Source organism: Terrapene carolina, unplaced genomic scaffold (assembly GCF_002925995.2).
Source record: "Terrapene carolina triunguis isolate 2854851 unplaced genomic scaffold, T_m_triunguis-2.0 Scaffold192, whole genome shotgun sequence".
In the NCBI taxonomy this organism is placed as follows: Eukaryota; Metazoa; Chordata; order Testudines; family Emydidae; genus Terrapene; species Terrapene triunguis.
In genome coordinates, this window is record NW_020664543.1 from 8,773,461 (window position 1) to 8,835,286 (window position 61,826).

Genomic DNA, 61,826 nt, shown 5'->3' on the forward strand with positions numbered 1-61,826 from the left:
CAGATTCATATTATTTTTGTTTTCCTTTGCCCGCTACCATTAATTGAAATACTGGTTACAAAGCTGGAACAAAATTCTGGTGCTTGAGGCCGGACTGCAGCACTAAGGAGGAAGGGGAGAATCATATGCATAACATTGCTTTGTACTACTTAAGCCATTGATCGGCATGATTTGCATAGGTGCTGAGAAACAGGGTAATGCTTCAGCAAGATTTTACAACATTTCTTCCCATCTGCAGCAATTTGCAATAGAGCAGAATGGGCTGTAAATCAGAGAAGTGGCAGGAATTCAGATGAATATTGCAAAGTTTCCAGATGCTCCACTAAAATATTTTGTTCCCCCAGGAGAGGAAGGTGGGAGAAAGGAGGAAGTTTATCCTCAGAATAGATTAGATTTGCTGTGGAACTGCTACTCCTGAAGTTTCAGGATGCCTGTTGTGTGTGCTTGGATAAGCGTCCATTACATCTCAGTGCATTATTTGATCCATTTGCATAGAGGATACGTAGGAAAAGCCCTTGTGTTCTGTGTGGCTGTGAGCACTGCTGGCCCCAACTGTTTAAAACTCTGGAGTCAAGCCCCCAAAATCTTGAGTTTTTTAAACCTTTTGGTTTCTGCACCGTTAGGTTGTCCTTGGATCAGGTCTTCCAGCTTTTCTCTGCAATCAAAAGGGCTAGAAACTTACTTCTTTTTTTAAAGAAAAGCCGAGATGCTCACCGAATTACACGATTCCAGGAGCTGGGGCTTTTAACAAAGCAACAAATATTGTGAGAGCTGGCAACACTGAACATGCATGTTTATACACACAAGCAGAAATCTGCGCCTGAACACACACATGCCTTTTGGTGCAATAGACCTGCATTCAGAAGGTAAAAATGGGCTCCTCAGAAGCAACTCTGAAAACCAGGTGTAAGCATTGTCCTTGCCAGGGCTAGTTTAGTAGTAACTGATGCAGAATGGGAGGAAGAGCTCCTATCAGAGACAGGGAAATCCTCCCTTTCCTCCCCTCCAGCTGAAACCCTCTCAAAGCTTAGGGGTAGTTACTGAACGTAGACATACACCATCCGTTTGCTGCATTATGTTCTGAGTTGAAGTATTTTCTTAACATGAGGAAGTTTGCATCCCTGGTCAGCGAATTGGTTGTGTTCAGTGGAAACAAAGCACCTGCCTTGCACTGATTTTGTACCTTTGTTCTACAAGGTTCATCTGGTCTCCTTGAAATAAGACCAGCTGTTCTAGTAGAAGCTGAGGATAAAAAAAAATAACAGGCACCATTACTTTGAGTAAGAGCACGCCATTAAAATCAGTCTCTGGAAACACTGCAGCATGCCAGGTAATGTACTATTATTGCATCAAGGTTGCAGGGGAAAGTAGTTTCAGGGAAACTGAGGTCTTGAAACCACACTGCCCTCTAGTGGCAGCAAAGTCTCATTATATAAATGAATAAGTAAAGCTCTTCAGTGATGCAGCTTCATATTGCTACTGTTGGAAAGATAAAAAGGCTAATCTTTGCTACGGAATCACTCCAGATTTACACCAGCATAACAAAGATCAGAATCTGGCCCTTGGAATCCACATGGGGGGAGGGAAAGCTCAGTGGTTTGAGATTGGCCTGCTAAACCCAGGGTTGAGTTCAATCCTTGAGGGGACCATTTAGGGATCTGGGGCAAAAATCTGTCTAGGGATTGGTCCTGCTTTGAGCAGGGGGTTGGACTAGATGACCTTCTGAGGTCACTTCCAACCCTGATATTGTAGGATTCCTCTTTACACAAGGCTCACACACTTTCAGGAATGCGGGCACATTTCTGGGCTGCTAAAATGAGGTTTTTAGGAGACCCCATAAATGCAGTGTTTAGCATCTCTGCTACAAGTTCTCACCCTTCAATGAATCCCCTGTGTTAAAAGTAAATTCCACCTAACAGAGTTAGGAGAGGTCACTTTACACAAGGCTGTTTAATTTCATATTCCTCCAGGAATTCCTCCGGTTAGATATTCCCATCACCTCTAAAAACCCTTGGGAAAGTATCCAGTGGCTGTTTGCTGGCCTTGGCAAGAAGAATTCATGCTCTCGATCGCCTCAGACAAAAGCCTGTGTCACATCAGCCACCTTGGCTAGCAGTGTCTGGAGTCAAGCTAAAGACTGAATGGGAACTAAACCCCTTATTCACTCTTAGAAGTGGTTTGCCCCAGACCAGGGCCGAGACACAATGGTGGAATGGTGCTATGGGGGGCAGCTTGCATTGTCAGTGACTGTGCTGTCTCTGGTGTGGATAGAAGAGTTCAGCCTCTAAGGCAGTGTCTCTATCCCCACTCTGCCCCCAAGAGTAGCCCCTGAATGCAGGCTGCTCCCTGGCTGATCTAGCAAGGAGGGCCCTCTCCAACAACATGGTGACTCCACAGATTTAAGGCCACTCTAAGGCCGAGGTAGCAGAGTTATCACTAGCCCTAGGTAAGGGGCAGTGCATCAGTGCTGTGCTCCAGGAGCAGACACAATGAATGGTGACTCCATCACCATTTGGTTCTGCCTTGCTCCAGGGAGGAATTAAGCTGCAGCAGCTTTGCACCTGGCACAGTTTACTCCATGCAGGCTCAGCTGTTTGGGGGAGGGTGATGTCAAAACCAAGGCCCCTCCCCTTCCCTGCCTGTCTGCCCAGCAGGGCAAGTAGCAACCCTGTGGTGGTTGCTTTCCCCATCACACACAGAGCAGCAATGTGGGTAGGAGGGAAGTAAAGGGGCGCCTCACACTTCCATCACTCCCTGCCTGAGCAGGGAAAGCAGCTCAGGACTGAGCCCAGATAACGTTTTAAACCACTCAAGTCTTTCCCACCAGCATCTTTTCCTCCTGCCCAAGCTCCATCCTGCACAGTGGCCAAGTATCATTTCACCAGCCGTCCAGCCCCTAATGATCTATTGAGCCTTGCCTTCAAGTACTGGACATGGGCCTTACAAACAAGCAGATGCATGCATTTGAACTGCTTTGCAGAACCTACACTGAACCTAAATCAATGTTTAACTGGGGATAATTTGCAAAACTATGCTTCATTATATCCTGAATGTGAGGTGCTTTCTACACATCACACAAAAAAGGGGAATCTACATCACTACGTAGCCTGAGAGCAGAACAGAAGGGTTATAAATACACACAGAACACACAAGATAAATTTGAGCAATGACATTTCAACCCCAAGGTCTTTGCCAGGAAGGATTTGTAAGAGAAATGAATAGACTGGAGAATTCACACTGCTCCTTTCTCCTTGGATATTTGCCATTTTTAAATAAGGCTTTCCCCCGCCCAAACACTCAAAAGAACAGGCCATTAGCAACAACCAATGTGAGCGGCATGAAAATAAACTTCCTTTGCCTCTGGATCAGACAGACCCACTTGCTAGCTGGACTTGAACTACCTGATCAGATCTGTCTTTAGGATGTCACCACATCTAAAGCATGACAGTAACAGCTTAAAAACAACTGTTGCAGGAAGTTTACGGGACTCAGGCCGTAGCAGGTAAATAGTTTTTCATCTCACCTTCACTATTTTTTGTGTTTAACTATTGTTTATATGGTGCTTTGAAGATCCGCCACTTGTGTAAATTGTCATAGGTCATTAACTGAAGTCAAAGGATGTTTGTCAGTGTACACTAACTGAGGATGTCAGTGGAGCAATGCCTATTGACGCTAGCTGAGGATGTGGCCCATATCTTGCTATATTAATACCCAGCGCTACATAGTTTGAAAGAACATCCAACTGAACTTGAAGGCTGCTACAGCCAATGCATGGAGTTTTGTTTGTCCGTCTTAGCAACGTGTTTATTTGTAATTACCTGGCTACTTTCAGTTGCTTCCATCACCAAGTATAATTTGCCTCACAAGTAGCAATGAGTCATTGCTGGCAACTTGCTCCCATCTGCAGGAGCCGGGAGCAGGTCAGATATTTCAAGAAGCTCTTTTCACATGTTACCATGGAAATAAATGCACATTATCTTTTAATGCTTGAAAAACAAAAATTCAGTACAAAGCATATTTAATTAATAACAAAAAATTAACCCAAACAGGGAAAAGTTTTTAAAAGCAACAGTGATCCCAGATTGGAAACCTGAGAGGAAAAGCAAAGGAAATCCCATCTATCCAGCGTTGCCTAAAGAGGACTTTTGTCCTGAACGTTTTCAGGGATGGATGGGAGCAGCTCCCTTAAAATTAATAGACTTTCTTTCTTAGCAGCCAGTGGTTCCTTCTGAAGAGCTCAGGGCATGAATTCATCCTCTGCTGGGGCAGCGCTGTTGACAGCAAGACATGGATCACTCTGTGTGTTCTGCACAACAGAAGTAGTGCAACCAGCTGCTCCATGCTGCTCTTTAGCATCTCCACCAATTTCCCCTAATGAAAAACATAATACAATCGAATCAGAGGAGGTTTCCATGCCTGCAAACTCTCCAGACTGTATTGTGCAAACCTAACTCAGTCTGTCAAACAGCTGGGAGAACATTGGCGTCTAACTCCCATCTTCACATGGTCTCTCTGTGGCTGTGCTCCAGCGCCTATGTACCCAAATGATACAAGCGCTGAGAAATTACAGAGCTGCAAAAAGTGTTGGGTCCCTATTGATTCAAATAATGGGCTCCATCCTTCAAAGACCAGCTGGATGGAGTGAGGAGCTCTCCACCTTGCTGCTGTTTCTTTATGGTGCAATTTGAAACTCAGCCACTTCCTCAGTTGTGTTCAAAACTATTCCAACCGCCCCTTCTTCCAACTGGCCAGGGGCTTGGCAGAAACTGATGCCTCCACAGCTAGCATCAGTGCCGATGCTTCGCCAGCCATCCAGGATATCCCATTGAATGGAGAGGCCTGGTGCACTCCATTCTGCTGTGGGCAGGCAGAGCCTGCCATGAGGTCCCATGTTCTCTATGGCAGTCTGGACTGACATGCTATAGCAAGATCCCACCGCATGTTTGTGGCTTCCTAGTGCAGGAGGCTGGAAATCCGACAGCAGCTCCAAGTAAGTGTAAAAGTTGAGGGTTTTGCGGAGTTTAATAGGTCACTAAATAATTGCAGTCGTCCAGGTTCCCATTTTATGTTTATATTCATTTTAACCCAAGCCTCTGCCTACATTCTCAGTTGTTGGCATGCCACAGATTTCTGCATCGACAGTACATAACTCCTCTGTACAAGCTGCGGGGGGAAATCTGGAAGCTTTGGGAGTGAAATAGGGCACAGATGTGGCTTTAGCAGTCAGGAAGTTGAGAGAGGCAATTTGGAATAAGCTCGTTAGCTACATATTTGTGCTAAAATGATGAGCAGTGAAATAATAAACTTCTTGATTAAACTTTCGTCATTAGGTTTCAGAGTTGAGGCCCTGCTGAGGTGAACATGGCAGTTCATACTCAGTTATTGTTTCAGGCTGTCTGCTGACTCAGGAAGACCACAATGTATCAGTTTATATTAAGATTGTCTTCACAACCATAAGGACTAGAGACTTATTTTTTCCTTTAAAGGAAAGATTAGATTCTGAAGCACAAATCCACAGCAGGGGTAGATTCCGTGGCAAATTCTATGGTCACCCAATGGTGAAGTGCCGGAGTCCTGATTAAAAAAGCTCAGACAACAGTAAAAATGGTTCTTAACACCTTCCTGTTACAATAAACCACCCACAGAATGATTTTCTTCAGCTACTTGAGCTAGGCATTGTTTGCTCACCAATATCATTACTAGCCTCAATTTCCTTTCTCCTGAAACTTGGAATTACATGGGTCAGACCAGTGGTCCACCTAGCCCAGTATCTTATCTTCCAACAGTGGCCAGTGCCAGATGTTTCAGAGGGAGTGAACAGAACAGGGCAATTATCGAGTGATCCATCTCCTGTGGTCCTGTCCTAGCTTCTGGCAGTCAGAGGTTTAGTGACTCCCGAAGCATGGAGTTGCATCCCTGACCATCTTGGCTAATAGCCACTGATGGACCTATCCTCCATGAACTTATCTAATTCTTTTTTAGCCCCGTTATACTTTTGGTTCTCACGACATCCCCATAAATAACAGAGGCCTCATCTTAATTAGAGTCATGAGCTAAAAAATAAGTGAAAAAGAAATAAATAGCAGCACCGTTAACAACAACACTGCTGGTGTTATTCTACTGAATTCTAAATGGTTTAGTCTCCTGTCAATGCACAATGTAATGATTCTATAAAACTTAATCACCACCTGTGGCAACAAAACATAGCTTAGCGTTTCAGATGTTTGTGCTTATGTTGTATATGCTTCAGGGAGTTTTATGGGGCCAAAGACCTTGTCTTCTTACTAGAGTTCCACTTCCTGGATGGTGGAAAAATGTGTTTTTTCACTTCGGTGACTGGCTATCTTAAGTAAAAAATGCTTATGAAAATTAATCACCAATATCTAAGGTACTTACCTGACCCCATCATGTGGTATGTGAGCACCTCACAAGCCTTAATGAATTTATCCTCACAACAGCCCTGTGAAGTAGCGAAGTGCTATTATCCCCATTTTACAGATGGGGACCTGAGGCACAGAGAGGCTAAGCGACTAACCCAAGGCCACACAGGCAGTCTGTGGCATAGCAGGGAAATAAACGTGGTCTCGAGTCCCAGGCTACCACCCTCGCCATTGCACAATTGTTCCTCTCTAATATTAGGAGATATTTGGTTCCTTATTTGGGGGGCTTTTGCTCCATACCTCCTCCTTTTCCCCCTTTCCACTCTTATCACATGAGCTAAAGAAGAACCACTGTTAAGTCCAAAGCTGTATTATTTATAGGGCTTATATCCTGTGTAGATCTCTAGCCACTACAGCAGTCTGGCAAAATCACCATAAAAACCCACCAGCATGGCCAAAAGATCTGCCCACCCACCTTTACAGTGATGACAGGGTTACGGGATTGGTGTTGACAGTGGTGGTAGTGATATTTTAATCAGCTGCCATAAAAATACCCATCCAGGCTGAGCAAGCACATAGTATTTTTGCAAAACCTGCACACAAGGGTGACCTGATCATCAGCACTTGAGTAGGCTTGACGCTGAGTAGATGGCAGAGGTGCCCCCACACACAGTCACGGGTTGTCTAGGGAATGACTCCCATTAACATTGAGAGAGGAAGTTGTACAAGTGCCTCAAGAGGTGAGACACCCTCCATCCCTGGGATAGTAAACTGAGTCCCCAGCAATAGCAGACAGTGTAGGAAGACTACAATAAGCGGAGGGAGATAGAGGCAATCCTCTTAATGCTTTGGAATCCATTTAAATGGCAGAGTAAGCCAATATCACCAGGAAAAAACTGAACAATGGCAGAATCAGTCCACCACCATGGTTACCTACTATTTTAACTACTAGGTGGCAAATGGTTATGGAGTCCGGAAGGAGCAACATGACCTTCTCCAGCCGATTTCTTCCAGATAGATTGGAAAGGTTTCATCGAGCACAGGCGTTTGAGGTTTGGTTGGGACCATTTGAATGCCTGAGGGAACAGGTAAAGCCTCCGCTTTCGTTCTTTTCTACCCTTATCACTGTTACTCACCCAAGGCTACTCTCCATACAGATGCTTCAGGAGCCAACTCATCAGCCCAGTGAGATACAACAGCTGATTGCATGGGGGAAATTTAGATCCCACGCCACTAGGCTGGGAGCACAGTGGAGGACGTGCTCTCAGCCCCCTGGGAGCAGGAAGTTGGTACCTTGCTTTGATACAATGGGGGTTGTGCTAGAGGGATCCAGAAGCAGTGTAGCCTAGCTCTTCTACTCAATAGGAAGATCGCAGTGATGCAGAGACTGTCCTGAACCCAAACCCAAACCCAAACCCTGCCCCTTAACACTCCCTACCTTTGGGAAAGTTTGAAAGCACATTAGAAATTAGCAGTTGGCTCCTACCTCTATAGAGAGCCCATCCAAAAACCCCTAACTTTGGAAAGTTTGGATCCAGATCTGCACTTTGTGGTACCATAGTAATTGTTGAGAATTGAGAAAATGTATATAGCTCACCACATTTTCCACGGTGACAGCTTTAATATCACCACTGTACTCACCTATCTCATCACTAGGCTTGTCTTCCATGGTCTCCACTTTGAGAGTTTCATAAATAGCTGACTCTCTGTCTTCATTAAAATCTTGATTCAAAAGAAGAGAAACAAGAGAGAAGTATCAGGTGGACTTTTGTTAATGAACTAATTATTGATTTGTTTGAGTTTCTGAACCAATGGTTTCGATATATGGTCTAAAACTTAGAACAAATGACAGAGTCAGGACACTTGGGTTCCATGCCCAGTTTGCTGCCGAATCCTCTGTAATCTTGCGCAAATCACAACTCCTCTTTGCCTCCCTTCTGCAAAATGGGTAAAATAACATTTACCTACTTGACAAAGATAATGAGCCAGAACATTAATAAAATGCTTTGAGATCTCTGGATTCACGGTGCTTGAGAAATGGAAGTATATCATTGTGAATAGGAGTCACAAGTGTAATTGTTTGACATGATGCAATGACAATGATGTTTTAGAGCCAGACTGCTAATGAAACAGCAGGACCCCGTTTCCCCCAAGCCTTCAGAGACCTCCCTCAGTGTCAGTGGGGTAAGTTACTCAGAGAAGTGTTTGCACATAACAAAAGGCAGAAAATCCTCACTGGAAGCCCTTTGCCTTTTAAGGACATCCATCATATTTGAAACAAAGTTCAAAACTCAAATTAAATATGAAAGAACTCACTAGAGGTGTGAAAATCAGTGGTTTTCTTGGTCTCCTCTGATATTAAGAGATCAGTGGCCCTGGATGTGCAGCTAATGGTCTCCTCAACATAAAGTACAGTGTTGTGATGATTTTCTTCCTTATGGTCTCTAGCAACTTGAGCTCTTTCCATCAAGCTAGGAACATCATGCCTAACAAAACAACAAACAAAATGTTTGGCCATATTCGGTCAGACCAAAGGTCCATCTAGCCCAGTATCCTGTCTTCTGACAGTGGCCAGTGCCAGGTGCTCCAGAGGAAATGAACAGGTAATCATCAAGTGATCCATTCCCTGTCACTCATTCCCAACTTCTGGCACACAGAGGCTAGGGACACCATCCCTGCCCATCTTGGCTAATAGAAATTGATGGACCTATCCTCCATTAATTTATCAAGTTCTTTTTTGAATCCTGTTATAGTCTTGGCCTTCACAACATCCTTTGGCAAAGAGTTCCACCGGTTGACTCTGCGTTGTGTGAAGAAAACAAGCCTGACATACCAATTTCGAGCATCCATCAGTCACTGTAGCATATGCTTTCCAGCTTTCACATACTAAAGACATTTCCTGTACATTTGGTGATGTGAGTGTGCTAACAAATGCTGTAAAAATTCAACAATTGGGACACAATTTGCTGCTCCAGTCGGGGTCACCAATTCAGTAGCTCTACACAATTTTGAGGGATTATTTTTTACATCCTGGAGGGAGGAGGAAGACGTCCCATCACTACTGAGGTAAGATGGCGGCTGGGTGGGGGGAGGGTGAATATTGTCCAACTAGATAGACAAATTTCCACAAAGGTACCAAAATCAGAAACTTCCCTGCTAACTTTCCATAATAACCTAGAAAGCAAAGGTATGTTCAGGCACTAAATCATGAACTAACACAAGTTACCAGCTGTTAAGGATGCTGTGAATGTAGGATGACAAAATTCCCATTTCTTAGGAAGAGAAAGCAAGTGACTTAAATAACTGAGGCAGGGCTGAAGCTTTCCTAGATCCCCTAGACCTTCTTGCCCAAAGCCTCTAGTTCTTGTCAAGCTGGGAATCGCACTCCCTCTAGGAAGAACACCACAGGCAACTGCACGACATTGAATTTACAGCTCAAGTTTTACCACGTGCAGGCTGACTGTTCTCTGCCAGGCCCTGGCAGCTGCATCGATTTCCATAAGATTTCAATCCAGGCAGTACGTAAATCAGCAGATTCTGCAGACTGATCGAAAAAGAAGTACAATCGTTAGGGACATTTAACTGGAAGAAAAGGATAGACATTTTATTGATGCATGTTAATTTCACAAAGCCTGTTGTAACCATTTCCTCTCCACCTCCCCGGGTCCAGGGCTGTATCTTTTTTCTTACTTGTGATCCTTTTCTTTACATTGAGGCTAGGGATGAAAGCTGAACATTCCAAGAAATTGGATAGCAAACTATGAGCCTGATTCAAAGCCCAGTGAAGTCAATGGAAAGAGTCCCACTACAAAGGTCTTTGGCCATAGTCGAGCAATCTTATATCTGTGTACTGGATCAAGTCATTGGATAATGTTATAATAGAGCAACATAGCTTGAGACAGCTGGGGCAGCCCTGGCTCCACAGTGGGTTAGGGAATACACTTTGGCTACCATGTCACTACAAATCTCACTGAACCTCCTAAGTGCCAGGTATTTGATAGCACCGACATTCTGTTCTTACCAGGAGTTTCTTCTTTCCGTTTGCCATTGTGATCTCAAAAGGGTAATCGGCTTTCACAGCTTGTGCCTGGCGTACCGACTGCACCTAAAAAGCATTTCTATAAAGAAGCCTCCACAAGTATGTGCAACCTCTAAGATTTGCTATTAGCACTTTTTAAAAAGTTTTTTTTAAAAAAAACTCCATAATCCTGATAGATGAAAAGACTTAACACACATTGGGCCAATTTTTCTAGCAAGTATAAATTGGCATAGCTTCACTGACACCTGAGGACCAGGGCCAGTATGACTTGACCTCTTTGGTTATGCCAAGTTGAACACAAGACCTGCCATACTGGGTCAGCCCAATGGTCCATCTAGCCCAGTATCCTATTTTCCGACAGTGGCAATTGCCAGAACAGGACAATTATTGAGTGATCCATCCCATTGTCTAATCCCAGATTCTGGCAGTCAGAGGCTTCCAGACACCCACAGCATGGTCTTGCATCCCTGACCATCTTGGTTAATAGCCATTGATGGACCTATCTTCCATGAATTTGTCTAATTATTTTTTGAACCCAGTAATACTTTTGGCTTTCACAACATCCCCTGGCAATGAGTTCCACAGGTGGAGTTTAAATTGTGTGAAGAACTTCCTTATGTTTGTTTTAAATCTGCTGCCTATTAATTTCATTGGGTGCCCCCTAGTTCTTGTGTTATGTGAAGAGGTAAATAACACTTCTTTAGTCACTTTTTCCACGCCATTCATGATTTTATAGACCTCTATCACATCTCTCCTTAGTCATTTCTTTTCTAAGATGAACTGTCCCAGTCTTTTTAATCTCTCCTCCATAGAAGTTGTTCCAGCCCCTTAACAATTTTTGTTGCCATTCTCTGTACTTTTTCCAATTCTAATATATCTTTTTTGAGATGGGACAACGAGAACTACATACAGCATTCAAGGTGTGGGTATACCATGGATTTATATAGTGGCATTATGATATTTTCTGTCTTATTATGTATCCCTCTCCTAATGTTTCTTGAAATGGTTAGCTTTTTTGACTGCTGCTGCGCATTGAGCAGATGTTTTCAGAGAACTATCTACGATGGCTCTAGAACAGCAGTTCTCAAATTTTAGCAACCCGAGGACCACCATTTTGATTTAAAAAATTTTGCAGACCGCCAATCCGGTTTCTAATTTTCTCCAGGGGTGCTCAGCCTCAGGCCCCGTCCCCACTCCACCTCCTCCCCCAAGGCCCCATCCCCACCCCACCTCTTCCTGCCCCTGCTCCATCCTGCCCCCTCCCCGAGCGGTGTGCAGGAGGCACTGGGGGAGACGGGGAGGAGTTGATCAGCATGGCCAGCAATCCCAGACATGACTCGTGGACCCCCTGGAGCTGGACATGACTCGCGGACTCCTTGGAGTACCTTCACGGACCCCCTGCTCTAGAATCTCTAGAACCCTCTTTAAAAATCAGTATTAGCTATCCTCCAGTCATCTGGTATAGAGGCTGATTTAAGTGATAGGCTACATGCTGGAGTTAGTAGTTTTGCAATTTCATATTTTAGATCCTTCAGAACTCTTGAATGAACAATATCTGGCCCTGGTGACTTATTACTGCTTAATTTATCAATTTGTTCCAAAATCTCCTCTAGTGACACCTCAATCTGGGACAGTTCCTCAAATTTGTCTCCTAAAAAGAATGGTTCAGGTGGGTTAATTTCCCACTCATCCTCTGAAGACTGATGCAAAGAATTGATTTAGCTTCCCTGCAATGGTCTCGTCTTCCTTGAATGCTCCTTTAGCCCCTCGATTGTTTAGTAGCCCCACTGATGGTTTGGCAGACTTTCTGCTTCTGAGGAACTTAAAAATATTTTTGTGAGTTTGTGTGTCTTTTTCTAGTTGCTCTTCAAATTCTTTTTTGGCCTGCCTAATTATGGTTTTACACAACTTGCCAGAGCTTATGCGCCTTTCTATTTTCCTCAGTAGGATTTGATTTCCAATTTTTACAAGATGTCTTTTTGTCTCTAACCAGCTCTTTCACTTTGTTGTTTAGCCATGGTGGCATTTTTTTTGGTCCTTATATATTTTTTTATTTGGAGTATAAATTTAGTATGCTGTTTTTTTAAAAGATTCCATGCAACTTGCAGGCATTTCATTCTTGTGACTATTCCTTTTAATTTCTGTTTAACTAGCTTCCTCATTTTGGTGTAGTTCCCCTTTTTGAAGTTAAATGATTCTGTGGTGGGATTCTTTGGTATTTCCTCCCCTACAAGAACATTAAATTTTATTACATTATGGTTGCTATTACCGAGCGGTTGAGCTATATTCACCTCTTGGACCAGATCCTGTGCACCACTTAGGACTAAATCAAGAATTGCCTCTTTCTTTGTGGGTTCCAGAACTGGTTGCTCCAAGAAGTAGTCATTAATGGTATCTAGGAACTTTATCTCTACAGCCTGTCCTGAGGTGACCTGTATCCAGTCAATATGGGAATAGTTGAAATCCCCCATTATTACTGAGTTGACTTTATACCTCACATGATCATTTTCTTTGCTCCCCGGCAGAACTACTACAGCCCACTGTTTTGTATTTGAAAAGAGAAGTGTAAGGAAGTGCTGCCCTCTGGAATCTCAACTTCTGTCCCTGCGTGCATCAGTCTTAAGGCTTTGCAGCACACCGGCCCTCAACTTCGGATAACGAGTCAAGTTGAGTCCATCTTACCCTCCTCATTGTCCAAATTCTAAGGCCTGGTCTACACTAACCCCCCAATTCGAACTAAGGTACGCAACTTCAGCTACGTGAATAACGTAGCTGAAGTCGACGTACCTTAGTTCGAACTTACCGCGGTCCACACGCGGCAGGCAGGCTCCCCCGTCGACTCCGCATACTCCTCTCGCCGAGCAGGATTACCGGAGTCGACGGCGAGCACTTCTGGGTTCGATTTATCGCGTCCAGACAAGACGCGATAAATCGATCCCAGAAGATCGATTGCTTGCCGCCGAACCAGCGGGTAAGTGTAGACATACCCTTAGTAGGCTTCTCAAAAGTGATAGTTGGTCATTTAGGAATCACACAAGATCTGCTTGCATTCTACTCCCATATGCATACAAAATAGAAATGATTAATTCTGTGTGGGTCCAATCCTGCCAGCTCTTCTGGTGTGGAATTCGGTAGGTGTCGAGGACTTGCAGGACTGGGCCCTGTCTTTGGTAGGACTGTGAGGAGGACGTCCTGAAGTCTCAGGTGATACCAACTATCCTTCCAGTCTAGGAGGGCTAACTGCAGTTTGCTCTCCAGGTGGCCAAGTCTACTCTTGCATGGTCCGGTAGGGTCAATAAAAAGCAAGGTGAGATGCAGCATCTGTAGAGAGGCATGTGCCATCTGTAGCACTCCCAGCTCCAGAGTGTTAAACTCTGATCCTCCACAAGTTACAGATCCTCACTACTGACTTTAAACATGAAATTGGATGCAGAAACTATCGCCTTGGTTATAGAGGAAATCCTCAGCGAGTTAGTCACTGGAAGATTCCCCCCAGTGCAAATACAAATACAAGAAGCACTTCTGAGAGTCTGGCATGTATCTGATCACAGGTTTTACTTACTATGTATATGGAGTAGCGTCCACGGAGGCATAACTGCAAAAGAACACCATACCAGTTATCAATAGGAAAAAATATCCATGCTATCAAAGATGGAAAAAGTAAATAATTTATACACCTACTGCATCTCCATGTTTCTTCGTAAAGAAGTAGAGGGTGGTATTGTGAAGTCGGAACCAATACTTTGCCCATGTAAATTTCTATTTAAACAACAAAACAAGTGGTAGAAAAAACAAGACGTAAATCAGTGGTGTTGATTCTCTCATGTATTCCAGACTCTGCCACCAACTCACTATGTGACTGTGGGCACTCTGCATCTTAGTTTTTCCAGGGGTAAAATGGATGGTATGACGCTTAATGTGTAAAGTGCCTTTAGATTTACAGACGAAAGTCATTGTAGAAGTGCAAAAGTAGTTATTACATATAGATACATGCACACGCACACACATGCCATTCTCTTAGAAGCCAAACGTTTAAGGGAGTTAAGTTCCCAACTCCCATTGACATTTAATAGGAGTTGGGTGCAGAACTCTCACAGTCCCTTTGATAGCCCCAGCCTATGTTCCTTTTCATATAGTTTAAGGTCTTGCCTTATTAAAACTGAATGGAACATGTTGGTAGCAAACTGAGAAGGGCTTTTGTAAAGGCAAGTGAATGAAAATGGAACTATACAAACTTCCCCAAAAATGTATGTGACTTATTTAACAAAGATATAAACCAGTTAAATATGTTGTTTTGGCTAAACCTACAGTGTATGGCACCAGGAGATGAACAGAGACCCTGTACCCAATAAACATACACATTTGATTTACGTGGAGACTGGCTGGTCGCACTGGCTGGGATGAGCCTATGGAGACTTTCCCATCTATAGGTTGCTGCTCTGAATCCTTTTCCATCCAGTTCCTCTCTCAAAAAAAGCCCGGTGTGAGCATTTGTAGAAGGTGCATCTTAGATTATTAGTGACCTTCAAAAAATAATTTTAAGAACATTCTTTTTCATCTCTTTCCCACACATCAGCAGACTCCCCCAATGGCAGATTTTTTTTTTTTTTGCATAGTCCCTTAAAATAGACATCAAAATTAATCAGCTGTCACATACATGGGAACAAAGTCTAGCTATGTACAGAACTGCTAGCCTCAATTAGCATGGTGTGGAGTTATATGGCCATCTGCAAATGACTAGCCAGATTTTCTGGAGTGCTTAGAACCAAGTAGCTCCCACTGAGAATCATGGGAGCTCATGGGTGAAGAGTACTTTCTAAGACCACTTCATTTAGGTGTCTGAATGGGAACTCTTGGGCACTGAGGTCATTCAGCAATTAGACATCTAGAACCTTTTGGGCCATCCCCTTTCATCATCTTCCCGTGGAATTCCAGTTAAAAAAAACAACTTTACACTTGTATATGCTCTATTAGAAGATCTCAAAGCACTTTACAAAGATGAAGTCTCAGTATCTCAGAGATGAACTAAGGCACAGAGATTAAGAGTTGCTCATGGATATTCAAAAAGTCAGTGGCCAGCCAGGAATAGAACCCAGGGTCCAGGATTCTATCCACTGAGCCCTATTTCCACTCCCTACCGAGCAAGAATTAGACTGGACACTCCTAACAGCACATTAATGCTGCTCCCATAACCTAAAATGGGTCAAGGATGAATTATACAAAGCACCATCTCCCACTATCTCTGTGCAGAATTGAATATGGACATCTGGGAATGCATTTACACACTACAAATTGAAACCTATTCCATTTAGCGGCCATTAGAGAACCTTTACCAGATCTCTTCTGACTTCTTTGGAAGGTGTGGAAGAGTCAAAACAAGAGACAGCAATGCTACCCTAGAAACCAGAATAAAAACAGCAGGCACTGAAAACAAATTAGATGTTGATACAGGATACAGACCCTGATTTAGTACATGCTTAAATCCATCCCTATTCAGCAAAGCACTTAAGCATGTGTTTAACTTTCATATATACTTAGTTCACACCACCACACTGAAGATCAGTGGGATTTAAGCATGTGCTTAATTGCTTTGAATTGAGGCCATATTCATAAGGCTATCACATATATTCTAAATTGTAGTCAGACAAATCCATGTTCTTTGTTAAATTGAATGAGAATGTAGATAAAAATCCATTCAGTTTCACTTTTTCCAGCTTTCATTATCTCAGCAACCTGTTGGGTTTTTTTAAGTGGTAAAATAAGGAAGCTGTCAGAGCTACACAGAATCTTCCCACTCCTGCTGTGATTAAATCAGCTGGAATAAAAAGGGAAGTTAGAAATGTACAGACCGGACTTTGTCCTAGGCATTCTCAGCAACAGTGCAAATATCCATTCCCTTTACAAATATTCTGATAAAATGTCAATGGCTATGAAGAAATTAAAGTCCATTATTGCTATGAAAGCAATATTTTGATGTAAATTGATTTACTGTGTACTAAGTACATTGCTTAAATATTTATACTAAAAATGACTTAAGCAATGACAGCACTTTTAAAAGGTGCAGACCTAGCTTCCCATCCTACAAACATTTAAAGAGATATGTAACTTTAAACAGTAAATGCTTGAAAGAATTGGACAGCAGTAACACTTTCAGATTTAAAAAAAAAAAAGATGTCCTTTGAATTAGCAATAAATACTAAAATATATTCCCCAAATACATATTGTAATTTAATGTATTTTTGTATTAATATGCAGGCTACACAGTAGTGAGCACATAGTAAAAAAGGCAATAAAACTTGTTTAAAACTGCAGAAGAATCATTTTACTTTTCTAACAAATATTTATAATCAAATGTCAAAATAAGACATTCTTAATCCTTTGATAGTCAATTTTGACATGTCACACAGGCAAAGAAATATCTAACTTATTGTATAATCACAGAAATTAAGAGCCTTAAAACACATTCCCTTTAATTATACATTTAACTTCTTTGTTTTGGACTACAGACCAAAGAGGACTTTAACTAGATTTCTAGTGACTACCTTTCCCATGAAAGATTTTATACCCCAAACCATGCATCTGTCCAGGAAGAACACTAACCATTTTATCTTTTCTTTTCTTCAAGAAGCTTTCAAAAATCAAATCAGCTTCAACAGCCATTGTAATAAAATTCCCTGGGCCAGGAGCTTTTCAGTATTCTGATGTTGAGTAGAGCAGGTGAACTTCCTCATTTATCTTCTCTCTCCACCACTTCTCTTCTCTGGCGAGGTCACAGTGTAGCAGACAGCTATTATGCTTTTAATCGGTTTTACAAGCTTCCCACTTCCTCCCCCACTGTTTTGCACATGCCAGTATACACACGATTTCTCTGCTGCAGCTCATCTCTGTTAACAAATTCCAAACTGGCTAAAGCTTGCCTGCCTTCACTATTTCATGGGAAAGACTTCTGGTCAATGGCAGTTAGGTTGCTGTCACCTCTTTGGTCTGTCTTGTCTTATTCCAGCCCCCAAATGTTGCAACTGGGCTTCCCAACCTGTCTAGAAACTTTATAGTTGTTGCTCCAACAGAGATTTGACTTCTGTCTGCAAGTCAACCCTCAGCCCCTTCCTGGGACGACTCCTCATGCTGCTTTCATTGCTTTTGTGAACCTTCTAGGTCTTGTTTGAAATTATTTATGTCCATCTTTGATTTCTGCAAGCATCACCATCCCTTGCTCCATTTTGGGTCAACAGGAATACCAGCTCACAATTTCTCTCCTATGAAGCTAGATCCCATTGCTACCAGTGTTGCCTCTTTTCTACCCAAGTGGCTAGTCAAACTTCAGGGCTATTAGGGATGTTCCAGCTGGAAGCAGAAATTGATGGAGTCTAGTATTTTGTTTGATGCAGTTTATTGACAAGGAATGTACAAAGTCCTGCTCCTCCAAACACAGGAGTAACCAAAAACAAAAGGAGGAGTTTCTAAGCTTCCAGCACCAAGCTTCTTTAGCCAGCAGATCCAAATGTGCTCTCTCTAGCTTTTTACAGGGTACTGTGCTCACACAGGCTACTGCTTGGCTTTCTTACTTTTTGCCTCTGCCTGAGCCCCTCTTTCTGTTCTTGTCTGTACTCAGTTTGTGTCATCTTTTACACATCTAGCCCCAGGATCTAATGGAACCTCCCGCCCACCTGGGCCAGTTTCTGAGCAGATTCTATTAGGCCTTGCTTTAGGTGTGGCCCTTAAGTATTTCTTACAACTATCTTAAGCGAAGGGCATGTTCACACATCAGTTTGTATGAGTTTCAAGGTTTCACCCAGCTTATAACACAAGGAAATACAATACAAAACTAAAAGCCTGAATATTTCTCTGCTTTTCTACCAATAACTCTCTCTTCACTGGGCTCAGCATATTAATGCATCCCTCAAAGACCAGCCAATAGTAGGTCCTGCAAAAACCAGCCAGCTATAAACTGGAACCTTTTAATGTAACTTTTGGTCAACAATAGATGGTTATTGCAATTACTCTCCTCAGAGTACATAATCTTGAGAAAAACCTCTTCATTTTCCCATTGCATCAAAATGCATTAGAATATGGTTAGTGATGGAGAAAGTTTGAATTGGCAATATATTCTCTTGTTTCAGTGCAGCTTAGTACCCAACCCTGTCTTCCTCTGGTGAAAATCAGGAGTAACTGGAGTGACTGTAAGCCAGAAGAATCAATGTATCCAAGACATTTACATCTTGACAGCTTAAAGGGCTGCTACAGTATTCTCTGTGATGAAGAGTAGGTTTTTACAATCAACAATACCTTTCATTAAAAAATAAAGATATCAAGACAAAGCACATTACACAGTTATTTATTGAAATACTTGAAAAGGCCGGCAATGGAAAAAATAGGTTTGTCATGAGGATTTTATATTCATTAGATTACTTGATCCATTAAAAAAGGTGCTGTCTAAAGGTAATTCTAACCAGGTATATAACTTACTGTGAACCATGCAACTAATACACACTAAAGTAGAGTAAGCACTGTGTACTATGTTAGTTCTACCCCATACACAGCTTTTACAAGAATGATTTATAGTGAGGAATTAAACAGCAACACTTTTTGAATTATAAACATTTATAATATACAAATTGTTTTCCATCGGATTTGAAAGGGCTATAAAACATAGTGGAAAGTGAAGCAACACAGAATTACACAAAGCATATGAAGTCTGTCTGGCAGTTTTTAAAGTTTACTTTTTTCTTTTAAAAGAGGAATCTCAGACAGTTCAACATGTCACAGGTCATGTAACATACAAAATCATTAGGCCACATCTGCCACAGTGACTTTTTCCTTAGAATATAGTTCAGTGGGTAAATTGGCTGGCTCTTCAGTTAAAAAAGAAAAAGAAAGAAAGCCACATGTTCTGCCTTGTATAGCTTGTAGTCCCAAAAAGAACTTCAGATGCATATGAAATAAATAAGTAATCCTTGAGCAAGTATGATCCTTGAGTTGAACCTATTCTATTGAAAATGAATTCCGATTCTACACTCTCACTATGCTGAAACATCTAAGAACAGTATTTCTAATAACTTTTGGGGAAGCAATGTCTTACTGCCTTAATATATACAGTTTATTTACAACATTCCCTTTTGGCCTCACAAATCAGGCCATTTTAGTTGGCTGTTACGATGCAATTTTTTCCACACATTATTCAATACTGTAGTTATAGCTTTCATTTAAAAGAATCTTATGCACGAATTACAAATATTAATAAAGTAACTCTGCATATATAAATATTTCTAGCAGAATTTAAAGCATTCAGAATGTACATAATTTTTATTTGGTAGGGGCCAGCTACAGCTTTTCAGATCATCGCTGCTTTAATAATGCTCTGTACATGGCAAAACCCAAAACTGCAAAGACTGTAGCACCAAAACTCGCTCGAAGCCAAAATGTGGAACTTTTGAGGTCTGCTTGTGTCACATGCCTGCAGTTTAAAAAGATAAAGAATTAAATTAATTTCATAACAGGAATGTCAGGCAATTTATGTCATGTCAAATAAAAATCTGCTTTTGGAAATGTATTATTAACACTTGTCACGCTTAAGCAGCACACCACTAGGGTTACAAAGTTTTAATCAATGCAAGCATTTATACTTCTCTTAAAGGCTTAGGACCTGATGCTGCAGCCCTTGATCACATTAGTAAGTCCCACTGAAATCAAAGATACTACGCAAGTGAAGAGGGCTGCAGGATCAAGCCATTAGTCAGCTGTGAATGGGGGGGAGGGCGGAATGGACTTATTTGACAGCAGCAAAAACTACTCCGTAAGGGAAAGCAGCTACAAATAATTAATTGCCCATCCAGAGCGAGCAAATATCCCAGCACAGTGAAATACTAGTTAGATAATATTTTTAAAGGCCTCAGTTCACATATTTCTGCTTTTCAGAATTAAACCTTCCAAGCAATGTTGTACTACCAGTTATTTAAAGTGCTGTCTTGCAAGCAGTTAACTGACAAGTGACAAGTAATACTTCTCCAAAAGCTAGAACCACAACAATGACAATTTGCAAATCCCTCCCCAATATATAATCACAAAAAGAGCAACAGGTAACTGTTCATCACAATACTAAATTGAAAACTGTTAAGAGAACGACATGCTAGTGGAACAGGCAGTGACAGTGACATGAACAGAAAAAGAAAATGTAACAATAGGATGAAAGTGGTTGGATGACAGAAAAAGCCACATTATTCATGACAAGATAGATACAGCCAATGACCCACATCTCCCAGATACCACAAATAAAGTTTGTGAGCATGCTCAGTTAAACACCGCTAGCCATCTTCAAGAGTCTCAAGAATGACAGCTTACCATCAAGTAGTAGATAAAGCATTAAAAGTTATTACAATGACCTTAATTTAAAGCACACCAAGTTTCAAACTAATTGTTATGGAGGTGATTTAGAGAACCTACATAATATCGCTGAGTTTATATAGCTTGTATATTTTTATAATAATGGGTTATTGGTTGGAAGCTTTAAAAGCAGTTACAGCACAAGGAGTATACAGTTATTCTGTGCATATACCATGTGCAAAACAGAGTTAGCTGACTATACAATGTGAATTACAGAACGATCATGCTGCTTTATAAAACATGGATTGTGTAATTGTTGTTACCACAACATACAAACCAGTGTAAAATATTGTTTAGCAAACATTTATAGTAATAACAGGTCCTGTATATAAACACTTATTGTACATATAAATTTGCGCACTAGGGTATCACATGCTGCAGAACAGATATGGGTTCTTCTGTTTATTTCTACTGAAGTGAAATGCAGCATATGAACAACCACTCACATCTGCTCTCCAAATTCCTATTCTTATTCAAAAGTTCCCTGTGAGATTATGATCTTGAAACAGACCAAACTCATGGTTTCTTGCAAGCATTAGTTCCCACAACGAATTTCTACAAAATATCTCAGAACTAAATGTCAAGTAGTTTGGTTGTTTTTTTAAAGGTGAAAAATGGCAAGATCACCCCAGTTAGGATATTGTTACCTGTCTTCAAGTAAATGTGGATCAAGAGATGACTCCATGAAGATGGAATCTTCTACAGAGCTGACGGCGTGCACCTGATGAATAATACTGCTCTCCTCGTCTGCTAACAGCATGGCACCCAACTCATCTATATGGAGTCTTAACCTTTTTTACACATATGCACAGTTTGCAGTTCATAGCATGGTTCAAACAGGAAGTGACTCAATGTATGCCACACTTACATCTCACAAAAGTTATATTCAGCTGCTAATTTGTTTTCATCTAATCCTTTGCTCTTGTGCAGTTGTTAAAAACTTAACATATAAAAATAGGAATTTATTCAATGGCTAACTAGGTAACTAAATTAAATACAAAAAAAGAGCATGCTTAAAGACCTAGGAGGCTGCAGCATTAACCAACAAGAGAAAGGAAGCTGCTATAGAAGCTGAAAACCCACGCTTCTTGACTTTTATTTTACCCCAGGATAGTGCAGTACACCTTACACTGTACACTACAAGCATGTCTTCACTACACACACTAAAAAAGGTATGTTCTTAACCCAGGTTAGCTAACTCAAGCTAAAATAGTAGCAAAGACACAGGAACTCATCTTTTAACTCAGGTTAGCAGCTGGAGTTAAACCTATAAGGGATCCTGGGGTTGGATTTGAGTTGCTAACCTGTGTTACTAGCCAAGCTGCTGAGTCTTCACTGCTATTTTAACCCAAATTAGCTAATCTAAATTAAGAACACCTTTCTGTAATGAAAACATACCCTGATTGCAGTACTTCAGCAAAACAGGCTGTGTTAATACAGGAGTATTAGCTCTAATTCTGATGAATTTCCTTTACTACTGTTGGGTCAAGTCTGTACTTTAAGAAAATGTAACTTTAAAATGTTTTTGTAGAGTGAATATGTACACTAAAACCTCAGTTTCAAAACTCCTTAAAATATAGAATAGCGTGTGTATATACACACAGACTTTGAAGGATGTATACTTTTGATATAATTAACAGCTCAAAATTTTTTTAAATTATCTGACAAAATATTTACATATATATTTTAAATGCATCAGTTTAAAAGTTTCAGAGTAGCAGCCGTAAAAGTGTGAATCTACACTTATTTAATTTAGATGCATCTCAACTTGTCTACTCAAGCTCCATCTATCGTTCAAGTCTATAGTTTGGCCTTTTACAACATTTCTGCACATGGGAACATTTAACAAGCATTACATAAGAAAGTTATTGAGCATGGTTAAAAGTTATCATGTACCTTTAAAAGCAACTAATGTAATCTCATGATCATGCCAAAATCCTATTTCCACGTCAAAGCATCAGAGAATTTAATGACAGGTTTCAGAGTAGCAGCCGTGTTAGTCTGTATCTGCAAAAAGAACAGGAGTACTTGTGGCACCTTAGAGACTAACAAATGTATTTGAGCATTAAGCCTTCGTGGGCTACAGCATCCGAAGAAGTGGGCTGTAGCCCACGAAAGCTTATGCTCAAATAAATGTGTTAGTCTCTAAGGTGCCACAAGTACCCCTGGTCTTTTTTAGAGAATTTAATGACTCACTCATAGCACCGAATTTTTTTCCCATTTAATCTAAGGCTAAGGGTAAAGCAGCTTTTCCTTTAACTAAATTAACCTGACCAAACTCTAAGGCCCAAGCCCTTGCCCACTGAAACCAATAGGAGTCCTTCTATTGACTTCAATGGGAACTCGATCATCCCCTGTACTTTTTGGCAGAAATTCTTCCAAGGGAGCCTAAGGGAGTTAGGAGTCCAGAACCAAAATTCAGTGGGACTTTGGTATCCAATTCTTTTGGGCTCCTTTGAAAGTCCGAGCCTTTACTTATAAATGTTTCATAACAATCAAAGTACACAGCCAATGGAATCTTTCCGCACCTCAGTGCCATACTCACGTCTCTTATGAAAATAACCCCAAATAACAAAAAGGGGAAGTTTCATTTCTGATATAACCTGTCAACTTTACTGTGGTTATACCACATAACATTTTGTCCCAAAATCTACAGCTTCCATATTAGTATCAAAGAAAGCGTTCACATTTTAGGAGTTTCTTCTGTTCTCAAATACATAGGCAAGCCAAATATATTAAAATAACATTTCAAAATTTTAAAATGGTGTGTGACAGATTAGGAATCTATAATGTATAAATGGTATGTCAGAAGCTATTATACTAGTGTCAGTTAGCCACTAATAGATACTTCCACTAACTCCAAATGAGGGAAGAATTTGGTCCCTATCTTAAACCGGAAGAGAAAGATTATCCTAAATTAGAACTAGAAACAGATGCAGAGTTTTATGAGATCTTGCTCGCTAGTAATAAGATTTAGCTAGTCAACTTCCTGTAGTTTATTAAGCTTCCAAAATAAGATTTCTATGTTAGGACACATTTGCTCCACATTATATTTAGAAACAGAACCCAGGTTTAAAAATAATTTGGAAAGAAAAAGCACAGAACTTTGATTCAAATTGCCCTTAAACATTGAGGCAAGTAGCTGTTTTATCACCTGCTATTTTAGTGACATATGTTGCAGTCTAGAACAGTGTTTCTTTTAACAGACTTTAACAACTCACAAGAAGTTAGCATCACAAGTAAGCAAGATATTAACTGAGCATGCCTATTAATTACACATGGGAACCGGTTGAGCTGTGGGCCAACATAGACAACCTTTTTAATCAACATTAGTAGCAGAAGAATCCCAAGTTTGGGAAGATAATCTTAATTATAAAAAAATTCTCCGAAAATTATCCACATGCTAACTGGCAAAGAATATAAAAAGAGTAGCAGATGAGGTCAACACCATCTTGTCATGACGGAAATGGACCAGCCATATGGATACTCACACCAAATGATAAATAAGAAGTTAACAAAAAGCAAGCAACAGCAGTTTACTTTGACAAACAATATGTTTTAGCCACAAGTTGTTAAGCAACTGAATTTAAAATAAAAAAACACTAAGTATACATGCAAGTTGCTGCGGCTTTCATTTAAATATTACATTTAGGCACATAATTTTCTGTTATAAACACATTCTGGATATTAGAATTTTTTCCCCATTAGCCATCTAAAATATGAAAAGCAACAAGTGCATTTTAGTGCACACACAATGCCTGAGGCAATGTAAAAAGCCAGTTCAAGATACTCCATTTGTAAAATAGTGCATTAGCATAGCTTTGCAAAATTCTGCTTGGCTATAGCCCGTAATGAGTGGTAGGAAATGGTCAATAAAAGAGCATTAATTTTCATCAGCATCATCATGGTAAAAGTAATACATTTTTTTCTTTGCCTGTATAATTTAACAGATTTTTATGGTGATTTTGGAAGGCTGTAAGAACATATTGCCTAAAAATGTAAGTGCACTATACTATAAAGTCTAAACACTTATACTGGATTCAGAGAACTACTATTTTCTCTATTACGGTTAGTAAATAGTGCTTTTTCCAGATTGGGTTTCACAGGAGGGTTTTACAGGCAACTGAAACTATATGAACAAATCCTAAAACTCTTGAAATAATGTTTTTATGTGCAAGATTATTTTTAAAATATGTTAAATAAAACCCCACTCTTATTTCCACTATTTCAATTTCAGAATCTAAGAATTAAACTTAACTGAAAAAATCTCCCTGATGGAAGGAACCATCATCATTCTCATGCATAAGAATTACTTCAAACATCTTGTTTTTAACCATAAACTCAATTGCCAGAGTAAAATGCAGCTATTGTATAAGAGAAACAAGATGAATGAATGATTTAAAACCAACAAAGCAGAAAGAAAGAAAAAAATCTCATTGAACATTCCAAATAGATGCAATATAGTTTATAAAAAAAAAAAAAAAAACCACACCAAGTTGATGGTTAAAAAGGGTTAGAATTACACAGAAAAATGTTTTTAAAAAGAGGTAAAATAATGTAGTAAAAGGAGAGTGAATGCCAGCCAGACAAATGAAAATGAACACCTAAAGGAAAGAACAAATTAAAAATATAAAAATACATCAACATACGAACAAGTGCTTTCTCTCACACATGCAATTTGCAGTGTTTAGAATGCAGTGCCGTCTTCCTAGTGGAATCTATGAACAAGGATCCTGGGTAGTTCAAACCAACAATCCTGCTCCTCCATAACAGATACATCAAATGGATAAACTTCCACATTTCTCTCAATTTACTTTTCTGCTAAGCTAGGAAATCCCCAAATAATCTGTGAATAGGGTCAGACCCAAGAGACGTTGAATGTAGGTGGATGCAGGATTTTTCATTTCCACAAAATCATTGCTATTGCGTTAATTGCTGGGTTTGGAATATTAAAAATGATTACAAAATAGTATGTTTGTCATCATGATTATATATAAACACTAACTAGCAACACCAGCTAACAATAGCAATTGGGGTTAAATCTAAATGCATTTCAGTTTACAGATTAATCATGCATTCCGCTGCTATCTAGACGGTTAATATTTGGGGTGTGGAAGGGAGATCATGACAGTAGCTTCTCCACTCAGACAAGCCTCTTTGCTTACTAGCTAAGTAATGTTTTGCCTGACTTTCTGACTTAGGGGTAAGCAGTTGTAGAAGCAAGCAGAGAAAACCATACAAGGCATAACAACTGCATTTTATAAACTTCTTAATTCAAATGCATTTTCTGTTGAGGCTATTCTGTTTTATAGACATTAAACAGACATCAAATAATGTTCCCTCGTTATATATCTTTCTTTAAATACCTTGTTTCCCCTATGAAAATGTTCTTTAAATCTACCTATTCTGTTAAACCAGAAAAACATCTCCAGTGGCTCTCCTTGTTAGTCTATAATTAAAGGCTAATCTCTGCTTTCATTTTATGAAACAATATTTCTGAGAATGAACAAACATGCTAGCTCTATTTTTCTTTAAAATACATTTATTTACATACACACTACTCACTTCACTCTGCTGAAGTATGGGGAGACTGTGTCAACCTATGTATCCCATGATCCTTAGGGGTTCAGTAAGGAAATGCTATGGGAGGAAAAGGAAGAGCTAGAAAGGAGGGGAGCTGGCTAGATGAACGTATTGGTGGGCTGGACTCCTACAGTAAAGACAATTCGCTTTAATTAAATGATCCACACAACAGATCATAGCAAGCAAACATTTTTTCCAACATGGTTCGGGCAGAAGCTCTTCCATGAATTCTCCTCCTCCTAAATTACGAACCTGTCACAGAGAAGGTGGCATATTCTGGGGCTTGTGATTCCCTACTGTACAGTGTCAAGGGCTGGAGGTGACTGCACAGCAAGACTGGCCAACAGAGGATAGCATATCAGCCAACGCCTCTACTATTATCTTGCATCAATCTAGTTAGGGGGATCTGATGGAGGATTCTCAAATAGGAAAGCAGCAAGGGGAAGAAGCAGCATGTAGCTAGGAAACAGGGACAACTATCCATGACCATTCTGAAAGGGGAATTGGGTATGGATTATGTGACTCCCCCACCCCTTTAGGGCGGTCACAGCCCTCCTACTGAGGAGTTTGAAGAGTTGCTGTTTTCTGGGATTTTCAAGTGTGTTAAATTGGCTGTGTGGTTGGGATAGAATAAATGAGTGGGGACAAGTTTCAAGGGGATTTGTTTGAGGGACAATTTATGTAGAAAAGATGCAACACGAACAATGTCAAATGTTTCATTGTCATTTCTAAGTCGACAATCTTAATTTTCTGAGCTAAAATGTTTCTCTTCTATAAATTCACATTGTACTGTTATCAGTTGTGCGCTGAACTCTAAAAGGTACATTTCACTAAAACTCTCTCCATACTCTCGACACACAAATCAGAAATACCATCAGAGCCCTTGTATACGTACAGCCTGCATATGCCTACTCTGTTTTATGACTATAATGATCTGAAACTAACAAAAGGTATCACACAAAACATGCAACACAACAAGACTTTCAGGATATAAAAGAATGCATTCTAATCCTGACCTTCCAAGATGCATATCACAACCATCTGTCACTCCAAGAAAAATATGGAACATGAAGCCACTGTACTACAGAATTATTGTTCGGTTTGAACTCCCATTCATTTGCTGGGCCAAGATGACAGAATTTCAGCTGTTAGTAATTTGAGTGTGTCAAAGACAAGGGTTTAACAAACACAGCCTGCAGTACAAGTAAGACAAGATGCAGCACTGTTTTCTATTATGAAAAATGTTATCGAAAACATTTTAATGTTCATTTATCAATTATTTTTTCCAAAATATTTGAATGTTTGGGTGGTTCAAAGTTTTCTACAGTGGCTAATTTTCTTAAAGTGTATAAGCAGGTTGTGTTTTGTTCAAGAGGAGCTGGCTGTTAAAGCTGCAGATTTCGTCACATCATATCCACTAATCTGTACAAACTGAAGATCAGTAAAATGTGTTTTGTATTAACTCCCACAAAGTTAAGTGGTATGAATTGTATTATAAACATAATTACACTGAATAGTACTGCTCTACATAAGCCTTACTTTTGCCTGCAACAATACCTTAAATAAAATGAATTTCTAAAATTCATGTCTAAGAGATATACAGATCTAATTCACACTACATAGATGTTTTATATATTATTCCAGTACTAAATAGATTTTAAAACGTTAATAGTTTTTCATTCTCGACTATCTACCTAAAAAGATAGGTCTAATTCTTCAATATTTTGCTACCACCTAATTGACTGAGTTGAGCATCAAGTTGGCAATGCTTCAATACATTACTATTAGATTAAGCCCGCAGTGGTCAACTATACTTTTAAGTTAAAGAGGTCATAAAACTTGACTAATTTTACTGCAAATATTAAGAGAAGCATCTGTCTGGTGGATATGGAGTGAAAATCTGCATCATATAAGGTTATCAATTGCTTTTTTTCCCTATTTTTTTTTTACGTATTTTAAAAAGCACGCCTGGTACCTAGTAAATAAAGTTAAGGACCTGTTAAGAACTGCAGTGAAGAGTTTGTTCTTTACAGATTGCAGCAAGTCTGAGTTGAGGAAGTTCTGACAGATGCAAAATGTACACCTGTTGCAGGCGCACATACAGCGTAATCGGGCATGGCTGCGAAAACACACAGAAGGACACGTGTTGAGATCTTGTTCATTAAATCAGGCACACATTAGGGCTGTGCCAAAACCAAGAGATTTAGGAATAAATTAGTTACATTTGAAAGCGGAAAAGAAAGGTCAGCTGGGGAGGCAAGGGTAGACTAAAGCTGTGCAGAATTCCAGGGCTAGATGTTTTAAGTCTAGATGACACACTAGTGAAAGCATCCTCCTACACAGATAAAAACTGGAAAACACAAACATTAATAAAAATGTTTGTTATATCTGTCTTCAGGAACAAAGTATCATAAAGGTTTAATGGAATGTGTCTGCACAGCAATAGATGACACCCTCTTTTCAATCAAAGGAAAGGAAAATTGAAGGTCACATTTTCTATCACTCAGTAACAGAACACATTTTACTTTATAAAGTGACACAAATAACCAATTTTTCCATTCCCCCCCCCCCCAACTAATATACACATGCTTGAAAACCAGGGAGGAATAAGGGATATTTATTAAGACAAACAAATACTCAATGCCACACACAGTTTTAAATGTCCTAATATTCCAGCACTACCAAATAAACCAAAGTAAAAAACAAAACAGAAACCTTACTGATCTAATTCAAGAGAACCTATTATTAAAATCTAGATTTCTGGGTGAAGATGACATTACTTCTCTTTAATTTTAAAGCCAATGCCAGCTGTCATACTAGAATCCATCTGTTATTTAATAATATATATCTAGTTCACCACCATACATAAAGCTCCACCTACCAAATAAAGAGGAATGTAAAGTATGCTTAGCAACAGAGTGAGATGCTTAGTGAGAAGCAATGTAAACTTAAATATATTAAATCTGAAGTCTGACAAATATATATATTTGGGCACCATTTAAAATATGTAATAGCTAATAGATTTGTGAAACAAAGACACAAACATTATTAATTACATGTCCTACATAGGCATTATTAGCCAATGAAACCTCAGTGCGTTTCTAGGGAATTATTGTACACTAAGTAATGTTATGAACCCTAATTGTCTCTGGATCTGAATTACAATAATTGTCAGGTAAGTCAATTTTATTTTTTTATGACTATGACTTGAAAATATTACCAAGCAGTACTGGGTCATTCATCTCAGTGGTTACTTTCATTGCTTTAAACAACCAATAGGGCACACTGTGAATGTGGTGAATATTTAAGATACATTTCTATATATCTAAAATAATTGCTACAAATATGCTATGATTTTACTATTTTAGTAGAACATGGATTGCATCTCATTGCTAAGGGTTATAAAATTTGGACAATGTTGTGTCAATTCATCAAATATTGATTACCATTTGGTATGTAAGAAAACAGAAAAATACTAGATGTCACTTTCTTAGTTATGCGGTACATGACTGTAGTCTCAGTGACTTTCAGTCTTAAAGTAATCTCCCAGAAAGGCACTTGTTTGTGTTATTGCTCTCAGACTCATGCATCTACTGGATATAATAAGATAGGGGCATAACATCACCAATAGCCATTCAAAATAGCCATTACTGTCCAGAGTTCTATATCTAAACATGGATTCAAAAGTGCTGAGCACCTGCAATTCAGTTTTAAGTCAGTGGGAACTGTGGGTGCTTGGTACCTTTGAAACTTAGGCGCATTTATGTATATGAAATATTATATTTTAATTGCACTCACTGTTACTGTTAAGACACTTTGTAATAATTATACACTGTATTATTAATATTATTATATTAATAAACTCACTACACTAGTAGTTATGACATATGGGAGTCTAGTCTCTTCTGCATATGCTCACAGTTCCCCACTGACAATGATTAACAGGAATGAGTTATGTATGCACACATGAACAGAACTCTGTGTCTATTGGATTAATGGAACCTTCTAAATCACTGATATCACTAGCACTTCTCTCTGTTGCTAAACAACTCAAATGAGGCAGAGAGTTCCATCCTCTTGATTAAGAATGGCATGCAGTGTTGTCATGATTCATGCAGTATGAAAACTATGACGCTTGACTACTTACGGATACATGGCCATTGTTGTCACTTTAACAAAGATATCCTTACTCGGTATATCAACAGTGTTACAAGTAAAGGCTTGTGGTGGAGGCATTTTGTGTTTCTTGCAGAAGTCAGCAGGGGAAATGCTATATTCTTGTTTAACTTCATGTAGGTCTGACTTTGCAGCTACCACTAAGCAAGGTATTCTGCTGTCCACAAAGTGTTGCTGCAGATTTAAAGAAAAATATTGAGACAAACAGGAGTTCATGTGTTCAAACAACTTGGAATAGCCTATTATTATTATTATCATCGTTTCTTGTGGCAACATCAAGCATTCAAGGCTTAGCTGAGCACAAATCTAGAAGCAGAGTGCTCTGCACAGGCAGCTAAACCATAGCCAGGCATTAGTAACAGAAGCCCACTGAGCTCTTACTGCATTTTTAAATGCATCAGCTGCATATAATCAGCAATCATGCAGGAGTCATATGCACTTCTGGTGCCCAATTCAGTCAGTCAGGAATGCTGATAACTGAAAGTGAACATTTATTTTCCCCGATTAACCAGTGTAATGAGATACGTACAAAAGATACAAACCTTAAAAATCCTAGCACAGTATTCAAAGGATTTAGGATTACTGACATCATACACTAAGCAAACAGCATCACATATGGTCTCGGCATCAGTTAAAAATTCAGATTCACTAACATCATGTAGCTGAAAAAGGAGGAAAAAAGCTTTGATATTATGAAATTAATTGCATAACTTTCTCTTCTGTTTTCATTTCTTTTTTATTTTAATTTCCTATTATTCTTTTGTGTAGAGACTGTCTGGTTTGGCCAATGTACATGGCAGACGGGCATTGCTGGCACATGATGGCATATATCACATTGGTATCACACTGCACATCTACGTTCAAAAACCAATATATATATGTATATATAAAAACAACCATGATGTCAGTCTTACCAGCAAGTATTTTTCTTGCCCATATACATAGACTGTATTCATCGCATAGTAAGATTTGTGCTCTGCACGTATTTGCCTCTGTCTCTGAAAACACACAGAATTTAAAGATTAGACAATAATCAACAACAACTTCCTCCCCATAAAAACTGTATTTAAATAATTTTTCAGGTTCCTACACAGTTGCGCCTGCTTAATATCAGAGAACTATGGGGAAGTCTTATATTATGAAGACTTCATAGTATGCTAGTAAACCTGTAGCTGTAGTACATTTTGTCAGTCATGAAGTATCAAAGATTAAAACTAATGAACAAAGCAAATTTTGCAAGGCAGTATCCTCGATTGTCATATCTATTCACCTAGTTGATAATTTGTAAAATTCTGCAATCCACGATGGGTCTCCCAAACTTTAGTGCTAACAAGTAAAGTTCTAAGGCAGCTGCATGCTGTCAACAGAGTTTTGTTGCCTAAACTTAACTCTCAATTTTATTCAATTACAACTCACATTAAAAAGAAAATGTTTCTTACCATTAGATTTCTTCCAAGAAGTGCCTGGAGAACACCACTTTTCCCACAGCCTTTCATCCCAATAACATTACATCTGAACACATTCCTTTGAGTCTGCTTTTTCTGGAGGTCTATCTTTTTATCTCTAGTTACTTTAAAAAAAAATATTTTAAAATTCCTACAGTAAGAACAGTTAAATTACTTAAATCATATTTGAAACATCTGTAATTAAAATCTTTAATATCCCAATGGCACACACTTTTAAAACAAGTTCAAGTCAACAAAATGCGAACTAATTCCACAGGAATCGAGATCGTCTTTTCATCTGTGTCATTTATAAAAGTCATAATCTTTTACATACATACTTTTTTTTTACTTTTATAAACAAACTAGAATGCTCTCCAGGGTATTACTCCTTTTCAAAACATGCCCGCGTTCTAAGCAGAAAGGAGGGGAAAAAAACCACACACAGGACATTTCATTTAAACTCAATTTACTGCTTGGCAATTGGGCGTATGAAACTGATCTTTTAAAATAAGCTCCCAAACGGTATTAACAACATTTCAGATAATTACCTGTAATTGCTGATGCTTGAGACTCTTGCTCTGTCAGTATTGAATAGCCTAAATAGCCCAAGTACTCCAGGCAGCGCTGTACATCTAAATATGTAGTTAGTCTAAGGAAAAAAAGAGAGGGGGAAAAATCCCAAAACAATCATTCCTAAATTGCCAACATCCACCATTCCAGATTTCTATTAAAAGTACTTGTGCCCTATGTATTACATCTGGCAAAAGCAAAGTGTTCTGGTGCCATACAGTAATGAGAACACACGTGTGAAAGTTAAATGGCCCTAGTTTTATTAATATAATGAACCCATGATACTATGAGGGCAGCCCCTGCTAAGATCAAACCACTCATGCTGACCATGTACACAATGCTTTCCACATCTCAAAATGAATGTGATTGCTCCCCCTCTGTATTCCCAACTCTCTGTCAAGAGGAATGCAAACAGAAGACAGTAACATCTTTAATGTTTACTGGAGGTATATATAGAGAAAATATCGACCAACTATTGAGAAGGTGACAATTAATGACTCTTAATGATCATACTACTTCAGGCAGATTTCCAAATTTTGGTGAGAGTCCTGAAGCAGTGATCATTGGACACTGCCCAAATTCCAGAACTGCCTGTAGTTCTCTGAGCAGCAGGCCACACAGTGGCTCCAAAAAGCTCTATTGCTTTGGTCAATTCTTCAACATTTTGGCTTGCTTCCTTTCTACATAATAGCAGATCTTCAACAGGAAGCTTTAAAATGGGATCTTATAGTGAATGACCTCAATACTGTTCCTACATGTTAGTTCTCTAAAGTGCTTTGCCACATGCAAAGGAAACTTAAGTGGTACCTGAAATGGAATCATCCAATAGCTTTTCTTAGATAAAGATCAAAAATTCTCTCATAGGGGATACACTGATAAACTATGCATTAATTACATAGAAAGTACATGATTATATTTGATTTAGCAATTATGTAAATCAAAAACTGGATTTTGGGGGGCTTGACTATCAATGCTCTCAAATGAACTAAGGACAGCAGGATTGACAGACAAAATCCAAAAATATGCATCCCTTAAATATTTTTGTGACAATGGCTGGTTGGCACAGAAAGTTAGTATTTCTGGAGACCTATGTTTCAATCCTATGTAGATCTAGTAAGAAGAAATTTAGTGATGTCAGATTAGCCCCTTCAAGCATGGATGCTCATATAAAAACCACACCCTGTAATTTAATTTGGCTGGTAAATGTTTGGATAGGAGAAGCAAGTGACAGGATCCAGGTGGATGGGAATACATTGGCAGAGGTGGGGTAGGTGGGTGAAAGGACCAAGACTGGTATAGTCAGGGTGCTGGAGATCAGGATTGATTTGCGTTGGCTGAGCAGTATGGAGAAGCTTGTACATGCTTTCCATGCTATACCTGGCTCTAGTCAGCGATATCAGTCTGCTTCTGAACTAGCAGAGCACCATGAAATCAGTGATAGATATTTAAGTGAATTTCTCTACAAGTCAGTTATGTAAACATGATAGACATAAAAGTTCTGGAAAATGTATTGAAAGTTTCCAAATCAACAAAAAAAGGAGTAAGTCAAAAAAAATCATGTGAACTTCTCTGAAACCCCTATTGGAGAATGATCTCCAGCTTATTGAGGAATTACCATTCTTCTCCAGAGTACAAGGAAATTCAACTTCCATTCACATTAAGTCAGCACGCCTCTCCTGGGAACACTGGTAGCTGAGCCAAACGTGTGCAACAACTTTATAATGCAGACTAAACGCCATTAAGGGAGTAAACTGAAACTTCACCAAGGCATTTCAGGGAGAACCTCTGGCTCCACATAAAGCATGGTTTCATAAATGGAAAGGACAATGTTTTATGAGCAAGTAATTTAGTTCTGCAGTCTCTATAGCAATAATCTTTCCTATTCCCTTTAAAACAAGAGCTGTGTGTCTAACTCTGAGAATTACAATCAATTCTCTGAATATGGTTACAGCAGTCTCAGGAACTCATCTGTTAAGTAGATCTCCACAGTTTTGGCACCACATTTGCTAAAAACATTTAAGCAGCTGCATTGCCGGTGCTATCTATATAGTTGATTAGATCTGAATGATAACTTAAAAATAAATCACACTGTAAAACTGTGGCATCTTAATTAGCATAGTTATTTAAAAGTATTCAATGAAGCAGATCGCTCTGACAACATTCATCAAAAATTTTTTTACTCTAGACTGATTTTTTCATTTACCTCACTAGATTTACTATTCATTTTTTTAAATAAAAGATTTACATAGTATATTTAGAACTACGCATATAAATGTGCAATAAAATAGGTTATTACATCACATGAAGTCCTAACGTAAGGCCACTGGTAAGGTCCTAATGTAATTCCTGGGCAACAGCAACATATAATGTACCATACTTACGTCCACTGAGAAAGAAACCCCTGGTATGTTATCCATCCCCTTTCATTTGTACAAACAGTGTTGTTGACATCAGGTCCCCATGGTATATAAGGGAAGACTTTGAACAAATCTTTGAGTTCATCAGGGGACAAAGCACAATCTCTATCCTGGAAATATGCACATAGTTATACATCAGACACCAATAATATTGTCATCAAAACATACTTGCAAAAGTAAAGTATTTCTTGTATGAGATTTGAATGGCCTGTGCAGCATTCATTCCATAAAAACTATGTTAAGGATTTACTTACAATAGGTGGATAATCAGTTTTTAAAAAGGATTCTCAGGACTTGTATACACTAGAAAGGGTAAATATACCAGCTGCGTATACTGGCGTATGAGTGCTTCTGCTGGCATAACTTATGCATTTTCCTGAACAAAATAAGTTATACACCGCTACCCCTACATAACACGAATTCGGATATAACACGGTAAAGCAGTGCTCCGGAGGGGCGGGGCTGCGCACTCCGGTGGATCAAAACAAGTTCGATATAACGCGGTTTCACCTATAACGCGGTAAGATTTTTGGCTCCCGAGGACAGCGTTATATCGAGGTAGAGGTGTATATACAAAAGCGTTTTTTTGCTAGTGTAACTGCATCTCCCCTGGGGCTTTTGCTGGTATAAAAGTGTTGTTTAAAAGAAAAATTGCACCTCTATGTGACAAACGTTTCTAGTGCAGAACAGGCCTCAGACAGACAACAAAGGGTCACAACTATTCCTTTAAATTAAGAATCTGAATACATAAGATGGAGAATAAGCCCAAACCCCCAAAACATTGGATCTTTTGTTAAAGCCTTATTCAATCTTTATTCCTACAAAGGCATTTGTCATTTCTAGCATTCCTGATTGTATTAAAAATAACATTTATTTTACATACACACAATTTCATAACATGGTAAGAACATTTTTCCTGGTTTAGGAATATCACTGATCAATACATTTAAAAGGGTAGCAGAATCTGACCCTGCATAGGGAAGAGCTGTTCTGTTGACTCAACCTGTCAGGAGTCAGAACCCTCACAGAACTGCTGCCACATTGTAACCGGTGCTGGCTATTCAACTCCAAGAGCAGAGGGAAGCATGATCCTTAGTCCAAGAAAACTGGGAGAAGAAACATGGAAGCCCTACCGGAAACTTTAGGAATTGCCAGGCTTCAGCAGAAAGCTTAGGCTGAGTTTTATTCTGTTGTTACTTGAGCTAACAGTTTATCTCCCAAGAAGGAGATAAATTGACATCATGTATAGACTTTATATGGAGTAGGGTACTAATATTACCTGCTCACAGAACAATTTAAACACAAGGAAGATGGCTCTCCCAATATAAAATATTGATTTAGTTTCCTGTGCCACATTAAAGATGAATATTGACTCCTAATTCTTTCTTTGAGTTTGAAAAATAAATTTGGTTCAGCTTCATAAACTTCAATCCAATCCTAATAGAAGGTAAAAAGGATGGCTGGACATCAGGGGTTGGATTTTGTTGTTAAACATCCCGTTGTAAAGATCAAGTCAAAGAGTTAAGATTTAGAGAGCAATTAAAACATTATACAAGTACCACTTAAGTCAGACTAAAAGCTTACCAAATCATGCTTATCAAAAGTGCTTTGGAGAAACAAATACACATGGTGATTCAATTCTGTTGTGCAGTCAGAAGGAATTTTAAGCCTATTTAAAAAAAAGAACCAAAAATTAGTCACATAATAAATAATGTAATTCTTCCAAGAAATAAATATGAAAATAGCATTTAGTGGTTTTGCAATCAGCTCCTTTTCTGTTTCACGGAAAACACAGCAAGCACTGTTTACTAGGCGTTCTAAAATCATCTGTAATATAAGGCACTTTCAGATATAACACGAATATCATCAGCATTCTATGAAAGAAATAAGGATGGGATAGTCAAAAGAAAATAAGGGACTTAGGCACCTAATTCCCTTAAAATCCTCTGAAAAATCTCATCCTAAAGGAGTTAAATGTCATAAAAAGGGCTGGATAGTTTTATAACTATCCCACTTGTAACTATGCCTGGTAAGAGAATGACCTCACCGCACATTAAGCAGTTGGAACTATTGGCTGGCTTATAGGAGAAGATGTGTGGCCCATTTAAGGACTAGACACTCAGAGAGTGACTTCCTGCAGCAGCTTCAAACCAGGTCAGCAGGGACACTGATCCATCCCCCCCACCCAGATGACCAGAAAGAGGGGAGACTATTTAGGCCTATGCTCGGGCAGGAAAAGCCCTCTTTTACCTGGACCAGGTAGAGTAGCACCCACCCTTCCACCAATGGCCATAGCTAAATACCGGGTTTTGTCATGATCCACGGTGGGTATTACACTAGATGCTCCTTTCTTGGGGGACTGGGAAGGAATTTTTTCCCTCACCACATTGGCTAAGACAAGTGGGTTTTTTCCCCCTCTTCTCCACAGTGGGTAGGGGCTTAGTTGGGGCAAACATGAAATGGGAGTTAGGCTATCATGTCACAACTCATTATGTAAGTGTGGGGCGGATGTCCAGTGCAGTTACTCCATAGGGAAGTGAGATATGAACCTCTGCCAGGGACAGCATTCTGGAGTGAAATGAACAGAGTCTGATCTGGTATCGCAAATCCCTTGTCCCTCTGCTCTCCATATGCAACCCACAGTGAAACTAGGTGACACTATGAAACCTAAGTTTAGACATTTCTGCTAACACACCGAAATTGGAATTCCTTTATCCTTCTACTCGCTCCATATAAAAGAGTATTCTGCTCCAAGTCTGATTCAACACCCAAGGAAGTAATTGGAAAGAACTTCCATTTACTTCTATGGGCATTGGATTAGGCCCTTAATGCACATGCATAATTGAAGTGACACATACATCAAGAGATTATTATATACTGTATACTCCATAATGTGTTTATGTAAATGTAAATATTGCTGACAAAGTTGGGAGTTGTGTTTGTATAGTAAGTAGTTGATTTAGCAATCCCAAGTCATGACATACAAGTTCTATATAGAGTTAACATGTGAAAATTAACAGCTGAAACATACGGAGGAAACAAATACTCTGGTGTGAGCTCTAGGTCATCATCATATCCAAAGCGGCGTAATACTGTCCAAGTAGTTTCATGTCTTCCTCGCTGAATAAAAAGCGTATGTAGAAAAAGAAAACCTGAAATTAAATGATAATTCTTAAGACTTTGAAGGCTTTCAAACATTTAACATTTACATTGAGAGTTGTTGTTTTTTTTAAGTCGAGTGAATATAAAACAAAATACACAAACATAACAGCACAGTGCGGAACATATAAAATCTTAATGAATACATGACATTTTCTGTACTTTCAATTTGTACAATTATAATACTTCTATAATCGGATCGCCAAAATTATTATTTTCTTAAAATTTGTTTCCTAAGTGTTAGCACCGCATTTTATTACAGGGTTGGTTTTAATTTGTAACATGCTAAAAGCTTTTATAGAGTCTCCATTAAACATACAAAGAATGACAACCTTCAACAGTAGTTCCACGGAAGCATGTATTAGTTTTCCTACGCCAAAACTCGAGGATAATTGCTTAAGTACTTTCCATATCTTACTGAAAACTGAGATTACTCCCCCAGTTCAATCCACACATGATTTTTTAAGGCTGTGTATAGATTAGGCTTTTCCCCCTACAATTTCTCACTTTTGCTTTCACAGTTGCAGCTCCCACAAGTAGTAGAAAAGATATTGCCTTTAATTTTTACCGCTTACTCCGAACAGATCTACACAGCAGTCATTAAAATGCTGGTGGGAACCAACACTTTTATCTATGCTAGTGCTCCCTCTGGTAAAACTAACCAAATAGCCTATTCTAAATGGAAACTATAGAATTTGCCCAAGAGGGAATTTCTTAGAATCAGCACACTTAATTCAGACATTTTGGTCCCTTAAGCATTCTCCATTGGAACACCATTTCCTTCTCCCCCATTATTCCTCAGTTTATCCCATGCCACAGCCAAGTTATGACCAGCTCTTGTTGCCAAGGGAGCAAGAAACTGAAATCATATTTCAATCCCTTTTTCCTCCTTTAACAATAGATTACACAGGGACTTTTATCTTGTATCAACTTGAAATGTCTCTCTTCAAACAATACCTACCTTTTAATGTTAATCCATTAGCAGCAACTCCATCACTTAGATTTTTTCTGACTACATTCTTTACATCTTCCAATGCTTGAGGCGCTAGTGGAGTATTAAAACAAATTCTCTAACAAACAAAGAAAACACATATTAGAAACACTGATACTAAGTCAATCATACAGCATGTCCTGCTCAAAGTGCAGCCCTAAAAGCGATGTTAATTTAATGGTAGGGGCAATTCAAGCACACTCTAAGTGAAAGCAGAGCAGGCAGGACAGTTCCTTGCTCGTTGGTACTGCCCCCACGTAAGAGCAAAATAAGACACAGTATCTATTATTTGCTTCAGTTTCCAAGACTGTTAAAGAATCACAGCCACCCAGAGAGGAACAGGTGTTTAAAGAAACAGAAATGCAATACTGGGGAACCTCAGGATTGTATTTAAACCTGCACAAATCAGTAGAGGTAGGGATGTAGAAAAACCCTTTTTAGTTTTTCAAGAAAAATGTTGCAAATTTAAACTGACAAACGCAGGATATTCAATTGAATTACAATCTTAGGCCTGGTCCACACTAACCCCCCACTTCGAACTAAGGTACGCAAATTCAGCTACGTTATTAACGTATTCGAAGTACCTTAGTTCGAACTTACTGCGGGTCCAGACGCGGCAGGCAGGCTCCCCCGTCGATGCCGCGTACTCCTCTCGCCGAGCTGGAGTACCGGCGTCGACGGCGAGCACTTCCGGGATCGATCCCAGAAGATCGATTGCTTACGGCTGGACCAGGAAGTAAGTGTAGACCTGCCCTTAGCAATAGCTAGCCACAATAATGTGAATTCAGGTTTGAGGAGAAGCTTTAACTCTGCATTCCATTTCTTAGCTCTAATACTTAAGGTTAAATGTAGTTCGGTATCTGAAATGTTACACCTGATTTTCATCTCACTCATTTTACGCCAGCGTCATTCCATTGACTTCAGAGGAATAACTCCCGATTTTACACCAGCATTCAAGAAGAATGAGGCCCAGTATCTGTTATGGGCATCAACAATACAAAGATGATTTATATAGGGCAAGATTTTGTGCTACCCAGTGGGAGGGTGCAAAGAGACATCCGCCACCCCACACACAGGACTAAATTACACAATCCCAGTGGAGACACTGAAGATGGTAACAGTTTCCCAAGAGGAACAAGGCCTCTGGCCCCTTCCGTAAATCCACATCAGCAGGAAGGATAGTACATAATGCACCTATTTGCTATGTGGTACAGTGCCCATTGTACTGGCTCCCCTATATCTCAAGGAGAAATTTCGGTCAAGTCAGCCTCCAGTCCCCAAGCACAGGGCAGTGCCTAAAATGGCACAATCTAGCCAGTGAGCAGTTTCATGATTAAAAATAGGTATCCAAACGTTACCAGTCACCTCAAGTTGTTTTGATAGTATTTTAGAGCTGAGCTACCATATACTCAGTTTGGAGAAAATGGGGGGGGATAAAAAAATAGTAGGGAGCTACCTGAAAGAAGTTGAGCTCTGCATCACTGAGAGTGCCATCATTATCCTGATCAGAGATCCTGAAGATGCGAGTCAGAGCTTTTATACAGGCAGGTTTCATCTACAGATCAAGAGAGAAATTAGGACCCACTTTCACAGGAAAATTACTTTTTTTTTTTTTTTGGGCTTGAACATGAAAATCATCACACTAACAACACAAGAGAGCACTAAATAGAATTCAAATAGATATTGGCAATTTAATGTTTGATTTGGTTTAGATTTTCAGAATGGGGACCTAGAAAATTAATAAATACAAGAAACAGCAAAACCTGGCAAGAATAAACTTATATTCCGAAAAAGATTACAAAAAAGTCAATTTTGATATTAAACTTCCTTAAATTCAATTATATAAAATCTTGAATCTATCTTTGCAGGCTGAACAATCCAAAAATACAAATATCCAAAAATACTTCTCTGTATTTGTTGCCTTATTGTGATGTAAAAAGTTTTTAAAAACTAATTTGTTGACAGAAATTTGAAGAAAATAATTTTCCTACCCTTTCCTAATATACATTGAGGTGCATTAGACAAGTAGTTTTCAACCTGTGGTCTGCAGACCCCTGGGGGGGCGAGGGGGTTGTCTCCAGACTATCTAGGGAGTCCGTGAAAGGTTGTCATTACCATAGCACTGTGGTTTTCAACCTGGGGTCCGTGGACCCCTGAGCATCTGCAGACCATGTCTAAGATTTCCAAAGGGGTCCGCACCTCTATTTGAGAAATGGTTCCGCAAATAAAAATAAGGTTAAAAACCACTGCATTAGACTATTATGCCCTTGCTCAGCCCCTGTATGATCATCTTTTAAAATATTTATATTTTAAGATAATACATTAATCCACAAGCAAGCAACAAAACTAAGAGGTTTAGAAAATATGACCTACGAGGAAAGATTGAAAGAACTGGGCATGTTTAGTCTTGAGTAAAGAAGACTGAGTGGGAAACCTGATAACAGTCTTCAAATATGTTAAAGGCTGTTATGAAAAGGATGGTGATCAGTGTTTCTCCGGGTCCACTGAAGATACACTATGAAATAATCGGACTCATCAGCAGCAATGGAGATTTAGGTTGAATATTAGCAAAAACTTTCCAGTTATAAGGATGGTTAAGCACTGGAACAGGCTTCCAAGGGAGGTTGTGGAATCCCTGTCGCTGGAGGCGTTTAAGAACATGTTAAACACATGTCACGGATAGTCTAGGTATTCTTAATCCTACCTCAGCACTGCAGGATGGACTAGATGACCACTTAAAGTCCCTTCCAGCCCTACGTTTCTATGATTCTACTTCTAATTCGAAAATTAAAGTCTATTTATGTGATCAGACTAGACAACAATCTTCTGTGTATCAATGAAGATAACTCTAATAAGGCATCTTAAATGGACATTCCACACACAAAATAAATTCAATTCAATGGCTCTAGAGCTACAGTGAACTGTTATTGAACAGGCACCTGATCCATGTTCAACTGGTTTAGGCAGGGTTTCAGGAAGAGCCCCGGGGACAATCACAGTAATTTTAACTGTCCTCTCTCATCTATTAGACAAAGTACTGAGCATATGGACCAACAGCATGGGAGAGGAAAAGCTGTTGAGTTTGCTCCCAGGTGAGAAAGAAAAAAGAAAGATAGGGAATTCCCTCCCAATAAATAAGATGGTGAGGGGGAAAAAAGAGAAGAGAGAAAACTCTTCTCCGACTACCAGCCACAAAATGGTGAGGAGTGAGGGAGAAAGAAAAGGGATGATGACATTAATTGCACTGTGGTGATACAATGTGACTACACAACAGCACCATGCAAAATCAGGATGTGCAAAGTCAAGCTGCGATTATTCTGTGGCTTTCTATTACTCAATGTTTGAGACTGAGTGGCTTTCCCCACTGTTCAAGATGAAGTGACAATCCACAATAAGTGATAAATGCAGTGCCCCTACTATAAAAATCCACATGCACCCGGGTAATCCATTTAATTAGTTTCCTTGTGTACTAAGAAACTAGCTATGGCTGTTACTAGAACACTAGAAAAAACATGCACTCATCTTTCTGAAGCTCTCTTGTCAAAGTCTCACAAGAGTGCTCTGAAATAATTTTGCTTTCCATGACACTGGAGTAAATCTGGAGTAACTACCCTGCAGTAAATAGAGTTACTTAGAATGTACATCTGTGTTAATGGAGAAGGAATTTGGAACCAGTTATATCAGATTACATTTGGCATAAATGTACAACCATGACCAAATCAAATCTGAAAATCAATTTGCAATTGTTTGTACATGTAATTAATTGGGAAGTAAAAATGAACATCTTGCAACATTCTCCCCTCCCAGGATTTAGTAAAAGTCACAACTCTGATTAATGTCACAGACTATAGGCATGACGGACTGGCACACGATGACTGACATTTAGACAGAAATAATCAAACAAGAAAAAAATCTACTGGGGTGGAAGTAGCATAAAAAGCAAGGCGGCAAAAATATTTTACTATTTTAACGTATTTGTCTTCTGAAAAGGGTTTGGCAAAACTAAGTTTATTACTACTACACACATATTGGTTTAAAAAGAAACAAAGTACCTCTTTTTCCTCTGGACAGTAGAGAGGCCCTGTAGGATGTAAAACAGCTTTCTGTGCATAATAGAACAGCTCAGATATATTCTTCAGGTTTTTGGCTGAACACTGGAAAAAAAAGACTTTAAATTAGTTAGTTAACTCTTTTGACTATTTCACCACTTCTTTGGGTGTCTAAATGGAAGCTGAACTCTTGGAAATATGGTCCTTAATAGTGGTCCTTTGAAAAAAAGGGAAATATGGTCCTTTGAAAAAAAATTGAGACCTATGTGTTTGCAATGACTAGCTCAATGGGGACTAGCTCCAGATCAGTTGCAGCCTCTTAGCACTACTGCGATACAAACAACAACAACGTAGTAATTTTGAGTTGCTCTATCACTACTACAATCGAAAAAGTTAAAGTATAAACTTGGCAGCAATGTGGTACTTGTTATTCATTCAGAATGAATTCCAAAATTTAGGAGCATACCTCTACGCAAGTTTCTATCGCTGTGTATTGGTTCATAATGGGAAGGATGGTCTCCATACTGCTATATTCCACTAGATCAGATTTGTTTCCAACCAATATAAGAGGAAGCCTGAAAACATAAGATTTATCAGAGGAGATTTACAATGAGAGGGAGCTGAAAATATCTATTTTATTTCGCAACTTACTCTGCTTCAAAGGAAGTAAACAATTTGCATTTATGTTGTTTCTATGAATAACTAGACATCAATGGTAAAGGGCAGGAACAAAAATGAATTAGCAGTTTTAGATTTATTTCATAACGGTGTCAAATAAATTAATATAACAAGGATTTAATTACAAAGTGCTTTACTTGTTTGGGATTTTTTGGAAAAGTTAAACAGTGTGGTTAATTACTTATAAAGCTTCCATTATACACAGTAACACACAAAATTTCATATGAATATTTTGTGGGCATTCCTACTACACATGCACAGCGTATTACCCTTGCAAGGATATGAAAGTTGGTCCACTGGGTAAAAATAATCATTTTTCACACTTCACTATAAGAGATCCCCAAGTAGCTCATGATTACTCAGAAAGAGCAGACATGGACAACAAATGGACAACATTCTCACGAACGATTTTTTCCCTCTGGATTTTTTTTTTAAAATAGCTAATCTAGAAATTCACACACAAAAATGAGGGTCTGGCTTAAGCCAACCAAAGGCAGGAAGTTCAGAATAAAAGCTGTCTCTCCTATGCTTAGCTTGTCACAGAACTTCCTTCAAAGCTCTCCTTTAATTTCTCAGCTTCCAACAATATTTCATAGATCTGTACAAAACTTAAAATATCTGGTGCCTGAAGAAGCCTAGCCATGGAGGCAGCATTGCGATCAAGCCATGGACTGTCTCTTAGCCTAACTGGCATCAGAAGAAAACTCGTGCAGGCCATTACAGCAGAAAAAGTAGGAAGACATTCACATATATGGTGCAAGTTATCAATGACATTTTTAAAATAGCATATTTGACGGGTTAAAAAGTCACTTGCTAGTTGAAAATATCTGTAAAAAATGTAGGCAATGAGGCTACTTCAGACTAACTTCACATCTGTCTTTTTTTGGCTGAACAAGACCCTCGATGTTATTTAACCACCCCATCACCTTCATATTTAGGTCTATTTCATGTTTTTTCCTCCCTCTCAGTACATACCTGCTATCTTTGTCTGTTCTTTCACTGATGAGAGGAATCCATCTGCTTGTTACCTAAAGCAACAAATTAACGCTTATCAAGAAAATGTACACTTAGGCTAATATGACTGAATTGCATCCAATACACTTGAGAATGGCTGGTGCAGGTCTCTTGCTTTCTGGGCTTATTGTGAGTTGGAAGGAGCACCACTTTTGGCCACGAGGGAGTAGGAATTAAAAAGGAAAAGCATAAGCTGACTGATAGCAACAATCCCAGCTGATTACTGCATGGCATTAACAAGCTCAGAAGAGAATTTTATCCAGTACTCCTTGTTTGTGAGAATGGCGCACCCAACAGAAAATCCTGAGGTGTCAGTGTTAAACAAGGAAAAGAGACGATTGATGGGGAACACCAGAAAAAGAATACTATTGGTAGATAATGTTTTCACCCCTCTACACCATGTAATATTTTCCAGTGAGATTTTATGCACTTTAAATATTTAAGAACAAAGTTTTCACTGTGCCTATCCTCCTGTCACAGGAGATACATCTTAAACAGCGGCTAGATACTATAAAAGGTGTTTTCATCATACCTTGTCAATAGAATTCTTGTTGTTAACAGCATATACTATGCAAATTACATTAGCCTAAAATGAAAAAGAGAAAACATTGAATCCTGAATGTGTGGATTCCCTAGAACAGCAAACAGTTAAAAAGCATATCTAGCAACATCACAACAAAAGAGTAAAAAAGGCTTCATTGTTGGCCAGTGTTTGTGCCCCTAGCTTGCTCATACAGTTTGAAGCCGGACTGATGGTCTGAAGAGAGCAGGGAAATGAAAGATATTAAGAAATGCCCAAATCAGTTTTTTTGCAGAGGTACATTCCAGGGCAATGGTGGCATAGACTTCTAAGCTATCTACATTTGAGCTGTCACAGATTATCTATTGTTCCTTGGTCCCAGAGCTGCAGTTCTCGAGTTTGGCTACCCACCAAGGATAGGACATGAAAAAACTGCCTCTACATAGAATATACAAAGGTGCATTTAAGATGCTCAGAAAGCACTGAGGGCAGGAAATGAAGGATTCTTACTAGCTCCACGAACACCCCACTGCAGCAGTTCACTTGTAAGGGTAATGCAACAGGTTGACAGGAAAAAAGTTAACAGGATTTTTCAGGCACTGGGATCATTTTGCTGCAAACGCTGTCAGTCCCTCGGTTGACTGCCTAAAAGAAAGCTGATTTCTCCCTTTCCAACCAAGCAGGAACATGAGCCCAAATTGCCAAAGGGGGAGGAATATTGTGCTGAGAGCTGCCTCTTCTCTGGGCATGCTAGTAAGTGGAACAGGCAAATTTGCAATGGTTATGCAGAAAGCACAGCATCCCATGGAACTGTTTGTGTGTAACGCTGGCCCTGACTAATATTACAAATGGGAACCAGGAGAGGTGGTGCTATGTGGGTACAGCTGTTTGTCTAGTTTTCAGAGGTTAAGAGGATTTAAGTTTGATTTGGGCTTTGCCATCCCACCTATACTTCACTGTGATCAACCTGGACTCGCCAATATCACATTCTACCATTGACAGGTCACAAGTTTGCCCCTCTCTCCACCATACAGGAACACTGCAGAGGCAGAGGCTCAACCCTCAAAGGAGTAATGATTTGAATTACAAAGCAATCACTTCTCACTAATAGTGATAACTGCTCTGATGCACTTCCTAGAAAACAAACAGCACCCAATCTTCCTCAACCAGAGGAAGGTTTGCTGTGACAAAAGGCTCTAACAGGAAGGTGGGGGAAGTGTTGAGAGAAAAGAATGGGAGGGCTCTCTTCCAATAATTCAAGCCAGAAGCTCTCTAGAGTGAAAGACTTTTTCAAAAGTTTGTTAAACAGCGGAGGAAAATCAAGGAGCAGAAGCTGCCTAATTAGATTCTAGCTAATCCCAAACTGTCACTTACCTGTGATATTTCATGGTGAAGCTGCTCATCACTTTGCTCTGCTTCTGCATGTAACAGGGAAAAAATGCCATTGAGATTCTATATCATCATGAACTAAACTAGAGAACATTTTACAGTACTCATTCCAGGTACAGTCATCCTGGCAATGGCCCTTTTGATTTTTAGCAAAGTGTGTGGAACAAAAATATGCTTCTAATGCAAAGGCAGTGAAATTGATGCCCTTCCACCAGGCTGGAACTGGCATTTGCACACAAATTTCCAGGATGAACTTTAAAGCAGAACTGGCAAGACAGGCTCCCTCTGGAAAGCATCAAGGATTGGGTCTGCTACATTTTCTGCCATTTTCTTGGGGTGCTAAAGTGATGCTGTTGTTCTACAATGGGGTGGCCAACCTGTGGCTTTGGAGCCACAGGCGGCTCTTCAGCAGTTAATATGCGGCTCCTCGTATAGGCACCAACTCCGGGGCTGGAGCTACAGGCGTCAACTTTCCAATGTGCCGGGGGGTGCTCACTGCTCAACCCCTGGCTCTGCCACAGGCCCTGCCGCCCCTCCACCCCTGCCTGCCCCCTCCCCTGAGTCTGCTGTGCCCTTGCTCCTCCTCCTTCCCCCCCCACAGAGCCTCCTGCAAACAACGAAACAGCTGAGGTGGGGCTGCTGGTGGGCAGGAGGCGCTGGGAGCATGGGGGGGTGGGGAGAGTTGAGGGGGGCCTGCTCAGGTATTACTGTGGCTCTTTGGCAATGTGCATTGGTAAATTCTGGCTCCTTCTCAGGCTCAAGTTGGCCACCCCTGTTCTACAATGTCACATTTTATGCTGGAATTTACATTACAGAACAACAGCATCAGTTTAGCACCCCAAGAAGGGGATGGCAGAAAATGTAGCGGACCCAATCCTTGATGATTTCCAGAGGGAGCCTGTCTTGCCAGTGCAATTATTCAGCTTTAAAGTTCATACTGGAAATTTGTGTGCAAATGCCAGTTCCAGCTTGGAGGCTATAATTTTACTAGCTCCATTGCATTCCTAGCAAATCAGAGCTTTTGCTATATCTGTCTGAGAGATTTTATATACGAACATGGAAAACCCTTGGCTGCACGATAGTTAATCCTAAACCCACAGGGAGCTTATCATAAAATACTTTGTACTAAACTGGGAAATAATTGCGGATAGCATCAAAAGGGGACGGAAATATAAAATCATTTGTAAAGCATGTCACAAAGAAGCAAACTTCAAAAGTGTTGTGGGCAGAGTTTGGGGAAGTGTTTGCTACGGAGAGAAAAGTACGGCTCTGTCTTCAAATAGCGGAAAGACTAGCTGCACTGCCACTACTGTTCACATGACAAGACAAACCTGAAACAGGGTGGTAGTAAGATCTTTAGTTAATGTAATAATTTAAAATCACATTTATCATAGGAATTGGCTCATGTCAACTGTAGAATTGCCTCAAGCATTCCCAAATAATTGAGACTAAAAGGAAAAAGACTCCGATATTTGACTTACCTAGGTTTGTATGGTTTAAAATTCAGAGTATGTACTAATATTAGTGGACACAGAACATTAAAATTAACACTGACACACAAACTGACAAAAAAAAGTCAACTTCACCCCTGAGCAGTCATAACAGTTGAAAATCTGTTGATGCAGCCTCACCCTGGATCCCCGCCTTCGAATGTCTGAAGGGAGCTTTCCTCAGAGGTTCTTGACTTTGAAATCGCTTTCTATATTGCCTGACAGAGTCTGAGTTTGTTGACTTTTAAGGCATGGCTTAAAACTTAACTGTTGACTTGTGTTTCTGCCTGCTGGGCAATGGTAGGATTTATTTATGCCTTCTATTCGATTTCAGTATTCAGCCTACTAATATTTATTTAACAAGCATCAGACGAGATGGGAACATTTTAAAAAAAAAATGAAAATAAGAGTAAAGAAATTCACAGAAGTTTAAACTGTTGTGGCAAGATAGCACAGTACATAGAATATGTAAAAGTTGCCTACATTTTTAGTGACTTCTTCACTAAATGGGATGAGAGCAGCTTTGGATCTCCCTGAATTTAGTTGCCTTATGCCTGACCCTGCAAACACTTACTACCATGATCAAGCCACCCACTGACCTTATTAGAACATTGCTACTGTTGACTTCAGAGGGACTACCCACAACACTAAGCACTAGGCTCAGTGGAGTTTGCAGGATCAGTCCCTGTCAAACTACCTCAACACCTCAAAAAACCTACATTAAAATAACATTAATTTCATTTCCAGCTCCTGGCATAAACTGGAAGTTTTGATGAGGCTACTGAAGCAGGAAAGCAATCCTGGAACAGAATAAGTCATATAGCCATGTGTACTATAGAACCACTACCTGAATAATCCACTATGTGCGTTGGCACTCTTTCAGGGGTGACATCAGCTGGGATGGTGATTTCTTCTGCACGTGGAGGAACCTTGATTTGTAAACAAACAGTAAGAAAGAAAAGCCTCTATAAAAACAGTCAATAAAGCAGGTAAATGAACATCTAACAGTGGTTTATAAAAAGAGCATAGATAAATTTCTCCACGGATTAGGAAGCTTTAAATAGAAGTGATTATTAATTTTGTTAGATTTTTCAGCAAAAGTTTTTGTTTTCTTTATGTTCTTAAAGCCTCTGCCACTTTGTTATACTGTATTTGCTGTGCGAGGAATTTCGAGTCTAAGCATTGCTGTGCCAGAGTATCATTGTTATGAAAAGACCTGAAATGAAGGCTCAAGTAAATTTCAGACCCAAAATATTAGAAGCAACATTATTACAAGGCACCCTACAAATAAACTGCTGTCTGAATTGTAAATCCATTTACCATATTTAACAAAAATTACACCTTAAGCTTAAATATATCATTTAAGCAATACTATTCTGTAGAATGGGTAAATTTTTGGTTTCTTGTTTATTTCAACTATTAGTACAGATATCTCCACATCCATTTTCGAGGACATTACACTAAACTAGCCATTATGGGTAAGTCGACAGTGCAATAACACACCCACTTGGCTGGCCCGTGTCAGCTGACTCAGGCTCATGGGGCTCGGATTGCAGGGCTATAAAATTTCAGTGTATACGTTCAGCTCCAGGCTGGAGCTCAGGCTCTAGGACCCCGCGAGAGGGAGGGTCCCAGAGCTTGAGCCCGAATATCTAGACTGCAAATGGATAGCCCCGCAATCCAAGCCAGATGACATGGGCCAGCAGTGGGTGTTTTACTGCACTGTAGACATATCTGAAGGGTACAACTACACATCAAAAAATGACCTGTAGCAGCAAGTCTCAGAGCCCAGGTCAACTGACTTGGGATTCCAGGGCTCACGCTGGAGGGCTAAAGACAGTGTAGATGTTCAGGCTAAGGCTTGAGTCTGGGGTCTGAGACCCTCCCTCTTGCTGGGATTCAGAGCCCAAGCTACAGCCTGTGCCCAAACCTCTATACTATTATTTTTAGTCCTGCAGTGCAAGCTCTGCAAGCCTGAGTCAGTTGAAACACCCTGCCACAGGTTTATTTGGCTGTGTAGACATGCCAGATTAAAAGTGCTGCCAAAAATCTCATTTTAATTTTTCTGTTCTTTTGCACAAATGACCTATGAGGCCTGATCCTGCTCCCATTTAAGTAAGTGGCAAAACTCCCATTGACCTGAATGAAGCAGACTGGGCCCATGAAAACCACTCTTCTTCTCCAAAGTATGACAAACTTGTCTAATAGCGATGACATGCAATAGATAAAGCTCTCTCTCCCAAAGGTCACAACACGTGGCAGGCTCTTTTCTTTTATAGGTTCTGCTAAATATTAAATCTACAAAAGTTTACAGGGAGCTCAAAAATGATACTCATGAAAATTAATGCTTTGAAAAATTTTGTACATCAACCATGACAGGTAATTTATCCCCCAAATTACCAAATAGTACCCATCCAGATTCAGGAACATGGTAATAAATAAATAAATCAGTCTTATATAGCGCTTTTCATCCATGGATTGCAAAGCAGGCCAGTTTCATCATCCCATTTTACAGATAGGGAAACCTGAGGCACAGAGAGGTGAAGTGACCTGCCCAAGGTCATCCAGCAGGCCACTGGCAGAACTGGGAATAGAAACCAGGTTTCCTGAGTCCCAGTACAGCGCTCCATCCACTAATCCATACTGCCTTCCTAACAGTGCAACACCAAGGTGTAACATCAATCTTAAGTCTCCAGGAAATTCATCCAACTGACCACATTTTTTGCTTGGCAATTCTGTCCTTCTATATCTTTATGTTCTTTTAACAAGCCTGACTGCTCAAAGAATGGCCTTGTGTAAAGCCGCAGACCATAGTCACATTTCTGTCAAGAATGATTATGGCAGCACCTGGTGCATGAAATAAGACTACCCCAATGACACATCTACACAGTCCTGAGCTGCATAACAAACACATGCATGATTCCAGCAAGTCCTTCTGAAGAGTTATATAGGATACAATTAGGTCTGAAATTATCTTTGCTGTTTTCAGCAATCAGATTGCTGTGCTGAGTGTAGATGAAATTTTCCTTTAAAAAGGTACTTGTTGAAGTGGACTCTACTGTATAAAGACAAAAAGGTCATGTAGTGCTGCAATTCGTTTAGAGGGATAACAATGGCCAGGAGCCCCAGTAGTGACATCAGTAATGTAATAGTATTTTAAAACATTTGCAGCCTTGCTCTTGGACTTCAGACATATACTGCCTTACATTAGGAAATACGACATTGCAGTTTTAAAGAGTGAACACTCATGGTATATGAGGCCAGCTTCAAGTCCCACATTCCAAACGTTAAACATTTACTTAAATAGATGATAAACTATCTTTCCCCTAATACCGTGCCAAGAAAAGGAATCCAGCGAGTGTTAACAATAAGACACTACAAGTTTTATTCTCTGCTGCCTTTTTCAAAGGAATAGCCTGAAAACGTTTTAGTATAATCCAGTCCATAACCAACTAAATAAAACCCAGCCATTTCTATCTTTATCTGAAAAAGGTTTAGACACAATTATTTAGATCAACAGGTTATGAAAATATGCTTCAAAAAATAACACAATGCAAAGTCATTCTTAATTACAGATACTGACTAACTACTACTGCAAGGGCTACACGGCTTGACAAGTTTTGAACTCTTCACCTTTATTTATATAATTAGATGCTCACATTTTTACAAGTAATGCCTTCTGGCAGAGAGATTACCCCCCTTCTCCTTCTTCAACATCTTTTCCTCCATTATGCCCTTCTGTTGACTAAAAATAGTCAGAAAATAACATAAAAGGACTAACACTTCAGGCGTACGTGGATCAATAAGAACAACTGTGAGTTCAATTAAGCATACGAAAAGAATGAGCAAAAATAAGTAACTTAAATATGACTCCAGTTCTCCATACAGAAATGTTTCTAATCAATTTAAGTCATTCTTCCAGGAGAAGCCAATACCTTTTATCACCCTTTTAAATACTTTAATAAGAAAAGCTCCACATTTAAAAAATCCACTGATAGATTTAAAATTACAAATTCACTAACTTTAACTTCCATGCACATTTTTGTGAATGGTAAGTAGCTTTTCTAGCAGAGAAACACAAATAGGGATGTCCTACCTCTTCTGGAAATTCTTCACTGACAAGAGACATGATGAGTGATGTCTTTCCAACTCTGGCTGCAAAGGGAAAAAAATAATGGAATTAGAATATTTGTTTTAACCTTCTGCTTCACTGAATAGTTACAGTTCTATCTCAAGATGGGAAGTATTTTAAAAACATTTTACAACTTTTAATATTAAAATTTTAACAAAAATGTCCCTTTTAATAAAATCGAAACATGGGTCCTCAGCTCCTTCACAGGGTCGCTTTAAGGACCTTTCTGGTAAAGAAATGTGGGTCAGTCTCCTATGTGTTTTCAAATACATGCCTAAACTTTTCAGCTAAGGGAACAAAACATCAAATCTTGTTTGCCTTGTCCAGCTTTACATGATTAAGGTGAGCAGGATTTAGCCTCAAATTACAACAATATGTAGCACCTCTGAAAATATTTAGGCATGCATACAGAACATTTACTTTAGCACAAGAAATCAGGAAGGAAAGGGATGAAAAGAATTAACGTAACAAGAAAGTGACATCTGCATTAAAAAAAGATGGAAGAACAGGGATGTCTGCAATAAAACCAGATTGAACAGTGAAGAATATACTACAGGGAGAAAACATTTATGGAGAGCACTTTCTGAAGTTACTTTGGATTGTAAACTCCATGAAGATAGGACTTTATTTTGTCCTATGTTTGCCAAAACGCTAAGCACTCTTTTGATGTATAGTTTAAAAAAAAAAACTGGTAAGAAGAGTTAACTCTAGCTGACTTTGTGCTTCTCTCATTTCTCATTATTTTAAATATTCTTGTATGAGACGATCCTGGTAGTTTCACATGGCTAGCTTCATCACAAGAAAAACATTAAGTAGAGGCAAGTATATGATCATTAGTCTCAACTCATCCAGGTAAAAAGTGAGGTTCTCACAGTTCAGAAAGAAATTCTGCTCATTACAAGAGGATATTTAATCCAACAAGTACCATACGCTATTACTGGGCAAATCAGAGCTGACCCTCAGATTACTGATTAGATTCTGTACTGACTTTTTAATCAACTAGGCTACTGTTGTACCATGTTCTAAAGTGATTAGTGACATGACCTTAGTAATTACTGTATAAAGATGGAGCAAAGGAGACCCGTCTACCAAGTAACAGAATTTTACAAAGGCTGCTATTGAAAGGAACTTGCATAGTCCTCCAAAGAATATTATGCTGTTGCGTAATTATATATCAAGGATCCCCAAACTTTTTCACAGAGTGGACTACAGCAATTACTTACATTGATAATAAATATTATGAAAGCATTAATGTATTTTTAACTTCTTTTAATGCAATTTAGCAGTTGGAAATGAGGAAAGCAAGTACTATCTGACCAGCCAGCTCTCCACAGATCAGAGGTTAGGAAGCTCATATATGTTATCCCACTTTTATACTATAGTTATTCTTGACATGATGATTCCACCTCAGTCCCAGATTCTTATTGTCCTTGGGATAAAGGGCATGGCTCTTGCTGGACTAAGAACAATGGACTAAGGCCTGGTCTATGCCTAAAACTTGGGTTGACCTAGCTACCTCACTCAGGGCTGTGAAAGTTTTCGTGCTCTGTGTGATGTAGTTAGGTCGACCTAACCCCCACTGTAGGTACAGCGAGGTGACAGAAGAATTATTCTGTCAATCTAGCTACTGCCTCTTAAGGGGGCAAAAAAATCCCTTGTATCACTGTAGTAAGTGTCTGAGCTACAGCTGCATAGTTGCAGCTCTGGTTCTGTATTGCTTGTAATGCTGACATACCCGGAGTCTTCACAAACTGTATTTTGTCTGCTTTGACATTACAAAAGATGGCAAAATGCCTCATGATGTGAAGAAGCTTATTTTTTTTGTTAATAAAAAATTTAATTGTTCTAAAAACAAGCATTGCTGAATTTTTTGCAACCAGAGATTAAAAAATGAAAACATCATGGTCATGATCCCAGTTTCTACTCTGTGGCACATAAACTGGGCAGTGTGTCCCGTGATCTGGGATTTTTACATTATCACATTTGGACTTCTTAAGGTGCAAGTGCTTCTGGCATTCCTGAATTTAATTTTGGGGGTAGTGAATGAAACTGCTTGATTACTTCATTTTCTGAGAGCCCTCAACTGCCACTAACTTTCTGCAATAAGGTGGGTGATATCCTGGGACTGACAGGACTACAACAACACTGCATACTAACTTTCTGCTCATTTTGGAGTCCCTAAAAAGTTGTGTTGCTCTGACTGCATTTCTTCTTTGAACCTTCATTTCAAAGATTTTTGAGGCAATTACTTGGAACTACATGAAACTTTTCCCAACATTTGTATTGGAAGAAAGAGACTAATTTATTAGTTTTGCCAAAAATGTTCCTTTTAAGTTTTACTAAAATATTAACAACTTTAAAGACTTACTTTTATCCCATTCATATATCATTTTCCCTTGTATTTGTGCTTACCAAGCAAGATGTTACATGTATTCATCTACCTACCGCCATTCAAGGCTTAGGGTAGTGCATCTGTTAAAGCAATACATAAAATATAGGCTTATCTTATTAACTGCAGTCTTTTAGGGCTGGTGTTAGTTGTATTCGTATTGAGCTGATCTCCTTAATTGCATATGGTAATACCAGTGCAGGGAGCAACTACACTGAGACAGATTATGTTCGGTTATTTTAGACAGTGCAGAAAATGGTGTGTAATAAAATGAGGAGCAAGTCAAACTTGCACTCTAACAACCTATCCAAGTCTCTTTCTGGTATAGTAACAAAGGCCTTTTGCCATCCATACGAGAGTCCCTTTTCCTCACCAAAAAGGGTAGTTTATTTCAAAAAATTAAGAAAAGCAAAGATAAATTTATGTTGGGAAGGGAGACTACTGTGCATACAGTACTCCTGGGGAAATTCTGCACCACTGCACATGCGCAGAATTTATGTCCCCCTCAGATTTCTTTGCTTCCCTGCAGAAAAATGACTTTTTGATGGGGAAGCAAAGGAAAGCCACATGCAACCCTCCCCAGCAGTGTTTCGGGTGCCCAGGGTAGCCAGTTGAGAGGTAAATCACTGTGGGGCAGGAGGCGGCACTGAGGAAGACCCAGCTGGTGGCTCCTACTCTGTGCTGGGCTCAGCTGCTAGTCACAGCTAGGCTGGGGAGGATGAGACTTCCTCTTCCCCTGCACGGCATCCAGGGCTGGGTCTGACCCATCCCCAGATTTCTCCCCCAGCTATAGGACGCTCTCACACACACACTTCCTACACCCATCACTCCTCAGCTGCTGAGGGAGGAATTCCTATACAGGGAGCTACTCCCGCATCTGCCCAACCCCCGTGCATCCAGATCCCTCATATCCAGACCCTCCCACTGAGGCTCACCCCCTGCACTCAACCCCCCTCCCGATGAGCCCCACTCCCCCTGCACCTGGACCACCCCAACGAGCCACCCGCACCCAGATCCCCACCCCATAGCTCCCCAACCAGTTGCACCTGGATCTCCACACCACTGAGCCCCACTCCCTCAGCATCTGGACCCCCCACTGAGCCCCCAACACCTAGACCCCCCACCAAGCTCTATCTTCTCTACACCCAATCCCCCCCGCTGAGCCCCATCCACCTTCACCAGGATTCCCCTGCAGAATCCCATTACTGTTGCACCCAGAACCCCCAATAAGCCCCCGTGCATCCAGATCCCCCCTGCACCCGGATCCCCCACTGAGCCCCCCGCACCCAGATTACCCCACACAGAATCCTCTCAACCCACACCTGGATCCCCCTCACATTAAGCCCCTCCACACATGGATCCTGCTTTGCTGAGCCTTCCTACCCACACAGAAGGGCAGGGCCCTGGGGTGTTTCTGGGGCAGGCTGGGTCCCTGTGCTGTGTCAGGGTTGGGTGCAGCCTCACCGCTGAGTCCAAGTTCCAGGGGGGTGGGGGGGAGGAACTGCACAGTGATCTCACACCTCTGTGCAGCCAGTGGCCTGTCCTCCCCAATGGCATGCTGAAGCCTTATTTTGACAAATAAAATTTGCAGAATTTCACAGAATTTTAAAATATTGTGTGCAGAATTTTTAATATTTTGGCGCAGAATTTTAAATGTTTTGGTGCAGAAAGCCCTCAGGAGTAATACAGGGAACCACTGCAGTTCTTTTCAGTGCTACCATCTGGATTTCACTTTGGGGAAGTAGCAAGATGGCCGCTACCATATAGGTCTCTTAATCCAGAGATGCAACTGTGCTCTGGTGAGAGGTACTTTCTTGAGTCAAACCATTATTACTTGCTGTTCCCTTGAGCTGTATACTGTTCTGAGCACACCCATGTTTTATCCTCACATCACCAATTACGACATAGGCCAGAGGTGCAAAATTCTACCTGGTCCCTTGCCTGGGCCAAGTATTTTTTCTGATAGGCAAATAAAATATTATTAGTATAATCATAGTATAGGAGGATGAGCACATACTATTTCCCTTGATTTATATGCAAGGCTAACATAGGCCAGTTACAGCTGTTTTATTTTCAATCACTTAAAAAGCTTATTTGTATGAGTGGTTAGCAAAGATACTTTGACTATTAAAGAGCTTTTGATACACTTTTTAGAAATAGACTAATGTAAAAAAGCTACGTTTTTAAAGAAACAAGCATATTAAAATCAAGGTGGTCACAGATTAATGAAAAACGTTAGCAGGCTCAATTTAAAAAATTAAATATTGTGTGAAATTCATACAATTTATTTATAGTTAGTTAAATGTGCGGGACAATAAGCTATTTGTTCTTCCCTTCCTCAATTAAAAATAGGATATGTTATTAATTAAGGACTCAAAACTGTGCCCACATATGAATAGTCCTTAATCATGAGTGTAACCCCAATGAGACCATTAGGACCACTTGTGTGAATAAGGGTAGGCAATTTTTAGGATCCTGCTAAAGATGTATTTTAAAAAATCCTTCCATTGTCATTGGACCCCCTGCCCTTTGATGTACTATTTCCAGAAGAAACTTGCTGTTTCTAGTAATGCTGCTTCAGCACAACGGAGCCAAGCAGCATGATGGCTAAGGTAAGAGGTCATTACAATCTGCAGCATTTGAGCATGAAGATGCATATTTGACAGAGCCCCAGAAAAAAAAAATAGCAGTACCCCTATAACTGATTCAGTCTGAACCTGATAAACAAATTACAGCTTTCTCGCAAAAATTGAAAAACAAAGATAAAAGGATGAAATTTTCTATCTAGAACCATGCATTACTATTACTGATTCTGTTCAATGTACCATACAACAATACTTAATTCTGGACTACATGCTATTTATACTACCATTGGAAATATGAACAATTTTCTCCCTGGAGAAGTGGAAATGAGAAACCACTCCAGACCTATGTTAGTCATTATATTAGTTTTATCTTTGGAGGATGCTCAGATACGATGGTGATGAGCATGATATAAGAAACTGAACAGAAAAGAACTATTCTATTATGTATTCCCTAGCTGCACTCTTGATGCTGTCACCAGGTCTTGATGCTGTCACCAATTTGCTCTAACTGAGCAAGATAGTTGCTCTGGCAAGTGGGTGAAACTGAATCTTTAATATCTGCAAGCTTTGCACTTTCATGTTTTTTAAAAAGTGTCTAGTTCTTTTTATTGCAAAGATAGCCTTCCAAACATAAACCTGCCAAATCTGAACCAAGCATAAACAGACACAATGTCATTTTCCTGAGTCTGCAGACAGATTGCATCGGTGCCTCTGCTTCTGTTCATTGCTTTGCCAAGCAGTCAAAGAAGGAAATTAACAAGACTCTGGTCAGGTTCACAGTAGTATATCAGTCCTAGTTGGGAAAGTTCTTTGCAGCAACAAATGCAAGCAATGGAATTACTCATTAGGCAAGAGGGCACAAAACCTGGAGGCTGAGTGAGATGTATACTGTTGAAAAGATCTTCAGCAGCCAGGAAAAAGGGTAGAAGTGAGGACCCACCTTCCCACTCTTGTAGCTGCCAGGCGAGAGAGAGAGAGTTCCTTCTTTTGCAGCAAGAGGGTGGAGTTTCAAATTTATCAAACTCCATATTTGGTACCAGGTTTGGTTAGTAGGAACTCCCAAGCAGGAACCAAAGGCAGGACCCTAGAAGAAAGCTCATCCCTTCTCAACAGCTTGGGATGGCAGGTCTACTTGCCATTTTCTACTTCCAGCTACTAGATGTTTAGCAAGTGTATCAAGCTCTGGTAATCAATCCCTACATATCTTTGCAATATCCAGTCCTAAATGTCAGGTAATTTCCTTAAACTCGCATCTCTAATGAAACAGAAATGTTTTTTTGTTGAACCTAATTACCATCTTGGCTCCAAGTTACTATCAGCTATTTCCATTGATAACTACCAAACTGGTTCAGATTCATCAGGCAAGAAGAAATCTACATTTATATTTCAAGTTAGATGTGGGACTACAAATTGCTTTGCTATTTACAGAATATTGATAAAGTCTGTTAATTTTAGTCTCAATCTTCCTTCATTTAACTACAAGAGTCTATTGTAAGCAGGCCTGTTGCTTTGTGTTATCATTAAGTCATTACTCATGAAAGACCTAAGTATACCTGAGGTCTTCAGTCTGCCAGCTATTAAAGCAGTTGAGGGAAAGAAACACGAGAGATCAACCTCTTGCTACACATGAGCCTCCTGATAGCTGATTCATGGAGCAAATTTTGCATTGGCCTCAGAGGTTGCACGCACACCCTTCTAGAAAAGGAGGGGAGCATAACTGTAATAAAAGCAAAAATAAAATAGGATGAAGGGGTGGGGATCTCAGGACCTCATGGTATTAGCTGGGTTATTTGCAGGCAAGGAAAGAACTATTGTTCCAATAATTGAGTGGAAATGCCATTACTTTTTTAAAAAACTAGACTGCTGCAATTCTTTAAGAGCTGGTTTAGTGGATAAGATTTTGCATCATTTTAACTGATGAAGAAAATGGTTGCAGAAAAAGCGCAGCATCTCTCATAAGGTGTTAGGTGCTCTAGGTCCAGAATGTTACACTGACTTTATTTGTAACATTCCTGGCTGGGTTTCATTTTGGTTTTTTGTTTTTACAGAATGGCTTAGGAAAATCTGTGTCACAGCAAAATTTGCCTGAATGTTTAATCTGGTGGAACCTCTACTGTCTTGTTTCTCTGGAGTTCTACTGCTTGAGATGCAGGAAACTAAATTTATTCTGCTTAAATCTGGGTTGAACATTTATCTTTCCAATTTAGTTTTATTGTTTATTTAGTCTTAGCGATAATAGTTTATCTGTCGGTTAGATTTACTATATAAAGTTTTGTGGTATTGTGAAATGTTTAACCTGGATTCTCTCTTTTCTGAGCATGACAGTTAAACCTTTCACATCACGAAGTTTAAAAATAGCATTCTGGAGCTTCTCTGCAAATTAATGGCTATTAAAGATTCATGACAGCTTGGCTGCTTTGGATCCCAGTATTCGGTTTACAAAAAAAGCCTCAAAATGCAAACCATGGAAATGGGGACTGAATGAATGCGGGGATATAATAGGATGCAACGGTTTTCCCACCTTATGTCACAATCTGAATCTGATTCAGACTGGTATTACCATCTGATGGCTCTTTTTTGGCCTAGGTGAAATGAATTGTGGTTCCAGTCCAACGGATGTGTCCACATCACAAACAAAAAAAACCTCACTATCATCAATATAACTGGCAGTTTCAGCTGACAAGCCAATATTCAAATGAGCATGTAGACTGAACTAACTTTTCACCTCTATTAGAAACAGTCCCTAAAAAATAAACAGTTGAGGAATATTGGTAGAGATGTTTGAACAACCCATGCTGTATGTATGTGTTATTATCGATACAATACAGTTCCCAATACTATCAATTTGGCATCTCTTAAAAAACCCATACCCCAGCAATCCAATGCACTTTCAGCCATAGGCCTAGTTTGGGGGGAGGGGCTGGGAAGGCACTGCCCTCCCCCCCCAAACTGCAAGCCTCGGGCAGGTGTGCAATTTGCCCCCCCCCCCCCGCCCCCCCGGGCCTGACCGGAGCTCCCCCCCCCCCCCCAATATAGAAGTCAAACGACCCCTGTGCTTTCAGCTCAGTACTGGTCTTTGAAATGCAGAAACACATATCACCTACAAAACATGATCTGTGCCCATTTATCAGATATGAACTGAGCCTTGTGTTGCATCTGTACTTAAATCACTGTAGCAGAACCAGTCCAAAATACTCAACTTTTCATTACTGTAGATCTGTGACATTGAAATATTCTGGTTGTTTTTCTACTAAAAATACACTAAGCACATTTTCAATTTAGTGACCTTGGAATTTGGTTTTTCTCCCAACCATGTTTTTATCTCTGAAGAGTCCTCATTTCTCACATTATAAACATCTCTTCTGCAAATTATATAACATTTAATCTAATATTGTACAACAATGAACATCTTTAACGATTTACATGACTTTATCCTGTATGTTTTCTACCTAATCCACTAGCTATATAGATTTTTGATAATTCCATGCAATGACAATATATGAAAGACTGTGTAATTTAAAACACGCTGCCTGTTTCCTTACGGAGTGAGCTTCACCTAGACTCAGCCAATTTTAAACTCTGTACTGTCTGTGTATTAGCAAATCAGCTTGGCAGGCAGCGGTACCTCTCACAGTTGTGTTACAGAAGCTAGTAACAAAGAAACTAGGTTAGGGACAGGTTCTGAAAAGAAGTCACATAGGAAAAATTCACTTGTATATTCAAGTGAATAAAGAATATATTTAAAGCCAAATAAACTTGTTATTTTAAAATCTGGTCATGTATTGCCTTTATCTACATTGAGATTTGAAAGCATATTAACATATTTCTAGAGAATCATGCTGTAACACTGTTCTCTAGAAAGGCCCTAAAAGTTTCCCCATACGATGTACACAGGACCTACCACACTATAGAATAATTTTACAAACCATGCTAGGCCTACAGTTGCCAGGGAAATTATGTTAGCAGTACCTTTCAAGCAAGAACTATATTCTTAATATAATTATGTATTACATTAAATACTTGTCACTTATATAGTACTTCTGCTTCCAAGGACCCTAAAGTGCTTTACAAATTAATTTCAGTGGGATATACTGTGTGCTCAGCACATTTGAAACATAGGCCCCTGATTTAGGTGTCTAAATATGAATCCAGGGACCTAACTTTAGACACCCATTTTCTAAAATGTTTGGCTGAAAGTTCAAGGGATTTGTCCAAGGTCACACAATGAATCAATGGCAGAAACCAGGAGTCTGGACTCCCAATCCCCTGTTCTAACCACAAGACCACAGTGCCCATCTAATAACCGTATTTAACTGAGTGTTTGCAATTTCCAAATTCAGAATATAAAAAAACACCTTACTATACTTTCAATCCTGGGCCAGGCCACCACCAAATATAGGAAAGAGACAAGAATTCTGGAATGGCCAGCTCAGAAGTATG

General features: G+C 39.6%; 1 protein-coding gene across 5 annotated transcripts; it reads right to left on the minus strand.

Annotated features, from left to right (window-relative positions):
* Positions 1 to 18,751: 18,751 nt before the first annotated feature.
* RHOT1 (ras homolog family member T1) lies at positions 18,752 to 52,429 on the minus strand. Of its 5 annotated transcripts, XM_024192578.3 has the most exons (20): positions 52,377 to 52,429; positions 49,128 to 49,209; positions 46,776 to 46,819; positions 45,414 to 45,467; positions 44,843 to 44,895; positions 43,656 to 43,764; positions 43,193 to 43,294; positions 40,597 to 40,695; positions 39,111 to 39,219; positions 38,022 to 38,142; positions 36,575 to 36,659; positions 34,955 to 35,100; positions 32,552 to 32,652; positions 31,998 to 32,128; positions 31,473 to 31,556; positions 31,101 to 31,220; positions 30,530 to 30,732; positions 28,358 to 28,501; positions 21,447 to 21,590; positions 18,752 to 19,873 (listed from the first exon to the last, which is right to left on the minus strand). In XM_024192578.3, the coding sequence occupies exons 1-20, from the start codon at positions 52,407 to 52,409 to the stop codon at positions 19,756 to 19,758; spliced, it is 2,082 nt and encodes a 693-aa protein (XP_024048346.1). In that variant the 5' UTR covers positions 52,410 to 52,429; the 3' UTR covers positions 18,752 to 19,755. The 5 variants fall into 5 exon arrangements, with proteins under 5 accessions (XP_024048346.1, XP_024048343.1, XP_024048342.1 ...); XM_024192575.3 differs by lacking the exon at positions 21,447 to 21,590 and having other exon boundaries at positions 28,379 to 28,501; XM_024192574.3 differs by lacking the exon at positions 21,447 to 21,590.
* Between the last annotated feature and the right edge of the window lie 9,397 nt (positions 52,430 to 61,826).

Bases quoted from the DNA above. Each gene is read 5' to 3' on its own strand.
- RHOT1 (XM_024192578.3), bottom strand. From the start codon at position 52,409: ATGTCTCTTGTCAGTGAAGAATTTCCAGAAGAG. The intron at 49,210-52,376 runs GTAGGACATCCC...TTACAAATCAAG, and splicing joins GTGAAGAATTTCCAGAAGAG to GTTCCTCCACGTGCAGAAGA. The intron at 19,874-21,446 runs GTAACAATATCC...TTTAAACTGCAG, and splicing joins CCACATTTACTTGAAGACAG to GCATGTGACACAAGCAGACC.